The sequence below is a fragment of the Nicotiana tabacum genome, chromosome 23 (genome assembly GCF_000715075.1).
Source record: "Nicotiana tabacum cultivar K326 chromosome 23, ASM71507v2, whole genome shotgun sequence".
NCBI classification, from domain to species: Eukaryota; Viridiplantae; Streptophyta; class Magnoliopsida; order Solanales; family Solanaceae; genus Nicotiana; species Nicotiana tabacum.
Window position 1 is genome coordinate 17,328,967 of NC_134102.1, and position 71,156 is coordinate 17,400,122.

General features: G+C 38.5%; 1 long non-coding RNA gene, 1 other non-coding gene and 1 pseudogene across 3 annotated transcripts; all 3 read left to right on the forward strand.

Moving 5' to 3' along the window:
* The first annotated feature begins 16,482 nt into the window (after positions 1–16,482).
* On the forward strand, positions 16,483–16,589 carry LOC142177767 (small nucleolar RNA R71). The gene has a single exon (XR_012706324.1). It is a non-coding gene; the product is annotated as a small nucleolar RNA R71 (small nucleolar RNA).
* Positions 16,590–19,406: 2,817 nt separating this feature from the next.
* On the forward strand, positions 19,407–23,035 carry LOC142177580 (UPF0481 protein At3g47200-like; annotated as a pseudogene).
* Positions 23,036–65,668: 42,633 nt separating this feature from the next.
* Positions 65,669–70,235, forward strand: LOC107771026 (uncharacterized). Of its 2 annotated transcripts, XR_012706125.1 has the most exons (3): positions 65,669–65,808; positions 65,921–66,012; positions 69,329–70,235. It is a non-coding gene; the product is annotated as an uncharacterized LOC107771026 (long non-coding RNA). The 2 variants fall into 2 exon arrangements; XR_001644726.2 differs by having other exon boundaries at positions 65,921–70,235.
* The last annotated feature ends 921 nt before the right edge of the window (positions 70,236–71,156 follow it).

Here is a 71,156-nt window from a genome sequence, read left to right on the forward strand (position 1 = left end):
ATTTTAGCGCTCATTTTACAATTAAAGTATTTTAAGAAGTAAAATGATCAAAACAATGATAATTAAGAACAAAGGGGTATAGGCTTGTAATGTGGTTGCCAAATAAATGTTTATAGGCTTAAAAGGGTTGACTATGGATAGATATTATTTGTGGTAAGCATTAAGCTCAAACAAAGCAAAGGAAGCCTAAAATTATTTTTCGAACCGAGGAAAACCTAAAATTTCACTTCAACTCACATATCGGGCAAGTTCTAGACTCTAATGCAAAGATACAGACTATACAATTTCTCACCACACATGGCACATGACTCGCTAAGGACGGTTCCATTCCGATTCTCAAACAACTGCAAGTATTCACGGAGCCACAAAATATTAAGCATCAAGCACAAAGTGACACAAGCCAAGAAAATGAGATATAGGCGTCAATAAACATGTTATCTACTTAACAAGGCATCATAAGCATTTTCAAACCATAGGGAAGGTACTACATATGCTAGAGCCTAAATTTGCTACTATCAAACTAGTCAAAGGCGCCTAACATATCTCATTTTTCCATCCTTTTATTCCCTAAATCTTACTCTACTCTAAAGATAAAAAACTACTACTCGGTTCAACTACATCCCTTAGAAAAGTACCGAGACACAAAGAAAAATCATGAGGGATTATTACTACCTAAAATAATAAAAGTATATACTTTTGGATTTTTCTGTGTTTTCATTTATTTTTGTTAGACTTTAGTCCCTCAAGAAAACTGTTAAGGAGATCCATCGTCGGTAAAGGTTTAATCATTTCAATTTGTTTTTAATTTTTATATTCTATTCTAAAATAGAAAAGACGAAGCTAAAAAAAATAAAAATAAAAATAAAATAAGAAGTAATTAGTGTATCTAATATTTGCAAGTCACAAATAATATAACCTCCCACCCCACACTTAATTCATGCAATGTCCTCAGTACATATATAAATTCATAAAAAGAATCAAGTAGGGTGGTAGGAAAAACTCCCTGATCAGTCATCGTCATCGCCTTCATCTTCGAAGGCCCCATCTGCAGTTGTCCACTCTTCATCCTCTGCTCCCTCCTCCGCATCATCATCATCCTCCTCCTCGGACTGCTCTGGCTCGGCCTCGGAACACTCTGGCGTGTTGACATCCTCATCCTCTGGGAGTCATTGGCCATCGCCAAGCCCAACCAACTGTTGGGCATGAGCATTGAGCGAGAAACACTCCTCCAAAATGGCCTTCTCCTCCGTAGTGGCCGGCCTCCCTCCAATTCTAAGCTGCAAGTCCATCATCCCATATAAATAGGCCATAAAGCTATCATCTCAAGCATTACGCTCGGCCCCTGTCAGTGAGGCCATCGCACTCTCCTCTTTCGCCTGAATGCTGGTGATGTCTGTCAGTCAGAGGGGTCGTGGAATGACTACATCAAAAGCTTGCTCCTCCTCCACATCCTTTTTTCCCAGATACTGAGTCAGCATGTTACCGAAGGTCAATCTATCAATTCTCTTGCTTGTTCTCACCTGCGCCATCTGGTAGCGTATCAAGCGGCCCACATTCACTTTTTTGGCCAGTCATTAGGAAGTACAACATGCATATCCTTTCACGGCTAATAAGAGTCTCATGGTTGCATAGTAGTAAGCGCGTATTGATAATTTTCAACCACACCTGAGCTTCCGACTTCATTTTTTTCTTTGGAAATTTCATATGACCTTTGGTATTCTTGTCACGAACCCAAGCGGACACATAATTGACACCACAGAGAGTGTGTCTCAATGCCAGATATGTTGGACGGGTAATGAAGTTATCCAGGGGCTCCTGGGGAACATCCAGATCTCCCAAGTAATTGCATATAGCTGATGCAGAAAAATCAATCAACCTCCCCCAAATAGGTACTAGCTGCTCAGGATTATTCGGATCATACCCAGCGTAAAATTCATGGATAAGGTTTTCATTGATATCCTCAGTGTTTCTAAACACGTAGCTCAATCAAAGATCATGAATACCCTTCCAAATTGAGTGATACTTAGCTTTTAGACGGCGCTCATGAATAGCCGACTCAGAGTGTATATGTTTCAGCTGACAAAGCTTGTACCAGTCCTTGGCTGAAACATATACACTCTGAGTCGGCTATTCATGAGCGCCGTCTAAAAGCTAAGTATAGATGTGGGTATACTCTTAAGACCAAATTCTTATTGTCCCGCCTATTGTGGGATGTGAGGCTGCTAGAGCTGCAACTGCTTGCAACCCCTCAACTTGGCTTGAAGTGGCTTCCCCTCCTTTTCTCTTTTTCGGTGGAGGTGCGGAAGAAGCCTTAGCTTTGTTGGGAGCAGTGGCTTTGCCCTTGCCTTTACCGTTGTCCTTCTTAGGAGGCATATTCGTACCTACACAAGTAGACATTAGTCAAACATGAAAGCATTTAATCACTTCAAAACATGGTCTTACGAACCCACACTTAAGAGTTCATCATATGATGTTCAATAATTTTCGAGGCTACTCAGACTTCACCTCTTTATTTTAGCATGAGAATCAAGCAATGATACAATGATGTCTACTACAATAGTGGAGCATATGGCTACCGGTAAGCCACCCCAAACTTAAAATTTCAAGTGGTGCAAGGCGACATATCGCTATTATTACAATCCCGGAGACTCGGGCTCCAATGGGGACAAAGAATGCCTTTGAGGCATTTTGACAAACACTTAGCGTGCGCTAGTGTCATGGAGGTGCTTATAGGAAAGAGGGATTGCCTTACCCTCCCAAATCGTCTTGGAAATTCCGTGCTACCACTTTTTGTACATAACAACAATACCATTCCTATGGGGTTTATGGGGTTAGGACAAACAAGCACATTGTTACTATGAATCACAAACCCAAAAGTTATCCGATTTCATTACTTTCCACAATTCGAAATTTGGCAAAGAAAAGAGTTAGAGACCATACCTTCGATGCTTAGGAGGAGAAATTTCTCTTCAATTGATGTTGTTGGTGAGTGAAGGAATGGATTAATGAATGGCTTTAATGGAGTTTGCATATGAAGGGGAGGGGGAAATTGGAGTGGGTAGTAGGGTGATTTGTGAGATTGAGGAGTAGGGTGTTTTGTGAGATGGGAGATTAGGGCGGTCAGTGTTATTTTAATTAAGGTGTGTGTGTAGTGTTTAGTAGAAAGAAGTAATAAGAAAAGCAAACTAATAAATAAATAAAACATTACCACTTACCTAGCGTCGCGAGGTCTGCCGCGAGGTAGATATCGCTACAGCCCAAGCGATTCGTGCTCTACAGCATGGTGGAACCCTGGCGACGCGAGAGACGAAGCTTGGCCTAGCGCGCTAGGAACCTGGCGCCGCGAGGTCTGCTGCCCGGTCCACTGGTGCTGCATGTTGTGCGACACAAGGTAGGCAGTGTGGTCCGGAGCTTACTAAAGTGATTTTTTTATTACATTTTGTGAACGATTCTAAGCACTACGACCTCCCAGCGTGCTCTAGTACCTGTTCGCACACCAAGACTTAACTAAAAACTTGTTAATGTCTAAAAACGAAAAGAAAATTCTAGTTACGCTAAAATAAACTACAAGTTGGGTTTCCTCCTAACGAGCACCTTAGTTAACGTCACGCCATGACGAATACAATATTACAATGGGTTGCCTCCCACGAAGCGCCTGATTTAACGTCGCGGCACCTCGCAGGCTATCGAACTTAAGGTTCACTCAACATTTGAGGCTCTTACAAATGAGTAACGGATACAAACTTTCCTCATCCATGCTGAGGTAATGTTTCAACCTTTTCCCATTGACTTTAAACCCATTCGTTCCATCCTCGAATTCAATTTCTATAGCTCCACTTGAGAATACTTGTACAACTCTAAATGGTCCCGACCAGTTAGATTTCAGCTTACCCGAAAATAATTTCAATCTTGAATTATACAACAACACGACATCTCCGGATTTTAAAATTCTCTCTTGAATATGCTTATCGTACATCATCTTCATCCTTTCTTTGTACAACCTGGTGCTGTCAAAAGCATGGCAATGGAATTCGTCAAGTTCATGAAGCTCTGTGACTCTACTCGTACCAGCGGCCTCCATGTCAAGATTTAATTGCCTTAATGCCCAAAATGCTCTATGCTCTAACTCCACCGGTAAGTGACACGCCTTTCCAAACACCAATTTGTATGGTGACATACCAATTAGAGTTTTGAATGCAGTGTGATAGGACCATAGTGCATCATCCAATTGTTTCGCCCAATCAGTTCGAGTAGCATTTACAGTATTGGTCAAAACACTCTAGATTTATCTGTTCGACACCTCCACTTGCCTACTTGTTTATGGGTGATACGATCTTATGGCAAACGCCATATATTTCCAACAACTTTGCAAAGGCCCGGTTGCAGAAGTGGGTGCCTCCATCACTGATGATCGCTCTTGGAGTACCAAATCGGGTGAAGATATTCTTTCTTAGAAAACCAATAACTCCTTTTGCATCATTTGTTGGGAGTGCCACGACTTCTACCCATTTGGAGACATAGTCCTTAGCTACCAGTATGTACTTGTTGCTATATGAGCTAACAAATGGTCCCATAAAATCGATTTCCCATACATCAAATACTTTCACCTCTTGAATTGGGTTCATGGGCATCTCATGTCGACGGGAAATATTCCCTGTCCGTTGGCACTCATCACAGCTTTTCACCCAAAAGTGTGCATCTTTAAATAACACCGGCCAATAAAAGCCTGACTCCAGCATTTAGCACCTGTCCTTACTCCTCCAAAATGGCCTCCATACGGGGAAGCATGACATGCCTGCAAAACAGAAGGTTGGTCTATCTTGGGAATGCATCTCCGGATCATGTTATCAATACAAATCCTAAACAAATATGGTTCATCCTAGAAATACATGCGACAATCACGAAAGAACCTCTTCTTCTGCACAGAGGACAAGTCATAGGGAACAATACCGCTCTCCAGGTAGTTTGCAATATCTGCATACCATGATGCTACCTCAAGGCTCGTGGCTAAATATTTTTCATCTGGGAAAGTCTCCACGATCTCTTCCACCTCAACCCTCTTTTTAGCTCCTTCAATCCTGGACAAATGACCAGTAACTTGGTTTTCCGTTCCTTTGTGGTCACGGATTTCCAAGTCGAACTCTTGCAGCAATAGCACTCATCGAATCAGGTGTGGCTTTGACTCCTTCTTCTCAATTAGGTACCTGAGAGTCGCATGGTCAGAATAAACAATTACCTTTAAGCCTATTATATATGACTTGAATTTGCCAAATGCAAACACCACTGCTAGCATCTCTGTCACGACCCAAACCGTAGGGCCGTGACGGGCACTCGATGCCTAACTCAACTGAGTACCAACGTAACGTATCATTCTTATCATACTATCATGGGTAAATGAACCGGAAAGGCTGTCATGAGTTAACTAGAATAAAACATAAGGGAATACTAGACATAGGACGGCCCAACATGATATAGAAACTTATACATGTGACATACGAGCCTATAAAGATGACATAATCATTTGTATACTCAAGACATAGGCCGATAAGGCCATACAAGTATCCATATATATATTATCTGCCTACAAGCCCCTAAGAGTACATAAATGTCATAAAGGTCGGGACAGGGCCCCGTCATACCCATCAATACATATTCAAATTATACTGACCAAATAGGCAACTTCGGAGCAAGTGGAGTGCACAAACACCTTCTGCTGAGCTGATAGCCTACTAGGAGATCTCTCAACCTGTCTATCGGGACCTGCGGGCATGAAACGCAATGTCCCCAGACAAAAGGGACGTCAGTATAAATAAAGTACCGAGTATGTAAGGCATGAAAGAAACATGGAGTAAGAAACTCAACCTGTAAGTCTGAATAGCTCTGTGAATCATGAAAATATTTATAATGTCATGCATATGCGTATAAATGCCATACCATGCAGAAGTATATGCGTACATAACATCATAAAGCCTCTGAGGGAATCCCATCATATCATCTCATCCACTATGGGTGAAATCATCAACGTATACCAGCTGATCAGGTGGTGGTGCGTATTTAATACCATAACCTTTCCCCCATAAATCATATACATATACTATATGCATATATAACACCATCTGATCATGGATCAATATACATGTATAAATGAATGCAGTGCATAATGAAATAATTCAATAAGATCTATCTGAATGTCATGAGACCCATGAATAGACGATATGATAGTAGGACATATGGGGAATCAAGAATATAGGTAACCCTAGTACTTCTAGGAATAGAATCATTCGTGAAAATGGCATGCTTGCTCATTTCGTTGTATCATATGGATCATGCCAAAAAGAAAGAAGGGATAGCCTTAACATACCTTATCACAATCTTTTAAATCACCAAGTTGAACTTGCCTCTTCGTACCTTAACCTAAAACACCAATAATAATACTATCATTAAGTTACGAAAGGTACAATTATCACAAAACGAACGACAAGCTTATTTTGTATTAAAACGGGCAGCATCTCCCCTATAATCCTTACTTCTTTGAAATTCAAGATAACACCAAACACAAAAATATCAACATGTATACATTATTTTCCAATCTTATATACACCACAAAATACTACAAAACAGCCCAACACACCCCAATCTCACAAAACGGCCACCGTAGTAGTGTCAAACGGCCCGAAAATATTTCGATGAACGACCAGGCCACCACCTTGCATTTATGTGGTGTTTATACCCAACATTACTCCTCCAAAACTCCACTAAACAGTAGTAAAACACACAAACTAACAGCAACACAAAAAAATCTACAAAATAGTCTGGTACAAGTGAATAACTCGAACTCACGGCTTTCGATCACCGTCCCGTGAGTTCTAACTATTAGGAAATAAATTTATCAACCTTCCTTGATATTTAAACACATAAATACAGAAATTAAATATTTTATTAACTATTAAGTACCTTCCAAAACTCAAATTACAAAGAAAAAGAGAGACGATATAGCGATACTTACGTCGTAGAGATCATTTTAATGTTATCGCTTCTTGATTCCATGCCCGGGATGATAATCTTGTTTGAAGCTCTTGAAGAGAGCTTAAGAGTAAAGTTAGGAGTCTTATTGGGTTGTGTGATCTGGAAAATGGAAGAAATAAATGAGATAAGGATATAAATATCCATTTTGTTTGAAAAGTCAAAAGGTGCTACTTGGCACCCTCGCATTGGTCCTTCTTCCAACGTTTATAACTTTTTATTCGGGTGTTGTATGAATGCACGGTTAATAGAGTTGGAAACTAAATTCCAAGACCTTTAATTTAGTATATAATATGTCCCAAAATGACCTCATATAGCACATGAAATTTATTTCTCAAAAAACTCTGTTACAAGGTAAATCCTTAGTTGGTTTTTCCGCAACTTTAATCCAATTTTTCTCAAACTTCATATTTTCTATCCAAACATCATATATAGCCATATTATGACTTTAAAATCACCTAAATAATAATTAACAAGTCTAATATTCATTACGTCACATTGGAACGCATAGGGTGTAACAATCTTCCCCCCTTAGAAACATTCGTCCTCGAATGTTAAACTCCTAGAAATCTATAGAAATTTTGGCAGAGTCTCCTCTGTAACGGTAATACTATCAACCTTTCACATAGTAAACCCAACAATACAAAGCCACACAGGGCCACAATCATCAATAACACCAATGGCCTCACACGACCAATAACAATAACTAACATAAGAATCAAGTACCATATACGTACCTAAAGGCTGTGATGTCTCAGTCTGATCCTCCTTCAGAAGTGGAAACAAGTGAGGATACCTAGTCTTCATTTCTTCTTCAGCTTCCCAAGTAATCTCCTCCACATTATTGTTAATCCAATGTACTTTAACCGAAGCTACATCCTTAGTTCTTAATCTCCAAACTTGTCTATCTAGTATAGCAATGAGAGCTTCCTCATATGATAGCTTCTCTGTAACCTGAACATCGTCAACTGGAATGACTTTAGAGGGATCTCCAATACACCTACGGAGCATAGACACATGAAATACTGGATGTACAGACTCCAATTTGGAAGGCAAGTGTAACTCATATGCTACTTGGCCTACTCTGCGTATAATCTTATAAGGTCCAATATACCGAGGGATAAGCTTTCCTTTCTTACCGAATCTCATAACGCCTTTCATCGGTGATACCTTTAGGAATACCCAGTCATCTACCTGAAACTCTAAGTCTCGTCATCGATTATTTGCATAGGACTTTTGATGACTCTGAGCTGCTAATAGCCTTTCCCGTATAAGCTTAATCTTCTCAACTGCCTATTGTACCAACTCTGGTCCTACTAACTTAGTTTCCCCAACCTGGAACCATCCGATAGGTGACCTACACTTCCGTCTGTAAAGAGCTTCGTATGGAGCCATCTTCATGCTGGAATGATAACTATTATTATATGCAAACTCAATAAGTGGAAGATGATCGTCCCAGCTACCCCTGAAGTCCATCACACAAGACCGTAGCATATCCTATAATGTCTGAATAGTACGTTCAGCCTGACCGTCTGTCTAGGGATGAAATGTTGTACTAAGACTTACCTGAGTCCCCAATCCTTTTTGGAAGGACCTCTAGAAATTAACTGTAAACTGAGAACCTCTATCTAAGATATCTAAGATAATAGATATAGGGACACCATGAAGTCGTACTATCTCCCTAATGTAAAGCCTTGCATAATCCTATTCTAAGTAAGTAGTCCTGACAGACAGAAAATGGGCTGCTTTTGTTAGTCTATCGACAATAACCCATATATCATCAAACTTACATTGGGTATGAGGTAAGCCTATGATGAAATCCATATTAATCACTTCCCATTTCCAAGTCGGAATCTCTATAGCTTGTAATAATCCACAGGGTTTCTGATGCTCAATCTTAACCTGCTGACAATTTGGGCACTGAGCAACAAAATCTGCTATATCCTTCTTCATTTCATCCCACCAGTATATTCCCCTGATATCATGATACATCTTCGTCGCTCCTGGATAAATAGAATAACGAGAATAGTGAGCTTCTCACATAACCTACTGGCACAACCCTGCCACATTAGAATACATAATCGACCTCAATATCTCAGGACTCCATCTCCTGTAATATCAAATGGTGTATTCTTCTTTTGAGGGGATGTATATCTGTAATGAGCAAGCACAGGATCCTCATACTGACATTCCTTCACTTTAGATCCTAAAGACGATGTTGTCGTGTCGTGAATAGTAACTCCGGTATCACTTGAGTCCAGTAATCGAACTCCAAGACTAGCTAACTGATGCATCTCATGGGCTATCCCACACTCCTTTGGCTATAAATATGATAGGCTACCCATAAATCTATGGCTAAGGGCATCGACTACTACATTCGCCTTCCCGGATGGTATAAAATATCAACGTCATAGTCTTTCAGTAGCTCCAACCATCTCCTTTGGCATAAATTCAATTCCTTTTGATTGAAGATATATTGAAGGCGATTATGATCCGAATAGATATCAACATGAATTCCATACAAATAGTGCCTCCACATCGTTAGTGCATGAATCACCGCATCTAACTCTAAATTGTGGGTCGGATAATTCTTCTCGTGCTTTCTTAGTTGTCTTTAAACATAAGTAATTACTTTTCATGGTCGTTCTGCCACTTGTTGCATGAATACATGGCTTATCTCATTGCCCACAAATACTGGAATTTCCTGTAACTCATATGATCTCAAATATCATCTTTTGATTTTTTATTCTTCCCGTTCATTAGCCACGATAGGTTCCACATTCTTATGGAGTGCATACAATGTTATTGTGATACTGTTGTTACGAGACCATTTCTTCCATATGTCACAATACTTAAGTTGAAGCCTTCTTCCTTATTCCCTCAGCTAGTCTTTCTTTGTAGTACTTAAGAGACACCCTTTGGCTTCTGTAAAGCTGCGAGCTTATTACATCATATAACCGAAAGAATTTTTGACGTTCTTACTCGCCTATAATTATCCTTAATTACTTACCTCCACGCCCTTGTGCTTGTAAAGTTGATTCTGAACTAAAATTTTTGATTGTCTTCTCAGTGGCACCATTTTTTTTTTCATAACACTTATACGGTACCTTGTTCTTTAACAACCCCAACTCCTATCTGAATATTTCTCAAGTATTATGATGTCATCATATTTACGAGACTGAATTCCCTATGTTGGGTTTCGCTATATTTATCTTGCACAACCTGGTGATTTGTCGGTACCCTCTTCTTTAGCCATGTCTAGGCTCTTCCCAAATCAACTACTAACTACACGTTAGTCCATTATCATATCTATATTTTACGTAATCTCTCGTGGGTTATATCATTTGTCTTAACTTACCCCGCATACTGGCTCCTTATGTATCCAGTGTTCATTTGCACTTATTTATCAATAACATCTAGTAATGGAACCCTTTCTGCCTCTCCCTGTTGTCATGCTTACATAATGTTCTGGAGTCGTATCATATCCGTAGGATCTGAATAAATGCAATCTCATTCCTTTTGCCTTTCTACCACATTCATCCTTTATTATTCCATAGTTACCTTAACCACATAACTCTGACTTAATACCATATCACACCATCTTTCCCCCCTTTAGGGGAGTACTAACATTTATTGCTATGATGATTTACCTATAAATGTTTCACCTCTTCATATTTGGCATCTTCTCACATCTTCACGGACTCTTACTTGCCTTGCGGTAACCCTTCTGTACCATGGATAATTTAATTTCTTACACACAAAGGTGACACCTAGTGTAACTGGCACACTTAGTCCCTTAAGCCTAACTCTTCTCACAACGCTTGTTTTAGGGAAAACGTCTTCCTGAATGACCTTTAAAAGTTATTCTTCTGTTGTCCATTCAATTATCACCCGGAACACGATCTCTGAAATTCTCACGATGTTAACTATTATCAAATCCTTCGATCCCGAATTCATGTTCAGTTTATCTTATTCACTAGCCCATACTAATTTCTGTTACTCTGGGGGTCTAACTTTTCCTTCAGGTAATCACATTTGAGTCACCAACTCATTTCTCGAAATGGGGACATGACTTTATGGATTATACTCTTCTATTTTCTCAAGTAATGTAACTTCTTGTCTTTTCCTTCACTTGACTATAGAATTTGTAGTCCTGCCATATTTTGATTTACCGTTATCATCCATTTATCACATCTTACTCATAATGCTTCATTTACTTTGTTCTTATTTTCTTGCTAATATTTTTGTCTATCACCTTATTATGAAAACTTCTTCAAAACATTCCTTCACTTTTAGCCCCCCTTGATTCAACTCACTGGCTCTTCGAGTCGCCTAACACTCTCTTTTTACTAGGGCCGAGAGCCATACAAAGGTAAATATTTATCCCTTCTAGGATTCCAATGCCAATCTTCTGAAATTTTTGAACATTCTAGTATTCATATCTGATTGTTCTATTCTAGAGTGCACCATCTGGGTGTTTCACAAGGAGAACCATTACCACATTTGCAATATCCCTCGGAAATGTGAGTTAATGATAACAATCCATCCATAATTTTGGGTTACTCTAACCCCAGCTGGATGCTGATATCCCATCCTTCTCTTAAATTATATCTGTTAGCTCCCACAGGGCATAACTGAAATGGGTGTTGTCAAGTGAATATATCTTTGTTATTGTTGAAAGTAACTCAAAATGCTTAATTTCTCTGCCTGAAAGGCCGTCATGAGATAACTAGAATAAAACATAAGGGAATACTAGACATAGGACGACCCAACATGATATAAAAACTTATACATGTGACATACAAGCCTATAAGGCCGGCATAATCATTTGTATACTCAAGACATAGGCCGATAAGGCCATACAAGTATCCATATACATGTCATCTGTCTACAAGCCTCTAAGAGTACATAAACGTCATAAAGGTCGGGACAGGGCTCCATCATACCAATCAATACATATTCAAATCATACTGACCAAATAGGCAAATTCAGAACAAGTGGAGTGCACAAGCACCTTCTGCTGAGCTGATAGCCTACTAGGAGAACTCTCAACCTATCTATCGGGACTTGCGGCCATGAAACGCAACGTCCCCAGGAAAAAGGGACGCCAGTACAAATAAAGTACCGTGTATGTAAGGCATGAAAGAAACATGGAGTAAGAAACTCAACCTGTAAGTCTGAATAGCTCTATGAATCAAGAAAATATTTATAATGTCATGCATGTGCGTATAAATGACATACCATGCATAAGTATATGCGTACATAACATCATCAAGCCTCTGCGGGCATCCCACCATATCATCTCAGCCACTGTTGGCGAAATCATCAACGTATACCAGCTGATCAGGTGGTGGTGCGTATATAATGCCATAACCTTTCCCCATACCCCATATACATATACTATACGCATATATAACGCTATCTGGTCATGGGTTAATATACATGTATAAATGAATGAAGTGCATAATGAAATAAGTCAATAAGATCTCTAGGAATGTCATGAGACCCATGAACAGACGATATGATAGTAGGACATATGGGGAATCAATAACATAGGTAACCCTAGTACTTCTAGGAATAGAATCATTCGTGGAAGCGGCGTGCTTGCTCGTTTCGTTGAATCATATGGATCATGCCAAAAGGAAAGAAGGAATAGCCTTAACATACCTTATCTCAATCTATCTAATCACAAAGTTGAACTCGCCTCTTCGTACCTTAATCTAAAATAACAATAATAATACTATCATTAAGTTACGAAAGGTACAACTATCGCACAATGAACGACAAACTTATTTTATATTAAAACGGGCAGCATCTCCCCTATAATCCTTACTTCCTTCAAATTTAAGATAAAACCAAACACAATAATATCAACATGTATACATTATTTTTCAATCTTATATACACCACAAAATACTACAAAACAGCCCAACACACTCCAATCTTTTCATACACAAAATGACCATCGTAGTAGTGTCAAATGGCACGAAAATGTTATGACGAACGATCCGCCCACCACCCTGAATTTATGTGGTATTTCTCCACACCCTTACTCCTCCAAAACTCCACAAAATAGTATTCAAACACGCATACCAACAACAACATAAAACAATCCACAAAACAGTCTGCTACAACTGAATAACTCAAACTCACGACTTCCGATCATCGTCCCGTGAGTTCTAACTATTAGGAAACGAATTTATCAACCTTTCTTAATATTTAAATACTTAAATACCGAAAGTACACGTTTTCTTAACTATGAAATACCTTCCAAAACTCAAACTACAAAGAAAAAGAGAGGCGATATAGCGATACTTACGTCGTAGGGATCGTTTTAATGTTATCGCTTCTTGATTCCATGCATGAGATGATAATCTTGTTTGAAGCTCTTGCAGAGAGCTTAAAAGTAAAGTTAGGGGTCTAATTTGGTTGTGTGTTCTGGAAAATGGAAGAAACAAACGAGATAAGGATATAAATATCCATTTTGTTTGAAAAGTCAAAAGGTGCTACTTGGCACTCTCGCATTGGTCCTTCTTCCAATGCTTATAACTTTTTATCCGGGTTTCATATGAATGAACGGTTAAGAGAGTTGGAAACTAAATTCCAAGATCTTAAATTTGGTATATAATATGTCCCAAAAAGACCTCATATAGCATATGAAGTGTATTTCTCAAAACAACTATGTCATAAGGTAAATCCTTAGTCGGTTTTTCCGCAACATTAATCCGAGTTTTCCCAAACTTTATATTTTCTATTCAAACATCATATATAGCCATATTATGACTTTAAAATCATTTAAATTATTATTAATTCATATTCATTACGTCACCTTGGGACGCACAGGGTGTAACAATCTCTTTCTCTGTCACTATGTAATTCAGTTGGGCACCACTCAAGGTTTTACTTGCATAGTAGATTGGGTGCATGACTTTATCTTTTCTCTGCCCAAGAACTGCTCCCACAGTATAGTTACTTGCATCACACATCATCTCAAAAGGTTGTGCCCATATCTGTGAAAATAGCCATCATGCACCTTTGGAATGTGGCGGATGCATTGCATAGGCCAAATGGCATTCTCCGAAAGGCATAGATTCCATACGGATAGGTGAACGACATTTTCTCTCTATCTTCCGGGGCAATAGAGATCTGGTTATACCTCGAGTATCTATCCAGGAAGCAAAAGTGGGACCTCCACGCCAATCTATCTAGCATCTGATCAATGAATGGCAGCGGAAAATAGTCTTTTCGAGTGGCCTTGTTTAATCTTTTGTAATCCATACTGATTCGCCATCCCATGACTGTTCTTGTTAAGATCAACTCATTGTTCTCATTTTGCACTACAGTCATTCCACCCTTCTTTGGCACACATTGAACTGGGTTGACCCAGTTGCTGTCAGAGATGGGGAAGATGATTCCCACATCTAACCACTTGATCACTTCTTTCTTCACGACTTCATTCATGTTGGGATTCAGCCTTCTTTGATGTTCTCTGGAAGGTTTGTGCCCATCTTCTAGTAGAATCTTATGCATACAAAACGTTGGGCTGATACCCTTTATGTCTGCAATGGTTCATCTAATTGCAGTCTTGCACTCCTTTAGAACCTGCAAAAGTTGTTCTACCTGCACATCTAACAAACCAGATGAGATAATAACAGGCAATGTCGAACTAGGTCCTAAGAAAGCATACCTGAGGTGGGACGACAAGGATTGTAGCTCCAATTGCATTGGCTCTTCGATTGATGGCTTAGCTGAATGGGTCTTTCTTTCTTCTAAGTGTGGAGGCTCGAATTTTAGCTCTCTTTTTCAGTACCTTGGCCTTCAAGGTTCCAGTACTCCGCTAAGTTTTCACCATCTACCTCTTCTAGGTTCATCAGGCAGGCTGCTAGGGGGTCTTTTGCATTCAGTGCCTCATTTTCCTCCTCCAAAATCACATCCGCGGCTTCTATCATAGAGTAGTTAGCAAACTCACTGGGCCGTCACATAAACTTCTGTACATTGAACGTTATCTCTTTATCGTTCAGTCTCATCTTTAGCTCCCCAGTTTCACAATCAATCAAAGCTCTCCCAGTGGCCAAGAATGGCCTTCCCAAAATTATGGGAATCTCCTTGTGAACCTGGCAGTCCAAAATGACAAAATCTGCCAGAAACACAAACTTTCCAACCTGCACAAGTACATCATCAAGTATACCTTATGGACTCTTCACCGTTCGGTCGGCTAGATGTAGTAACATGGATGTGGATATTGCTCTTCCAATGCCTAACTTTTTATAAATAGACAAGGGCATCAAGTTTATGCTCACCCCCAAATCAGTCTCATCTTTGTAGTGCTGGCGGTCGCTTCTTTCCTGTGACTTGACTTTGATCCTTCTCGGGAACTTTTTCTAATGCCTTTCTCTCGCACTTCCTCAACCTCCTTTGCAACCTCTTTTGCCTTGTTTATTTCCTCCTGGGTTGGCTGAATTCTTTCTTCTGTTAGCTCAGTTGACTCATCTACCTCAATTGGTACTGGCACGAGTATCTCAGTTGGTCGGCTTTCGCGAGCAATTTCTTGCTCTAGATCAAGATCTCTACCGTTTCTCAGACTCACAGCCATCAGCTACTTCGGGAATTGCTCTTTCGGGTTAACATGTGTGTCTGTAGGTAATGTCCCATGAGGAAGATTGTTAAGGGCCATGGATATTTGCCCTAGTTGAATCTCAATGCCCTTGATAGCTGAGTCGTGAGATACTACCTTTTCGTGCATCTGGTGTGCCTTTTCTTGTATCTGGTGGACCTTTTCTTCCATTTTCCCGCTGGACCCAATGAGTTGTTGCAACATTCCTTTTATTTCAAACAACCCATCACCTTGTCGCACTATCTGTTGCTGTTGAGGTTATTGATAAGCTAGTTGTTGATTATGCTGATTGTACCCTTGCTGCCTACTTTAAGGCACAGTCTGACCCTGTGGTCGTGCAGCTCCAAGATTATTGCTATTATTGTATTGATGTTGTGCTGGTCTATACTACTGGCTCCAATTCTGACCACCTTGCCTCTGTCCTCCATAGTTTCCCACATAGTTCATATTTTCCTGATAGTCCTGGTTGTCACTTTCACCACTCCACGAGCACACATATGGTTGGTTAATGCATGGTGTACATAAGCCCACATTAGTTGTGTCAACTATGTGTACCTGCTTCTGGCCTGATCATCAATCTTCTTGGTGAGGATACTCATTTGCGTCATCAGAGTGCCCATATTCTCGGCTATGGAGTTGTTTGGGTCCAAAGCTACCGAGTGAACTACAAGGGTGATTGTAGTGTCTCTTGTCATCCATCCTGAGTTTGAGCCATTTTATCTAGCAGGACCTTACACTCTCTAAATGATTTTCTCAAAAATGCTCCACCTGCTAAAGCATCAACGTTGGCCTTCAAGCTATCTACCAATCCCATGTAAAACCTTTACCCCAACATCTGATCTGGAATGCCATGATGTGGATACTTAACCATCATCCCCTTGAACCTCTCCCACGTTTCTTGTAGTGTTTCAGGTGATTTCTGCCTGAAGCTCAATATCTCATAAACTTGCTTGGCAATCTTATTGGGTGGGTAGAACTTGTTCAAAAACGGCTTGACTAATTCCTCCCAAGTGGTGATGGAGTTTATGAGGAGCTAATTGAGCCAAGTTTAAGCTTCTCCAGTCACTGAGAATGGAAACAATAACAGTCTAATTGCTTCCAGTGTCACATTCGATTGCCTTTGAGTGACAAAAATTGACAAAATGTTTTTCATATGCTGTTGTGGATCTTCAATATAAGACTCGGAGAACAGTCCCTTATTCTGCAGTAGATGTAGCATGTTGTTTGTGGTTTGAAAGCACTCCTCTTGTATCTGAGGGACGGCAATAACAGTTGCCAGATCTTTAGCGGTGGGTTATGCCCAATCATACAAAGCCGCTTCTGGCACAAGAGGTGCTATACCCTGATTGTTCGGGTCATTCACATTGTTTTGGTTGTTTATTACGTCATCCATGTCTAGTTCGATTCGCTCTGTTGAGTTCTCTTGTCGTTTGTCTTTCTTGTTTGCTCGATTTAGTGCATTGAAAACTTTCTCAGGGTCCGGTAATACTTCGTACAATTCATCAGTTCTTGAGGAGTTTCTAGCCATGCACCTGTAACACACAAGACTACAAACGTTAGAGTTTCAATATAATGAATTTCAAGTCGAGAAAGTTAAATAGACTATGAATTCTAACAATTCTTTTAGCCATAATTAATAACACCATTAATTCTCCGGCAACGGTACCAAAATTTGATCACGCCCAACTATGCCTCCTAAGAAATCTAGCGGTCGTTACAAATATAATCCGATTTACAAGTCCGAAGTCGAATCCCATAGGGAATTAACCTACTAATTACAACCACTAGTTCCGCACGAATTCAAGTATTTAACCTTTAGAAATATTAAATAACGATTTGAATGTTTACTAAGTAAGAGTAAAGTAATTAAAATGCAGTAATTTATAACTAACGGAGCAAATATTGTAGACAAGAATTGGAAAAGTCTAGGGTTATAATTTTTTCTATTGTCGGAATCTCCCCCACCATGTTACCTATAAATTCACCTAAGTAATCTCTACCGATCGTGAGTACTTTGGGTGTCGTATCTCTCTCTCGAGTAACTACCACAATTTACTAGACGTATTCTCTCGAACTACGCTAGCTAGAACTAATTCACCGCTCACTACGATCGCACCAAGGTTTCATTATCTCTAATCCCGCCTTTAAACCCTCCGTATTGATCTCTCAAATATGTTAGGAGTGGTGTTGTTCAACAACTACCTAAATGCAAACTCTCTCTCTCGAGCAATATACACTAAATAGGTACAGTTAATTGAGAGCTTTTCAATCAACAACAATGAAAATATAGTTGCATAAGTAAAGAAAAATCAAAGGCAAATCTATATTAAATGTAGTAGAAAATCATCCTCCAATCGGTACCATCAAACCCTAGATTAGAAAATTTAGCTACTCATAAATGTATCAACAATCGTCATGATATTTAAAGACATTAAACTAAACGGAAGGGAAACTCATTTTGCTTCTTGCTCCATCGTGCTATCTCGCCTTTTTCTTCTCCAAAATAGTGTCCCGCCCTTTCTCAACTCATATAGGAAGTATTTATATGTTGGGGTCGAAGTCCTTGAGTCCAAATCCTGGTCGGAGTCTTTTAACCTGCGACTTTTAATCACCTGCTATAGACCTCGCGAAGCCTGGTCTATAGCGCGGTCGATATGGCTATAGACCTCTCGAAGCCTGGTCTATAGCGTGTTCAACCTGGCTATAAACCTCGCGAAGCTTGGCCTATAGCGCGGTCAACCTGACTATAGACCTTGCGAAGCCTGGTCTGTAGCACAGTTTGAGTAATTGATGCTTTTGCGCTCCTTTCTTGCATTTTTGTCCTCTTTTTGTGCAACTTTCATTCGACTATTTCTTCCGATGTTCCTACACATAAAATAATATAATTTAGTTCAAATGTCGCACAATAATTCACTAAATCAACAAAATATAGGGCGAGTAATGTGCTAAAGATACAGCATTTTGTTCGAGCACCAATACTATGAGTGTAACTTGTTGTACTATTTTTGCTATCTATATTTTTCTTTTGTTCAGTATTTTCATCTTAGATTTTATACTTTTGTATTTTTTAAATCTGTTTTGAAAATATTTTTTTGGGTCGAGGGTCTAAGAAACAACATCTCTACCTCACACAAGGTAGGGATAAGGCTGCGTACACCCTATCCTTCCTAGAGCCGACTTGTGGGATCACGCTGGGTATGTAATGATTGTTGTTGTTGGGTGTAACTTGTTGTAATAGCTTGACTTATTTTCTGGGTTGTTATGAATATAAGTAGTAAGTAATAGGAAAAATGACTGTATAGCCGCTCTCAAATTAATAACCGAAAATATGTATAGTTTTTTGTATATATATATATATATATATATATATATATATATATATATATATATATATATATATATATAAACACACATTCTGTATGTTATATACAAAAATTATACAAATTTTATACACTTTTTCGGCTACCAAATATAAATAATTTCTGGCGCGGGCTAAAAGTGATAATACTCCATAGTAATATGTAGTTATGTTATAAGTGACATGATACTAGGAACGGATTAGGGAGCGTTGTACTTTCAATGCGGTTTTTTTTTTTGTGAATTCAGATTTTTTCGCTCCATTGTGGATATTAAATACGTAAAAAGAAGCAAAAAAAAAAAAAAAAAAACAACAACAAAGCCTCGAAAAATATTGAGGAAAATAATCATTGACTTTTCTCATTCTCTATTAGCTTCTATCATCGGAGACCATTGATGCAAACAAGGAAAATAACCATTGACTCGGAGTCAACGGATTTCTCATTATCTTCTCTCATTGGCCAACAATATTTTGTGTTGAAAGTTCAAAACAAGGCCATATATCAGATATTTTCGATTATCTGTATTATATAATATGAATATTTGATTTGATTCCTCTTATAACTTTGCAGGCCAGCTCTCATCATTCGGGAGAAGCAAGAGATCGAACCAACGAAAGAAGAAACAGCAAAACCAAAAAAGGTCATTTTCTTTTTGCAATTTTCTCGTTCTATGCTAAACATATAAATAAGTTATATTCTTTGGTCAAGTATCTGATTGGCCAAAAGTATTTTTTTAAATTTTTTTTAAAAAACAGTTACTTTAGACAATGAAGGTGTTGGCCAAGTTTATGGTGAATAAATAAGTGCTTTTGAGTAGTAATAAAAGTTATATTTTAGTTTTTAAGTGGAAGCTAAAAAAGTAGCTTTTCCAAAAATAAGTATTTTTAATTTCTTTAAGAACAAGATTACCCAAATAAAAAATTCATCTTTACCAATTTAACTAGTAGTAACTTCCTTTTTCATAATTGACTAACGAAAGTACTTCTCAAATGATTTATCCAAACATAAACCGCTACTAAATAACCTTTTTGACAAATAATTTTGATTAAAAATATTTTTCAAAATAAGTTACTTTCGGCGGCTTGGCGAAAGAAGCCCTTAATAGATATATTTCGTCTCAAAATTTTGCTTTAGATTTAAGACTCTTACTCATCGTCAGTTTGTGTGTTCTTTCGAAAATGTTGTTACAACTTAAAATTTTTTATACAACATCCACCTTATTGAAATCGTTTGTGCTTTTAGTTTCTCGAGGCTTTATGCATTAATTAATATTCAAGCTAAATTAACCGTAGTTACTGACCGAATAAACTGAAACTCAAAGGAGAAAAGTCGAATCATACCAAATTAATTAGGTATAATATTGGTATAACATTTTAAGAAATCAAATACCAAAAATACTGTAACGAAATATTTAAATACCGTATCGTATTGACAGACAAATACCCCACTCTCTAACATACATATGACAGTTTTTATTACTCCCACGTGTTTTCATTTTCTTAAAGAGTAGAAAAGTCTAATACTCCATCAAATTCCCATTAATTTTTGATGATATAAAAAGACAAAGTACATAAAGTTTCAGATATGGATAATAGAGCTATGTGCTTTCAATTAATTAAAAATTAATGTACCCTTCCTGATGTTTTTATTTTTTTTATAGAACCATTTAGTTCTTTCAATCTAAGAATTAAAATTTCTAACAGGTTATGGCAAGTCATTTGATTATTAATAATAATAGCCATCTATGTCTAGAAAATTAAAAAGAATTTGATACCATACCATTTTAACCCGACCTGTCTTTAATAGGAATTACAGTTCAAGAAAGTTATTTAAGAGGGATGGCACACTCTATTGAGATTACCCCAATAAATCATCGAACTCGGCTGCTTCATCAAACTAAGGAACATGAGGTATCCCCCCCCCCCCCCACACACACACACTCTCTCTCCCTCAACATGTACAAGCATTACGTTGTTACTTTATTTTTGTGAAGGAAAACCTTAGAGCAACGATAAAGTTGTCTTTATATGACTTATATGTCACGGATTCGAGGCATGAAAACAGTCACTAAGGCTGGTATTAGGGTAGATTGTCTACATCACAGTGATCACACTCCTTAGGGTGTGACCCTTCCCTGAACCCTGTGTGAACATGAAATGCCTTGTGCACTGGGCTGCCCTTTTTGTTTTGTTGTGTTTTCGTACAAAAAGTAGGAAATGTTTAGGAATTTGATTTTTGATTTTGATTTGGTTTATAGATTTAGCAAACGAATATAATTCGGTTGGTTTGATAAATTAAAAAATTTCACCAAACCGACCTATGTACATCCAACTTTGTCATATAAAGAAGTTTTGCTCATACTTCTTTTTCACGCAGTTTTAACCTCAAACTTTTGTAATTTAGCTTGAAACTCCTATAACTCTTTTCCATTAATTTGAGATAGAAGAAGGGAGGAATGTGGATCAATTCGAGACAAATCAAATTCTTGATGAAATATATTTAGATTTGTACCATTCATCTACCAAATCTTGTACCATATTCAGAGTAAGTGTGGGGCTAAGTGAATCAAATCCAGATGCTTATAAGTCAATGTTGGTCTCTATTGGTCCTTACCATAAGAAGAATTCACAACTACGCTCAATGGAGAATTATAAATTGCGTTACCTACAACGATTTCTCAGGAGAAAAGTAGGGCTTGATGTGAAAACTTGCATTAGTGAATTGGAGAAATTGAAGGATGAGGCACTAAAGTGTTATGATGATATAGAGGATATTTATAGTGATAACAATACTGGTCAATTTTTGAAAATGTTGTTGGTTGATGGTTGTTTTATAGTTGAGTTTATTCGGGAGCGTTGTGGAAGGAAGCCAACAGAAAAAGATATTATTATCCCCTACAGTTGCATAGATGGTCAAGTACGTCGAGATTTGTTATTACTAGAAACCCAACATCCTTTCTTTGTCCTCACTAAGCTTCACAACATGACTATGGATCCAATCAGGGGCGGATTTAGGGGCGGAAGCGTGTTCACCCGAACCCCTTTCGTCACTGGATCCAATAGTACCATTCCTAAAATTGGTGAAAGAGACCTTTAATTCTTCCTTCTTGAAGATGAGTCATGCATCCTTTCTTGAGATTGAAAGTGATGCCAAAAACATCAAACATTTACTTCAACTAGTACATATGTCATGTCACCCTTTGGAGAAGAAAACTAGCCTTACTCTTGAAAACCCTAGTTTGGAAATGGAACATTGCACGAAAGGCTTATGTTGGAATCCTTTACAAATGGTTAGATTGAAAAATATGCCAAATGGTAAGGACCACCAAACATGGGATGCTAACATGCCGAATGCAACAGAGCTTCGCGAAGCTGGAGTTACATTTTCAAAAATTGGAAAAATTTATAGAAGATTGGAAGATCACGACCTTGGAGATAAAACAAGTTTATTTGACATTAAATTTGAGAATGGAGTGATGACAATCCCTTGTTTTGAAGTCTTTGACTGTACAGAGACGATCCTGAGAAATCTTATAGCATACGAGCAACAATCATCTGATGTACATCCTAGATATTTCAGTGATTTTTCCATTTTTATGGATTATCTTATCGACTCGGACAAAGATGGGAGTTTGCTTCGTCAGAAATGAATCATCAAGAACGAGATAGGAGAGGACAAAATAGTGGCTAGCCTTTTTAACAAAATTGGGGAAGGGGTTGCCATTTCTTATGACTTCTATTACAAACAAGAATACTTGATGTTAGTTCAACATTGTGAAAAACCATGGAACCGAATGAAGGCAAGTTTGAGGCATAATTATTTTAACAGTCCTTGGGCGGGAGCTTCAACTGTGGGAGCCGTCATACTCCTCATACTCACAGCTATACAGACTGTTCTAGCTTTCACAGGTGGTGTTAAGTAGTTTGAATGTCTCCATTGTAGAGTTTCCTCACAACTCCAGACATGCAATTTACTGCATCAAAGCTTGTGCATTAATGGCGTGAGAACTATAATAAAATGAAAGTCTTTTCTTTTCTCTGATTGTGTCTTCGTAGAAGTAGCAGATTTTCAATTATCAACCTCTTCTCTCTTTGTAACAAAAATATAAACAACTATTATTACACCTCAATCTCAAACTAATTGGGTCAGTTGTATCAATCCTTACCATCTATTTTCGTTACTGATAATAAGGGTCTCGCAATGTTTAGGGAAAACAAGCTTATGTGAGCATACTTTATCTAAGGGAAGTTGTTTATGATGACTCAAAAATGACTCATGCAACAGAGGATAACTAACCACATTATAATGAAGATAACGATGCAAACTCAAGATAATTTCAATGTGAGCATACTTTTAAAGAATAAATTACAGTAACACATCAAGTATTAATCAAACTCGTGTATTAATCGAGTAATAGAGAGTGAGAAATGGGCCTTTCGTTAGCAAAAAATTCCTCAAACGCTAAAAACCAATAATCTGTAAAAATGTGTGTGCTGTCAATGTGAGGGAATCTTTGTTGGAAAATATCAAAATCAAAATGTGCTAGTGTGTGAATGTAAGGTTATTACGGGTGGATAGGGCGGAATATTAATTGGGAGGTGGAAGAATTTTATTGATTCTCTTGCTTTTTCATCATCATTAGTTTTAATTAGACAAACATGAAATAACGAAAAACTAACTAATTACTTAGATGCAACGACTGTATATCCCAACAGTTCACTTTTTTCTGGTGAAATCTATAGAATATTTTTTGCTAGAGTTCCATTATTCTTAACCAAAATAGGAGCAATGAAATAGTTTTTAAACGTGTATTTATTTTATTCATCTTTAGATGCAATGAGGATTTGTTTTATGTCACGACCCAAAATTCCAACCTGTCGTGATGACACCTATCTCGATACTAGACAAGCCGATAATCTCAATAAATCAAAACTTCTATTTAAGGTTGAAAAGATAATATTTAAATACAATATAAAATTTCACAATTACTAATACAAACACTCCCCCAAAACCTGGTGTCACTGAGTACATGAGTATCTAATATGAATACAAGTGTGGAAAATATGGTCCATAACAGTCTGAGACCAAATACTGTAAATAAGGAGATAAGGAAGGAGAGGTAAGGTCTGCGAAATACAGCAGTTACCTCTGAATCTCCGGAAAATCAACTGTGCGAAAGAATCAACACCCGCTATGACCGTGAATACCTGGATCTGCACACGAAGTGCAGGGTATAGTATGAGTACAACCAACTCAGCAAGTAACAATAATAAATAAGGAACTGAAGGTAATGACGAGTTACAGAGTTACATTTCATTTCTAGTAATTCCAGCAAAGAATAGACATGCTTTCAAATCCGACAATTTAAGCCAAATCAATTTTATATTGTTCAAGTTCATGTAATCCGGATATAAAATCTTTCAGAGAATTTCACAACAATGACAGATAGCAACTAAGTACAATAACAAATGAAAAGCAAGTACTGCCTCTCAGGCCAATAATTACACCACTCGTCACAACAACTCATACACTCGGCTCTCAGCCCTTAGCACTCACACTCAATGGGTACCCGCGCTCACTGGAGGTGTACAGATTCCGGAGGGGCTCCTACAGCCCAAGCGCTTTAATCTGCACGGACAACTCACGTGCCATAATATAAATATCTGGATCTGCACGGCCAACTCACGTGCTGCACGGCCAACTCACGTGCTATAGTATAATATAAGGATCCGCACAGCCAACTCACGTGCTGCACGACCAACTCACGTGCAATAGTATAATATAAGGATCCGCACGGCCAACTCACATGTTACACGGTCAACTCACGTGCAACAGTATAATATAAGGATCCGCACGGCCAACTCACGTGCAATAGTATAATATAAAGATCCGCACGGCCAACTCACGTGCTGCACGGTCAACTCACGTGCAATAGTATAATATAAGGATCCGCACGGCCAACTCACGTGCAATAGTATAATATAAGGATCCGCACGGCCAACTCACGTGTTGCACGGCCAACTCACGTACTATAGTATAATATCTCACAATCAGGCCCTCGGCCTCACTCAGTCATAAAGCTCTCCAATCTCTCGGGGCTCTCAAAAATCATAAAAATCAGCCCAAACAACAATGATATGATACATCAATAATGAACAATAGAAACTGAGATAAAATAATCAAGTAAGCTGTGACTGAGTACAAAACAATAATTTAAACAGATAATTCAATATGTACACGACCTATGTGGGTCCCAATAATACCAACATATAGCCTAAACATGATTTCTAGCAAGACTTATAGTCAGGTTTCCATAACACATAGAGAGCACATAACTATCAACAAGTTATTCAGCTTTACAGTTTCCACGGGTCGGATCAAGTCACAATCCCCTCGGTGCACGCCCACACGCCCGTCATCTAGTATGTGCGTCACCTCCAAAATAATTTCATGATACCAAATTCCGAGGTTTCATACCCTCAGGACCAGGTTTAAAAATGTTACTTACCTCCAACCGTGAAATTCTTATTCCTCTAAGCCTTTGCCTCGTGAATTGGCCTCCAAACGCCTCGAATTTAGTCACAATTAACTCGTTTCAGTCAATACAATTCATTGAAATTATTTCCATAAGAAAATGCTAATTATCCATAAAAATCTGAAATTTAGCTCAAACATCGCGACCACATCTCAAAACCCGATAAAAGTTACAAAACCCGATAACCCATTCAATTACGAGTTCAACCATACTAATTTCACTCAAATCCGACTCCAGATCGGTGTTCAAATCCCAAAATTTTATTTTTATGAAATTTCTACAATTTTTCCCAAATTTCCATCTCAAAGTACTAATTAAATGATGAAATCAGTGATATATTCATGTATATTAACCAGATCTGAGTTAGAATCACTTACCCCGATGAATTTTTTGAAAACCCGACGAAAAATCGTCTCAAACCGAGCTCCTAAAGTCTAAAAATAAAATAATAACCTAAACTTCGGATATATAGTACATCCTCTGAACTTCCAAGGTGCGTTCCGCACAAAAATGGCATGGCCGCACATCCCCAGCTCCTGCGGTCGCACAAAAATAGTGCGGCCGCACTTCACAACCTTCTCCTCTACCAGTCTTGAGTAAATTGATCATAATTTTCTCTATAGATGTTTGAATTATGATTTCTTTACATTTCTGGAAACTAGACACGAAGAGCTATAACTTTTGTTTTTGAATCATCTCAAAAGTCTTTGTCGATCAAAAGATATAAGCTTCCGAAATCGGACCAGAGAATCTGCAGAACTCCCTGGAGTGCGGCCGCAGATAGAATTGTGCGGTCCGCGCCCCTCCTCTGAGGTCCGCATTTTTCTGCTGCGGTCCGCACTCTTATGTGTGGTCCGCGCCCTTCCTTCGCCTCAGCACCGAAAAATGTGTGGTCCGCACCCCCAAAAGTGCCAGGACAATATTAGAGTGCTGAAATGACGGACTCGCTCAAAACTCACCCCGAAACTCATCCGGAACCTCTCGGACACGAATCATATATGCATTTCAATCATAAAACATGCTACGGACCTTCTCGCGCACTCAAAATACTGAAAAGAGATCATCTTTACCCGATATTGACCATGGACAAACTCCCAAATTTCTTAACTTTATTAATCTCTCAACCAATGATCTAAAAATACACCCAAGCCCCTCGGGACCTCAACCAAATATACCAATACGTTCCATAACATAACACAGACCTACTCGAGGCCTCAAATCACATCAAAACATTGAATCGCACCTCAAATCAAAATCTATGAACTTTAAACTTTTAAATTTTGTATCTTGTGCCGAAACACATCAAATCAATCCGGAATGACTTCAAATTTTGCGCACAAGTCATATATTACATAACAAAGCTATTCAAATTTCCACAATCGGATTCTCACCCCGATATCAAAAAGTCAACCCCCGGTCGGACTTCCCAAAAATTCGACTTTCGCCATTTAAAGCCTAATTCCACTACGGACCTTCAAATAATTTTTCGGACACGCTCCTAAGTCCAAAATCACCATACAGAGCTATTGGAATTATCAGAATTCGAATCCGAGGTCATTTACCCATAAGTCCCCATCTGGTCAACTTTTCTAACTTAAATTTTCAATTATGAGACTAAGTGTCTCATTTAACTCCAAATTCCTTCCGGACCCGAACCAAGTAACCCGGTAAGTCATGAACATTATTGGGCATAAATTAAGCAGAAAATGTAGGAACAGAGTTATAATACTCAAAATAACCGGCCGGGTCGTTACATCTTAACTGTTTATATCTTCTTTTTTTAGCCAAATTTCGTAAAAAATCAATGAAACTCCATTATATTAAGCCAAATAAAAATTGTGATGACCCAAAAGGTCATATTTAAATTTAATAATTATTTCTGTGATCTAAGACCTCGAAAAGTACTATGCATCATTCCTCGACTAGCGTACGCAGTCCGTATAATTTTCCGAAAAGTTTTTATATGAAAAATTGATTAAAATATGAAATAGAGTCTTAAAACTCAATTAAGTTGACTTTGGTCAATATTTTTAGCAAATAGACCCGGATCAGTATTTTAACAGTTCCATTAGATGCGTCTCGTGACTTGAGACTTGGGCGTATGCCCGAAATTTAATTTGGAGGTCCTTAGCTCAAGTTATGACCATTTAACGGAAACTAGAAATTTAAAGGCTAAAGATTTTCAAGTTTGACTACGGAGTTGACTTTTTAATATCGGGGTCAGAATCCAATTCTGGAAATTGGAATAGGTCCGTTATGTCATTTATGACTTGTGTGCAAAATCTGAGGTCAATCGAACTTGATTTGATATATTTCGGCATCGAATGTAGAAGTTGAAAATTTTTAAGTTCCTTAAACTTGAATTGTTGTGTGATTTGTGATTTTAGCGTTGTTTGATGTGATTTGAAGTTTCGACTAAGTTCGTATGATGTTTTAGGACTTGGTGGTGTATTTGATTGAGGTCTCGGGGGCCTCGGGTGAGTTTCAGATGGTTAACAGGTTGAATTTTGGACTTGGAACTTTGCTGGAATTTTTCTGATGCACTGTCTGGTTTCCTTCTTCGCGTTCGCGAAAGGGGTATCACGTTCGGGAAGAGGAACTGGAGGCAGGAAAAATTTACTCTTCGCGTTCGCGAAGACTTCCACGCGTTCGCGAAGGGGTAAATGGCAGTGTACATCGCGAACGCGTATAAGCGTTCGCGTTCGCGTAGAAAGGCGATGCCTGGCCAGGCACCAGGCGATAAGGCTTCGCGTTCGCGAAGGCCAAGTTTGGCAAGGCATCGCGTTCGCGAGACTGCCTTCGCGTTCGCGAATAAGAAATCTGGGGCAACACAAAATTGTGCTTCTCGAACGCGAGGGTGCTATCGCGTTCGCGAAGAAGAAATTCCTGGACAGCAGAACTTAAGTTCTGGAAATGGGTTTTCGTCCCATTTTTTATTTTTCAAGATTTTGAGCTCGGGTAAGGCGATTTTTCACGGAAAAACATTGGGGTAAGTGTTCCTTATCCTATATTGATTATATTTCATGATTCCATACTCATTTATATTATGAATTCGTGAATTTATGGAAGAAAAATTAGATTTTTATAAAATCTTCCAAAAATATAAAATGAAGATTTGAAAGCCAATCCAATGTCGGAATTCGATAGTTTTTGACAAGGAATAGGAGAGAAATAATTATTATAACAATTAATTCGTGTCTTAAAATAATTTAAGATGTTTAAATAATTAAGCAAATAATTAATTGCTACTGCTCATTGTTTGATTCATAAATAAATTATAATTACCGTATGCCTTGATGCTTAATAGTTTCTCATTGAACATGATATTTATTGGAGTATTTTTATTACATTTAAGAGTTATTAAAATATATGGGGGATACGGGTTGCATGCCGCAATAGATTTATTTAAATTTTATATTGGGAGATCGGGTTGCACGCCGCAACAGATTTATTTAAAGTTTATATTGGGGGATCGGGTTGCACGCCGTAACAGATTTATTTTAAGTTTATATTGTTGGAGCGGGTTGCACGCCTCAAAAGAAACAAGTTGAGGGATTAATATTATTATTATTATTATTATTATTATTATTATTATTATTATTATTATTATTATTATTATTATTATTATTATTATTATTATTATTATTATTATTATTATTATTATTATTGTGTACAGGTTAATGTAAGCGACCTGCCTTAGCCTCGTCACTACTTCGTCGAGGTTAAGCTCGGCACTTACAGAGTACATGGGGTCGGTTGTACTCATACTACACTTTGCACTTCTTGTGCAGATTTCGGAGTTGGTCACAACGACGTACCATAGACTTGCTCGGATTTCAGCTACCCAGAGAAGACTTGAGGTATAACTGCACAGCATCCGCAGTTCTGAAGTCTCCGTCTACTTTATTTTAGCTGTGTATTTTCTTTCAGACAACTTTATTTTATTCAGACCCTTATTTGTATTATTCTAGAAGCTCGTGAACTTGTGACTCCAGTTCTGGGATGGTATTTAGATATCGCATTTATTATCGATTATTCACTTTATTTCAGACTTTATTTTTGCATTTGTTTCGTTATTATTAATTAATTTAAAATTTTGTTAAAATGGCTAATTATATTCTAACGTTGGCTTGCCTAGTAAGTGAAATATTAGGCGCCATCACGGCCCCGAAGGTGGGAATTTCGGGTCGTGACAGTTGGTATCAGATCCCTAGGTTACATAGGTCTCATGAGTCACGAGCAAACTTAGTAGAGTCTGGAGGGTCGGTACGGAGACGTCTGTACTTATCTTTCAGAGGCTATAAAGTTTAGGAACAATATCACTTATTTCTTATTCTATCGTGCGATCTTATTCTATCATCGATAATTGAACCATTCTATTCTTATTCTCTCACAGATGGCGAGAACACGTAATACATCTACCAACGGACAGAGACCAGAGCCCTCGGTGGCAACTATGGCCAAGGGTAGAGGTCAAGGCCGAGGTCGTGCTAGAGGCCGAGGCAGAGGCAGAGGTAGAGCTCAATCTAGAGCTCGAGCAGCAGCGCCTGTTGTAGAACCTCAGGTGGATCTTCAGGAGGAGGTTCCAGTTCAGACTGTACCGGTTGGACCAGTTCAGGTCCCGAAAGGATTCATAGCTACTCTAGTGCTTTAGGACGCCCTAGTCCATTTGGTAAGTCTTATGGAGGGCGTGGCCCAGAATGGTACAATTCCAGTGGCACCAGCCATCTCACAGGCTGTGGGAGGAGAACAGCTCCCACTACTCCACCTCCGGAGTAGATGGCTCCCCAGTATCAGGCCTCAGCAGCCCCACTAGTTGGGGTAGTTCAACCAGTGGTTGCGGCACAAGCCGGTGATAGGCCCGCCATGTCTTCTGAGGCCTTATTGAGACTGGATAAGTTTACTAAGCTCTTTCCAGTTCACTTCAGTAGTACACCTTCTGAGGACCCACAGGATTATCTTGACCGTTGCCATGAGGTGCTACGAAACATGGGTATAGTTGAGACCAATGGGGTCGATTTTGCTGTATTTCATATGACATGTTCCACCAAGAGGTGGTGGAGAGATTATACATTGACTAGACTAGTTGGATCGCCAGCATTGACCCGGGAACAGTTCTCACGGCTATTTCAGGAGAAGTTTCTCCCTATTAGATTGAGAGAGGATTATCGCAGGCAATTTGAGCGTCTACAGCAGGGCAGTATGACTGTTACTCAGTATGAGTCCCATTTTGTGGATTTAGCTCGTCATGCTCTCCTTTTACTACCTACTGACGGAGAGAAAGTGAGGAGGTTTATTGAGGGACTCACTCACCCTATCAGGCTTCAGATGGCCAAGGAGACCGGAAGTGAGATTTCCTTTCAGGCGGCTACTAATGTCGCGAGAAGGATCGAGATGGTTCTTGCGTAGGAGAGAGGGCAAGGGTCTGATAAGAGGCCTCGTCAGTTCGGTGGGTTCAGTGATGCCTCGTGTGGAGGCAGGGGTAATTTTGGTAGGGGTCATCCTCCCAGGCCGTTTCATTAAGCACTTCAGGCTTCTCACGGTACTTTAGGGAGTCACGGTCCTATTATGCCTTACTTTGGGCAGCCAGCATGTAGTGCACATTCAGATCCTATTAGTGCACCACCACTCCAGAGTCACTACAGCGGTTATCCGGCCCGTTCGAGTTAGCTTCAGCTTTAGCAGCCACGGCAGCAGGATGGGTGTTATGAGTATGAGAACATTGGTCACATGAGGAGGTATTGCCCTAGGTTATCAAGTAACAGATCTCGGCAGGATTCTCGTGCCATCATACTGGCACCGGTTGCTTCACCGCCTGCTCAGCCAGTTAGAGGTAGGGGTCAGGAAGCTAGAGGTGGAGGTCAAGCCATTAGAGGTAGAGGTCAGGCCATTACAGGTGGAGGCCAACCAGTTAGAGGCTGTCCCAGAGACGCAGTTCAGGGTGGTGGGGCCCAACCCCGATTTTATGCTTTTCCAGCAAGGCCGAAGGCCAAATCATCTGATACTGTAATTACAGGTATTGTTCCAGTTTTCCATAAAGATGCTTCAGTTCTATTTGATCCAGGATCTACTTATTCCTATGTGTCCTCTTATTTTGCTTCATATCTGGTGATGCCTCGTGATTTTCTAAGTGCTTCTGTGTGTATATCCACTACGGTGGGAGATTCTATCATGGTAGATCATGTCTATCGCTCGTGTGTGATTACTATTAGGAGGCTTGAGACTAGTGTGGATCTTTTACTTCTTGATATGGTAGATTTTGATGTAATCTTGGGTATGGATTGGCTGTCCCCTTATCATGCTATATTGGATTGTCACACCAAAACGGTGACCTTAGCCATGCTGGGATTACCTTAATTAGAGTGGAAAGGAACTCCTGGTCATTCTACCAGCAGGTTTATTTCTTATATGAAGGCTCGGTGTACGGTCGAGAATGGTTGTCTAGCCTATTTGGCTCATATTCGTGATTCTAGTGCAGATGTTCCTTATATGGATTCAGTTCCAATTGTCCGTGAATTTTCAGATGTATTTCCTGCAGATTTGCCGGGGATGCCACCCGATAGAGATATTGACTTCTGTATTGATTTAGCTCCAGGCATTCAGCCCATTTCTATCCCACCATACCGTATGCCCCCGCCGGAGTTGAAAGAATTGAAGGATCAGTTACAAGACTTGCTTGATCAGGGATTCATTAGGCCCAGTGTCTCGCCCTGGGGTGCACCAGTATTATTTGTATAGAAGAAAGATGGTTCAATGCGAATGTGTATAGATTATCGACAGTTGAACAAGGTCACTATCAAGAACAAGTATCTGTTGCCAAGAATTGATGATTTATTCGATCAACTTCAAGGTTCCAAGGTATTTTCGAAGATCGATTTGAGGTCTGATTACCATCAGTTGAAGATTAGGGCATCCGATGTTCCTAAGACAGCTTTTCGGATTCGGTATGGGCATTATGAATTCCTAGTGATGTCATTTGGGCTGACAAATACCCTAACAACATTTATGGATTTGATGAATTGGGTGTTCAAAACTTATTTTGATTCCTTTATGGTTGTGTTCATTGATGATATCTTGATTCCAAAAGTCGAGAGGAGCATGAGCAGCACCTTCGGAGTGTGCTTCAAACTTTGAAAAATAATCAGTTATATGCCAAATTTTCAAAATGTGAATTTTGGTTAGACTCAGTTGCCTTTTTGGGGCATGTAGTATCGGCTGAAGGCATAAAAGTGGATCTTAAGAAGATTGAGGCAGTTTAGAATTGGCCTAGACCTACTTCAGTTATGGAGATACGGATTTTCCTGTGTTTGGCAAGTTATTATCGCCGGTTCGTGGAAGGGTTTTCATCTAAAGCAAGCCCATTGACCAGACTGACCCAGAAAGGTATTCCATTCGGATGGTCAGATGAGCGTGAGTTGAGCTTTCAGAAGCTCAAGACTGCCTTAACTACGGCGCCAGTGTTGGTATTACCCACAGGTTCAGGATCCTATACAGTGTATTGTGATGCATCTCGTGTTGGACTTGGTGCAGTATTGGCACAAGATGGCAGGGTGATTGCATATGCGTCGCGACAATTGAAAGTTCACGAGAAGAATTATCCTGTTCATGACTTAGAAATGGAAGTTATTGTTCATGCGCTGAAGATTTGGAGGCATTACCTTTACGGTGTCTCGTGTGAGGTATTTACTGATCATCGTAGCCTTCAGTATCTGTTCAAACAAAAAGTTCTTAATTTGAGGCAGAGAAGATGGTTGTAGTTGTTGAAAGACTATGATATCACCATTTTGTATCACCCAGGAAAGGCTAATGTGGTGGCCGATGCTTTGAGTAGAAAGGCTGTGAGTATGGGAAACCTTGCTTATATTCCGGTTGGTGAGAGACCGTTAGTTGTAGATGTCCAAACTTTGGCCAATCAGTTCGTGAGGTTAGATGTTTCAGAACCTAGTCGGGTTCTAGCTTGCACAGTCGCTCGGTCTTCTTTATATGAGCGCATCAGAGAGCGGCAGTATGATGATCCTCATTTACTTGTCCTTAAGGACACGATGCGACACGAAGATGCCAAATAGGTTGCTGTGGGGGAAGATGGAGTTCTGCGAATGCAGGGTCGTATTTGTATGCCTAATGTTGACGGGCTTCGTGAATTAATTCTTGAAAAGGCACACAGTTCCAGGTATTCTATTCATCCAGGTGCCGCTAAAATGTATCAAGATTTGCGGCAACATTATTGGTGGAGGAGAATGAATAAGGATATAGTTGCATATGTAGCTCGGTGTCTAAATTGTCAGCAAGTCAAGTACGAGCATCAGATACCTGGTGGTTTGCTTCGGAAGTTAGAAATTCCTGAGTGGAAGTGGGAGCGTATCACTATAGATTTTGTTGTTGGGCTCCCACGGACTCAGAGAAAATTTGACGCAGTTTGGGTCATTGTGGATAGGCTGACCAAGTCAGCACATTTCATTCCAGTGGCAGTTACCTATTCTTCAGAGCGGTTAGCTGAAATTTACATTCGTGAGATTGTCCGCCTTCACGGTGTGCCCGTGTTTATTATTTCAGATCGAGGTACTCAGTTTACCTCACACTTCTGGAGGGCTATACAACATGATTTAGGCATGCGGTTAGAGTTTAGTACAACATTTCATCCACAGACAGATGGACAATCAGAGCGCACTATTCATATATTGGAAGATATGCTTCACGCTTGTGTTATAGACTTTGTAGGTTCTTGGGATCAGTTCTTTCCATTTGCGGAGTTTGCTTATAATAATAGCTACCAGTCGAACATTCAGATGTCTCCATATGAGGCATTATACGGAAGGCGACGCCGATCGCTAGTTGGCTGGTTTGAACCGGGAGAGGCTTGGTTGTTGGGTACCGATTTGGCACAGGATGCCTTGGATAAGGTCAAAATTATTTAGGATCGACTTTGCACAGCTCAGTCTAGGCAAAAGAGTTTTGCTGGCCGTAAAGTTCGTGATATTGCATTCATGGTTGGAGAAAGAGTATTGCTCCGGGTTTCACCTATGAAAGGTGTAATGAGGTTCGGAAAGAAGGGCAAGTTGAGCCCAAGGTATATAGGACCCTTTGAAATTCTTGAAAGGGTGGGCGAAGTAGCCTTCAGGCTTGCATTACCACCTAGTTTATCAGCTGTTCATCCGGTGTTCCATGTGTCTATGCTCCGAAAATATTATGGTGATCCGTCCCATGTATTAGATTTTAGCTCAGTCCAATTGGATTATAATGACCCAACCGGTCATTTTGACTTTTAGAACCCCGTTCCCTAAAATAAAACTTCCCGTATGTGCTTTTAATGATTTATGACTTGCGGGGATGGTTGGTTAGAGATTTGGAAGTGTTTGGGTTGAAATCGAAACACTTGGTTCCTTAAGTTAGCCTTAAAAGAGCCAAGCTTGACTTCGGTCAACATTTTGAGAAAACGACCCCAAAATCGGGATTTGACGGTTCCAATAGCTCCGTATGATGATTTTGGACTTAGGAGCGTGTTCGAAATTTAATTTGAAAGTCTGTAGTTGAATTAGGATTGAAATGGCTAAAACAAGAATTTAAACTTGAAAGTTTGACCGGGGAGTTGACTTTTTAATATCAGGGTCAGAATCCAGTTTTGAAAATTTTCACAGCTCCGTTATGTAATTTATGACTTGTGTGCAAAATTTAAGATCAATCGGACTTGATTTGATAGGTTTCGACATCGAATGTAGAAGTTGGAAATTCTAAGTTTCATTAAGCTTGAATTGGAACATGATTCGTGATTTTAGCGTCGTTTCATGTGATTTGAGGTTTCAAATAAGTTCGTATGATGTTTTAGGACTGGTATATTGGGTTGAGGTCCCGAGGGCCTCGGATGAGTTTCGAATGGTTAACGGATCAAAAATTGGACTTAAAAAGCTGCTGCAATTTTTCTCTTTTGCTGAATATTCTTGGCTGTGATCGAGCCCAAGATCGAGCCCAGGGTCGACGGCCAGGGTCGAAGCCAGGGACGAGGCTCAGGATCGAGCCCAGATATCGAGCCATGATCGAGGCCATGATCGAAGGCCCAGGCTCGATGCCATGATCGAGGCCATGATCGAACGCTCAGGCTCGATGCCATGATCGATGCCATGATCGAAGGCCCAAGCGCGATGCCATGATCTAGGCCATGACCAAGGCCCAGCCTCGATGCCATGATCGAGGCCATGATCGAGGCCAAGCTCGAGGGCCATGATCGAAGCCACGATCGAGGCCCAGTTCCGAAGGCTGCTTGGGAAGATCTATAAAGGAGGGAATTTCGTCCCATTTGCCATTTTTGACGAACTTGAGCTTGAGCAGAGGCGACTTTTGTCAGATTTTCAAGGAAAGACATTGGGGTAAATGATTCTAACTCGGATTTGATCTTTATACACAAATATATTATTGTTTTCACCATTTAATTAGTGTTTTGAGATTGAAATTTTGGAAATTTTTAGAAATCTCATAGAAATAAATTTTTGAGATTTCGGTATCGATTCGGAGTCGGATTTTAGCAAAACTGGTATGGTTGGACTGGTAATTGAATGATTTATCGGATTTCGTAACTTTCATCGGATTCCGAGACGTGAGCCCCACAGATGAAATTTTAATTAATTTCGGAATTTTTATTGAAAATGTAGTATTTTATTATAGAATTGATTCCTATAAATTTTAGTGATTGTATCAAATTATTTTTTGTTAGATTCGAGCCAATCAAAGTTGGATAATCAAGGAAAAGGCCTACTAATGGACTAAACTGGAGCAAGACAAGGTAAGTCTCTTGTCTAATCTTGTAAGGGAGAAATTACCTCATAGGTAATTAAAGTAATAATTGTTGCTAATTGCGGGAGCTACGTACGCACGAGGTGACGAGAGTCCGTTCGTAGCTACTATTAATGCTAAAGTCCGGGTAGTTTAGGACTCAAAGCATGAATTACTTGTGTAAATTATATTCTTTGTTTAATATATATATATATATATATATATATATATATTATGAATTGTTAGATAAAAATATTAAAGGATGGAAATCTCATATGCTTAATGTTCTGTGTAAAATAATTAATTGTTAAGAGAAATTGTTCATCCTCTCGAATTGATCTTATAATAAATATACTCTCCTTCCAGAGGTACATAAGAAAATGTCCTCCTTTCTTGTGGAGCGGGCCGAACGCCTCGGCAGGATAGATGTATTTATGGATCATGCGGCACGTCCCTCAGCAGTGTACATGATATTCTGGATTGGGCCGTATGACCTCGGCAGAAATCGTGCCTAATAATAATTATTACACGACACTTTGATAGTTTATTGCAACTTGTGAAGCTACTTGATAAATTGAAAATCCTTGGAATTTAAATAATTATTATCCCTGCTTGCTAAGGAATGATTGTTATTCCTGTAAATGAGATTATTTTTATAAATTATAAATTTATTGGAATTGAAGGAATTTAATTACTTCTGCTGGTTAAATCAATTATTGTTATATTCTGTGAATCATGCTGATTTAGATATTCTAGTTTTATTTCAATTATTATTATTGACCCATAGTGAGTGTCAAAGTTTGCCATCTCGTCTCTACCACTTCGAGATTAGGCTTGATACTTACTGGGTATATATTGTTTACGTGCTCATACTACACTTGCTGCACTTTTTGTAGAGGACCTGAGGCAAGTACTAGTGGGGGGACCTATTGTCTTACACCCACGTTATCTAGAGGCGTAGTGGTGAACTGCCTTTTTGAGCTGTTCTGCATCTACCAATGTCTCTTCTTGTATTTACATTCTGTCTATTTTATTTCAGATATTATTTAGAGTTTTGTATAATCTACTAGATGCTCATACACTTGTGACACCAGGTCTTGGCACACACATTTATAGAATTGGGAGTTGATTATTTATCTTGGATTTAAATTAATCGGTATCTTTTCTATTTTCATTAATATTGCTAGGAAAAAGAACATAATTACTTGGAAATTTTTTAAAGAATGATTGATATACGTTTAATTTATTAGTTGGCTTGCCTAGCTGTAATGTTGGGTGCCATCACGACCTATAGGTGAAATTGGGTCGTGACAACATGGTATCAGAGCACTAGGTTCATACAGGTCTTACAAGTTATGAGCAGACCTAATAGAGTCTTGCGGATCGGTACGGAGATGTCTGTACTTATCTTCGAGAGGCTATAGGGTATTAGGAAACTACCTTTCTTCATATTCCATCGTGCAATTAATATAGTACTAAATATCCTTATCTTATTCTCTCACAGATGGTGAGAACGCGCTCTAATGGGGTTCCAGGCCAGGGAAAAGCTACTCCCCCAGTTGCTAGAGGTCAAGGCCGAGGCCGAGGGAGGGCTCCAGCCCGTGGTAGAGGGCGAGGACATCCCAGGACTATTCCAGTTATGCCGCCAGTAGGTCTAGCAGAGAACCCCATTGTTGAGGAACAGGTTGAGGTTCCTGTGGCAGAGCCAGCTCCGGTAGATTTTACATCTGCACCGGGATTTCAGGATGTCATGGGTCGTATGTTGCGGTTCATGGACAATATGACTCAGACCGGTTTATTTCCAGCAGACCCAGCCATATCTCAGGCGGGCGAGGGAGCACAGACCCTTACCGCACAGGCTCATGGATAGGAAGCTATTGTATATCAGACCCAGGGTGCACTACCCGTGGGTAGAGCCCAGCCAGTGGCAGCAGCTACACCTGAGCCCAGGCCAGCTGCAGCCGCTGATCCTCAGAAACTATTGGACAGATGGACTAGACTACATCCTCCTATCTTTGGGGGTGAGCGACATGAGGATCCCCAGGATTTCATTGATCGATGTAAGGATAGACTGTACAACATGAGGATATTGAAGTCTCATGGGGTAGACTTTGCTACTTTTCGGCTAGAAGGCAGAACCCGTAGATGGTGGCAGTCTAATGTTCCAGCAGATTCTCCTCCCATGACTTGGGACAGGTTCACCTGAATCTTCCTGGACAGGTATATTCTACCCTCCCAGAGGGAAGAGTTGCAGTTTCTGTTTGAGCAGCTCTAATAGGGTCAGATGTCAGTAACCGATTATGAGGTTTCTGAATTATCTCGCCATGCACGTATGATACTCCCTACTGAGGCGGAGAGAGTGCAGAGGTTTGTTGCAGGTTTACATACTGGCATTCAAGCCACTATGGCTCGAGAGGTTGAGATGGGTACTTCTTATGAGCTAGTCGTAGAGATAGCCCGCAGGATTGAGGGTGTACGTCAGTGTAGCCGAGAGCATGTTACTAGAGATAAGCGGTTTAGGTATTCTGGAGAGTTCAGAGGTGCTCCGTCTGGGGGCAGAGGTCAGTTCGTGAGAGGGCAGTCCTGCAGGCCCCCATATCCAATAACACCGCCTCCTTGAGGTGCTCCAGTGCGATACTATCTCAGTGCTACACCAGAGAGTTCTTATCGCCCACCGGCTATTCAAGGTCCTCCCAGTGGGTATTCAGTTCCCCAGGGCCAGACTCTTAGTCAACAGCCCATCACACCGAAGAGTTGTTATGAGTGCGGGGATCCCTGTCACATACGGAGATTTTAGGGTTAGCAGCCTATGATTACCGGACCAGTTGCTCCACCAGTTGTCCGACCACTAAGAGGTGGAGGATAGGTGGGTAGGGGCCGTCCTAGAGGTGGAGGTTAGCCAGGTGGAGGCCAGCCAGTTGGCGCTCCAGCTCGGTTCTATGCTTTTCTGGCCAAACCAGATGCAGAGGCCTCAAATGCCGTGATTTCAGGTATTATTTCTGTTTGCGGCAAAGATACCTCAGTATTATTTGATCCAGGATCTACGTATTCATATGTGTCATCTCTATTTTCTCCATTCCTGGGTATTTCTCATGAGTCCTTGAGTACTCTTATTTATGTGTCCACTCCTGTGGGCGATTCTGTTGTTGTGAACCAGATCTACTAGTCCTGTATTATTACATTCTGTGGTTATGAAACTAGAGCAGATCTCCTATTGCTTGAGATGACCGATTTTGAAATTATTCTGGACATGGACTGGTTATCTCCATATCATGCTATTCTAGATTGTCATGCCAAGACTGTTACCTTGGCTATTCCATCATTGCCTAAGCTGGAGTGGAAGGGTTCGTCTGTTAGTGCATTTAATCAGGTTATTTCTTTTATAAAGGCTCAACACATAGTTGAGAAGGGTTTTTTAGCTTATCTAGCTTATGTTCGGGATATTACTATAGAGACTCCTACTATTGATTCAGTGCCTGTAGTTTGGGAGTTCTCTGATGTATTTCCTTTAGATCTTCCAGGTATGCCACCTGATCGTGATATTGATTTCTGTATTGACTTGGCTCCAGATACCCAGCCTATATCTATCCCACTGTATCGCATGGCTCCGAAAGAATTGAAAGAACAGCTTGAAGAGTTACTAGCCAAAGGGTTCGTCAGACCGAGTGTATAGCCTTGGGGTGCACTGGAATTATTTATGAAGAAGAGGGATGGAACAATGCGGACTTGTATTGATTATCGCCAATTGAACAAAGTCACTATTAAGAACAAGTACCGGTTATCACGTAATGATGATCCATTTGACCAGTTGCAGGGTGCTAGGGTGTTCTCTAAGATCGACTTGAAGTCGGGGTACTATCAGTTGAAGATTCGGGATTCGGATGTTCCGAAGACTGCTTTCTGGACTAGATATGGTCATTATGAGTTTCTGGTAATGTCCTTTGGTTTAACTAACGCCTCGGCAGTGTTTTATGGATCTGATGAACATGGTATTCAGGCCATATATTGATTCGTTTGTCATTGTCTTCATTGATGACATTTTGCTCTACTCGCGCAGTAAGGAGGAGAATGAGCAGCATATGAGAGTAGTGCTTCAGACGTTGCGGGAGCAAAAGCTATATGCTAAGTTCTCTAAATGTGAGTTTTGGCTAGAGTCTGTAGCATTTTTGGGGCATATTGTATCGGGCGAGGGCATTAAGGTTGATCCCAAAAAGATTGAGGCAGTTCAGAATTGGCATCGTCCCACTTCGGCGACTGAGATCAGGAGTTTTCTGGGTTTAGCAGGTTATTATCGTCGGTTCGTGGAAGGTTTTTCATCTATTGCAGCACCTTTGACCCAATTAACTCAGAAGGGTGCTCCGTTCCGATGGTCCGGTGATTGTGAGGTGAGCTTTCAGAAGCTCAAGACAGCATTGACTACATCACAAGTATTAGTGTTGCCTTCCGGTTCGAGGATGTATACAGTGTATTGTGACGCTTCACGCGTTGGCTTGGGTTGTGTATTGATGCAGGAAGGGTGAGTTATTGCATATGCTTCACGTCAACTGAAGCCCCATGAGAAGAATTATCCAATACATGATTTGGAGTTAGCTGCGATTGTTCACGCTCTTAAGATTTGGAGGCATTATCTTTATGGGGTGTCTTGTGAAGTTTACACAGATCATCGCAGTTTGCAGCATTTGTTCAAGCAGAGGGACCTAAATTTGAGACAACACAGATGGCTTGAGTTACTAAAAGATTATGATATTACTATCCTGTATTATCCGGGCAAAGCAAATGTGGTTGCAGACGCCTTAAGTAGAAAGGCGGAGAGTATGGGTAGTTTGGCTTTCATTTCAGCAGAGGAGAGGCCGCTAGCTTTAGATATTCAGTCCTTGGCCAACAGACTTGTGCGGGTGGATATTTCAGATCCCAGCCGATTTCTTGCATGTGTTGTAGCTCAGTCTTTACTATTTGAACAGATCAAGGCTCGCCAGTATGATGATCCACACTTAATGGTTCTTCGAGAAACGGTACTACGGGGTGGTTCCAAGGAAGTTACTATTGGCACGGATGGTGTTCTACGACTCCAGGATCGTCTATGTGTTCCTAATGTGGATGGACTGAGCAAAAAGATCCTAGAGAAAGCACACAATTCCCAGTATTCTATTCATCCAGGTGCTACGAAGATGTATCGTGATTTGAGGTAGCATTATTGGTAGAGACTAATGAAAAAGGACATAGTTGAGTATGTAGCTAGGTGTCTAAATTGTTAGCAAGTTAAATATGAGCACCAGAGGCCAGGTGGCCTACTTCAGCAGATGACTATATCGGAGTGGAAATGGGAACGCATCACTATGGACTTTGTAGTTGGGTTGCCGCGGACCTTGCGGAAGTTTGATGCAGTTTGGGTCATTGTTGACAGGTTGACCAAGTCGGCACATTTTATTCCTGATGTGACTACGTATACTTCAGAGAGGTTGGCTCAGATATATATTCAGGAGATAGTTCGGTTGCACGGTGTGCCAATTTCTATCATATCAGATAGAGGCCCTCAGTTTACTTTACATTTATAAAGAGCAGTACATAGTGAATTGGGGACCCGTGTAGAGCTCAGCACAGCCTTTCATCCGCAGACCAACGGGTAGTCAGAGCGGACAATTCAGATTTCTGAAGATATGCTCAGGGCATGTGTGATTGACTTTGGAGGTCAGTGGGATCATTTTTTACCTTTGGCCGAGTTTTCTTATAATAACAGTTACCAATCCAGCATCAAGATGGCTCTATTTGAGGCTTTATATGGTCGGCGATGTCGTTCTCCCATCGGGTGGTTTGATCCCGGTGAGGCTAAGTTATATGGTACTGATTTGGTGAAGGATGCCTTGGAAAAGGTTAAGTTGATTCAGGAGCGACTTCGTACAGTGCAGTCCAGACAGAAGAGTTACGCAGATCAGAAAGCGCGAGATTTATCATTTAGGATGGGTGAAAAAGTTCTCTTGAAGGTTTCACCGATGAAGGGAATCATGAGATTCGGTAAGAAGGGCAAGTTTAGCCCAAGGTTTATAGGCCCATTTGAGATGTTGAGACGAGTTGGGGAGGTTGCATATGAGCTTGCATTGCCTCCTAATCTGTCAGGAGTTCATCCGGTTTTCCATGTATCTATGCTCCGGAAGTATCATGCCGACCTATCACATGTGTTAGACTTCAGCACAGTTCAGCTAAATAATAGCTTGGGTTATGAAGAAGAACCAGTTGCCATTGTTGATAAACAAGTTTGCCAGTCGAGGTCCAAGAGGATTTCTACAGTAAAATCCAGTGGAGGGGCCAACCAATCGAGGAAGCGACTTGGGAGGCCGAGGAAAACATGCGGAGCAAATATCCACACTTATTCAGCACTCCAGGTACAATTCTAAACCTGTTCGAGAACGAACATTTGTTTAAGAGGTGGAGAATGTAATGACCCAATCGGTCATTTTGACTTTTAGAATCCTGGTCCCTAAAATAAAACTTCTCGTATGTGTTTTTAATGATTTATGATTTGCGGGGATAGTTGGTTCGGATTTGGAATTGTTTGGGTTGAAATCGGAACACTTGGTTCCTTAAGTTAGCCTTAAAAGGGCCAAGTTTGACTTCGGTCAACATTTTGAGAAAATGACCCCGAAATCGAGATTTGACGATTCCAATAGCTCCATATGGTGATTTTGGACTTAGGAGCGTGTTCGAAATTTTATTTGGAAGTCCGTAGTTGAATTATGCTTGAAATGGCTAAAACAAGAATTTAAGCTTGGAAGTTTGACCGGGGAGTTGACTTTTTGATATCGGGGTCGTAATCCAGTTCTGAAAATTATCACAGCTCCATTTTGTCATTTATGACTTGTGAGCAAAGTTTAAGGTCAATCGGACTTGATTTGATAGATTTCAACATCGAATGTAGAAGTTAAAAATTCTAAGTTTCATTAAGCTTGAATTGGAACATGATTCATGATTTTAGCATTGTTTTATGTGACTTGAGGTTTCAAATAAGTTCGTATGATGTTTTAGGACTTATTGGTATATTTGGTTGAGGTCCTGAGGGCCTCGGGTCAGTTTCGGATGGTTAACGGATCAAAAATTGGACTTAAAAAGCTGCTGCAATTTTTCTCTTCTGCTGAATATTCTGGGCTGTGATCGAGCCCAGATATCGAGCCCAGGGTCGACGGCCGACGGCCAGGGTCGAAGCCAGGGATGAGGCTCAGGATCGAGCCCAGATATCGAGCCATGATCGAAGGCTCAGGCTCGATGCCATGATCGAGGCCATGATCGAAGGCCCAGGCTCGATGCCATGATCGAGGCCATGATTGAACGCTCAGGCTCGATGCCATGATCGATGCCATGATCGAAGGCGATGCCATGATCGAAGGCCCAGGCTCGATGCCATGATCAAGGCCATGACCGAGGCCCAGCCTCGATGCCATGATCGAGGCCACGATCAAGGCCAGGCTCGAAGGCCATGATCGAAGCCACGATCGAGGCCTAGTTCCGAAGGCTGCCCGGGCAGATCTATAAAGGAGGGAATTTCGTCCCATTTGCCATTTTTACAAACTTGAGCTTGAGCAGAGGCGACTTTTGTCAGATTTTCAAGGAAAGACATTGGGTTAAGTGATTCTAACTCGGATTTGGTCTTTATACACAAATATATCATTATTTTCACCATTTAATTAGTGTTTTGAGATTGAAATTTGGGAAATTTTTAGAAATCTCATAGAAACTAATTTTTGAGATTTCGGTATCGATTCGGAGTCGGATTTGAGCGAAACCGGTATGGTTGGACTCATAATTGAATGGGTTATCGGATTTCGTAACTTTCGCCAAATTCCGAGATATGGGCCCCACAGACAAATTTTTAATTAATTTCGGAATTTTTATTGAAAATGTAGTATTTTCTTGTAGAATATATTCCTTTAAATTTTAGTGATTGTATCAAATTATTTTTGGTTAGATTCAAGCCAATCAAAGTTGGATAATCGAGGAAAAGGCCTACTAGTGGACTAAATTGGAGCACGACAAGGTAAGTCTCTTGTCTAATCTTGTGAGGGAAAAATTATTCCATAGGTAATTAAAGTAATAATTGTTGCTAATTGTGGGGGCTACGTACGCACGAGGTGACGAGAGTCCATGCGTAGCTACTATAAATGCTAAAGTCCGGGTAGTTTAGGACTCAAAGCATGAATTACTTGTGTAAATTGTATTCTTTGTTTAATTAATATTATTTGATATATATATATATATATATATATTGTGAATTATTAGATAAAAATATTAAAGGATGGAAATCTCATATGCTTAATGTTCTGTGTAAAATAATTAATTTTTAAAAGAAATTATTCATCCTCTCGAATTGATCTTATAATAAATATACTCTCCTTCCGGAGGTACATAAGAAAATGTCCTCCTTTCTTGTGTAGAGGGCCGAACGCCTTGGCAAAATAGATACATCTATGGATCGTGCCGCACGTCCTTCGGTAGTGTACACGACACTCTGGATCGGGCTTTACGACCTTGGCAGAAATCGTGCCTAATTATAATTATTACACGATACTTTAATAGTTTATTGCAGCTTGTGAAGCTACTTGATAAATTGAAAATCCTTGGAATTTAAAGAATTATTATCCCTGCTTGTTAAGGAATGATTGTTATTCCTGTAAATGAGATTAACTAATAAATTGAAAATTTATTGGAATTGAAGGAATTTAATTTCTTCTGCTGGTTAAATGCATTATTATTATATTCTGTGAATCATGCTGATTTAGATATTCTAGTTTTATTTTAATTATTATTATTGACCCATAGTGAGTGTCAAAGTCTGTCATCTCGTCTCTACCACTTCGAGATTAGGCTTGATACTTACTGGGTACACGTTATTTACGTACTCATACTACACTTGCTACACTTTTTGTGCAGGACCTGAGGCAAGTACTAGTGGGGAACCTATTATCTTACACCCACGTTATCCAGAGGCGTAGTAGTGAGTTGCCTTTTTGAGCCGTTCTACAGCTACCAATGTCTCTTCTTGTATTTATATTCTATCTATTTTATTTTAGACAGTATTTGGAGTTTTGTATAATCTACTAGATGCTCATAAACTTGTGACACCGGGTCTTGGCACACACATTGGTAGAATTAGGAGTTGATTATTTATCTTGGATTTAAATTAATTGGTATCTTTTCTATTTTCATTAATATTGCTAGGAAAAAGAACAGAATTACTTGGAAAATTTTTAAAGAATGATTGATATATGTTTAATTTATTAGTTGGCTTGTCTAGCTGTAATGTTGGGCGCCATCACGACCTATAGGTGAAATTGGGTCGTGACATAGACAAAGATTTGACTTATGAAGAGGAGCCGGTAGTTATTCTAGCCCGGCAGGTCTGACAGTTGAGGTCTAAGAGTTATCCTTCAGTTAGGGTACAATGGAGAGGTCAACCGGTAGAAGCATCTACCTGAGAGTCCAATTCGGACATGCGGAGTAAATATCCACACATTTTCACCAGCTCAGGTACTTTTTCTAATTCCGTTCGAGGACGAACGTTTGTTTTAGAGGTGGAGAATGTAATGACCCAAAAGGTCATCTTTAAATTTAATAATTATTTCTATGATCTAAGACCTCGAAAAGTACTATGCATCATTCCGTATAATTTTTCGGAAAGGTTTTATATGAAAAATTGATTAAAATGTGAAATAGAGTCTTAAAACTCAATTAAGTTGACTTTGGTCAATATTTTTAGTAAACGGACCCAGATCAGTATTTTGATAGTTTCGGTAGGTCCGTCTTGTGATTTAGGACTTGGGCGTATGCCCAAAATTTAATTTAGATGTCCCTAGCTCAAGTTATGACCATTTAACGGAAACTAGAAATTTAAAGGCTAAAGATTTTTATATTTGACCACGGAGTTGACTTTTTAATATCGGGGTCAAAATCCGATTCTGGAAATTAGAATAGGTCCATTATGTCATTTATGACTTGTGTGCAAAATTTGAGGTCAATCGGACTTGATTTAATAGGTTTCGGTATCGAATGTAGAAGTTGAAAATTTTTAAGTTCCTTAAGCTTGAATTGTGGTATGATTTGTGGTTTTAGCGTTATTTGATGTGATTTGAGATTTAGACTAAGTTCATATGATATTTTAGGACTTGATTGTATATTTGGTTGAGGTCTCGGGGGCCTCGGGTGAGTTTCAGATGGTTAACGAGTTGAATTTTGGACTTGAAACTTTGCTGGAATTTTTCTGATGCACTGTCTGGTTTCCTTCTTCGCGTTGGCAATAGGGGTCTCGCGTTCGCGAAGAGGAACTGGAGACACGTGAAATTTACTCTTCGCGTTCGTGAAGGGGTAAAGGGCAGTGTACATCGCGAACGCGTGGGAGCGTTCGTGTTCGCGTTCGCATAGAAGGGCGAGGCCTGGCCGGGCACCAGGCGATAAGGCTTCACGTTCGCGTAGGGGAGACCGCGTTCGCGAAGGACAAGTTTGGCAAGGCATCGCGTTCGCGAGACTGCCCTCGCATTCGCGAATAAGAAATCTGGGGCAGCACAAAAAATGTGCTTCGCGAACGCGAGGGTGCTATCGCGTTCGCGAAGAAGAAATTCATGGACAGCAGAACTTAAGTTCTGGAAATGGGATTTCGTCCCATTTTTCAAGATTTTGAGCTCGGGTAAGGCGATTTTTGGGCAATATTTTACGGAAAAATATTGGGTTAAGTGTTACTTATCCTATATTGATTGTATTTCATGATTCCATACTCATTTACATCATGAATCTGTGAATTTATGGAAGAAAAATTAGATTTTTATAAAATCTTCCAAAAATATAAAATGAAGATTTGAAAGCCAATCCGATGTCGGAATTCGATAATTTTTATATGGTTGAACTCGTGTCGGAACGGGTGTTCGAATTTTATGAGTTTTTTCGAGATTCGAGATGTGGGTCCCACTGTTGATTTTTGAAATAAATTTCGGATTTTAATCCGAAAAATTAGTAAATTCATATGCAATCAATTTCTACGATTTGTATTGAGTATATTGAATTGTTTATGACTAGATTTGAGGATTTCAAACACGAATTCGCGAGGCAAAGGTTTATTGGAATCTTGAGTTGGATGCAAATCGAGGTAAGTGTCATGGTTAATCTCGACTTGAGGGAATAGAACCCTTGAATTATTTGCTATGTGAATTTCATGTGTAACGATGTATAGGCAAGGTGACGAGTGCCTATACTTTGTTGAATTAATTATTTGCTTAATTATTTAAACATCTTAAATTGTTTTAAGACACTAATTAATTGTTATAATAATTATTTCTCTCCTATTCCTTGTCAAATATTAATGCTTGAATTCCTGTAATAATTGTTACATGCTTATTTGATTATGTGTCTTAATTGCTACTTGACATTTAGCATATTAAATATTAAACTGCCTATTTTCTCCCTGATTTCCACAATTAATTGCTACTTGTCATTGTTTGTTTCATAAATAAATTATAATTACTGTATGCCTTGATGCTTAATAGTTTCTCATTGAACGTGGTATTTATTGTAGTATTTTTATTACATTTAAGAGTTGTTAAAATATATGGGGGGAACGGGTTGCACGTCGCAACAGATTTATTTAAAGTTTATATTGGGGGACCGGGTTGCACGGCGCAACAAATTTATTTAAAATTTATATTGGGTGATCGGGTTGCACACCGCAACAGATTTATTTTAAGTTTATATTGTTGGAGCGGGTTGCACGCCGCAATAGAAATAAGTTGAGGGATTAAGACTGCTAAATTGACTTCAATTATTGATATTATTTACCAGTCTTACTACTATTCCTTTTATTATTATTATTATTATTATTATTATTATTATTATTATTATTATTATTATTATTGTGCACACGTTAATGTAAGCGACCTGCCTTAGCCTCGTCACTACTTCGTCGAGGTTAGGCTCGGCACTTACAGAGTATATAGGGTCGGTTATACTCATATTACACTCTATACTTCTTGTGCAGATTTTGGAATTGGTCCCAGCGGCGTACCATAAACTTGCTCGGATTTCAGCTACCCAGAGGAGACTTGAGGTATAACTGCACAGCGTCTGCAGTTCTGAAGTCCCCGTCTACTTTATTTTACCTGTGTATTTTTTTCAGACAACTTTATTTTATTCAGACCCTTATTTGTATTATTCTAGAAGATCGTGCACTTGTGACTCCACTTCTGGGATGGTATTTAGATATCGTGTTTATTATGGATTATTCACTTTATTTCAGACTTTATTTTCGCATTTGTTTCTTTGTTATTAATTAATTTAAATTGTGTTAAAATGGCTAATTATATTCTAACGTTGGCTTGCCTAGCAAGTGAAATGTTATACGTCATCACGACCCCGAAGGTGGGAATTTCGGGTCGTGACAAAAACATTTAGCATGCATAATTGAGTTACAAATAGTTTTTTTTTAACAAACTGGGATGAATAAATGATCCTAAAAGTTTGATGAATTCAAACAATAAAAATATTTAATTATTAAGTCATGTCACAGTCGCGTTGACAGAAACTATTCACATGGCTGTACCACACCTCCTTTGGTTGAGGTCGTCCAAGGAGTGAAGACTATCAAACTACCGACTTTAGAGGGTAATTATGAAAAAGTTATGAGAGATTTGTACAAAAAACATAGTCCAATACACCACATAACACTTGCAAATATAGCCATGTTTTTAAGTTTACAACTATATAGTCATTATTCTTTTACAACAGTATTTATACATACGATAAACAATATAAACTTATTATAATATTATATACAAAAACATTATTTTGTCTCCTATAAACTTTAACCGATGAAAAGCATCACCAAATAACTCAAATCTTCACCAAATAGCCTTAAAATAATATCCCTACGAACCCCAATCATCAAAAGTTTTAACAAATTACAAAATTTATTTATAAGTTTTCAAGCTTTTAAAAATTCCAACAATGAAATTTTTACTTTTCACTTTAATTCTCCCAACAATATTTAAATTTATGATAATAAATTTGAATATTACTCTCAAATTAGTTTCTAATACAGATCTTTTTAATACCCTATTATTACGTGAAAAGAAGTTTCAAATTACATAATACCCTATTATTACTTGAAAAGAAGTTTCAAATTATATATATAATAGGTTAAACTAGGTAAGATAAAAGAATATTGGATAAAATTGATTGGGGAAGTAACCACCTGTATTTTCCGTAATTGTTGCAAAAATTAGTTTTGGCGTCACGTACTGAATAAACGATACTGAATTCAGAATGATCCGGAGGTATTGTGTCTAAAAAAATGTGTAACTTTTTTCGTGATTATCAACTTCCCAGAAAATTGAAGTATACTAAAAATGAACCCAAAATCAAATATTAAAGCAAAATCTAGAAACATATATTTAAACCCAAAGATATAGAGTAAAATAAAGGGAAGTAGATAAATTAAGTGTCTATAATACCATATTGTCACACATGATACTGCTGCAGTGCCAGTGTACCTTAGTTTTATTGATTATGTATATTTTACTATTATTTTTGGATTATTTAATTACATTCACCAGAGTCAAATAGCTATATGAATATTTAAAAGATATTCAAAATACATGAGCTAGTAATACTTGTCTTCCTCTTATACTATATATATATATATATATATATATATATATATATATATATATATATATATATATATATATATATATATATATATATATATATATATATATATATATATATATATATATATATATATATATATATATATATATATATATATATATATATATATATATATATATATATATATATATATATATATATATATATATATATATATATATATATATATATATATATATATATATATATATATATATATATATAAGGGCATGGATGCACGAGACTGAAATCGAGGCTGGAAACCTTTCATATCGAGACCCATAATAGAAGAACAATGTGTTTATCAACGGGCATAATAAAGCAACGCTCCCGGGACACTGAACAATTTCTAAAACCTCGGGACATACGGTAAACGGTTACACACGACGGATAAAGGGCCGTGATATTCGTACCTGACCGGATATCACGACGTGGATCTCGCTCGATGTCAGTTACGGATCAGTAATTAATGAGAAAGGAAGATTTTTACCTTTTTAGACTTGTACTAGGGATGAAACTCTCCTACTATATATAGTGAAAGCTTTTTTTTGTAACACACGAATCAAAGCAATACCAATTCATTTTCTTTTCCGCTTTCTATCTACTGCCAAAGTCTCTTACTTAAGTATTTTGTTCTTCATTAACGATTGGGTGCGAACCAAAGGTCCGATCGAGGGCAAACTACTATTCAACCTAGGTTCAGGTTAGGACGTAACATTACAACTGGTTTGATCATTCATTTTATCTTTAACTCGTTTATCTAATATTCTTGATTATTTGTGTTGAATCAATCCACATATCCTTAAAATCATGTATAAATTCAATTGTTATCTGATTTAAGGATAAACAGTTTGGTACCCACCGTGGGGCTATAGATAATAGTGGTGATTTGATATAAATCTCCATAACACACTCTATTTTACGTTTGTTCTTTAAAGTTTTAATTTCAGGTTACCCTAAAAATGTCAAATTCTCAGTCTGCCCATTTGAACGTTGACGCTGAGTCTGGCCATCATGGCGAAAACAATAATCTGGTGCCTAGTAACAAGGTGCCTCCTTCTGATCCCAACGGAGTCCCAGTTGCCGATGCAGTCGATGCTAACTCAGAGGTGGCCATCGACGTCAATCTGCAAACTGATCTTGAAAATAGTGTTTGCGGGGGACCCCAACCAACAGCTCGAGAGGCGCCCGAAGGCGAAGGCGAGGGGGTCAGCCTACGGTTAATCTTCGAAATGTTGCAGGCTCAACAGGCGGCGATAGCGCAACTACAAAATCAAAACCACGCCCCCAGCTATCACGACCTAAAATTTCACCTGTCGTGACGACGCCTATCTCAATACTAGGCAAGTCGACAATCTCAGTAAACCACCATATCTTTTGAGTTTGAAAACAAAATATTTAAATTTAGCGAAAGAAAATCTCACAAATACAGATATAAAATACTCCCAAAACCCGGTGTCACTGAGTACATGAGCATCTAATATGAATACAATGTCTGACTGATAAAAATCACTATCTGAAAGTATAGAACAGTATAATAACTAAAGAAAATAGAGACAAGGTCAGCGGACGCCAAGCAGCTACCTTGATAGTCTCCAACTGGTAACACACTGAGGTCTAACAGTCGCTGTATCCGGAAGCATCTGGATCTGCACACGAGGTGCAGAGTGTAGCATGAGTACAACCAACTCAATAAGTAACAAGACTAACCTCTAGGCTGAAAGTAGTGATGAGCTCCGCAGGTATAGTCCAGTATAATTAATGGTACCGAAATATAGGCATGCTTTCATGTTCAACCGTTAAACTCAGTACAAGTGAAATAGATCAATACTGCATGATATGAGGAATATGTCATCCCAGTGGAAAGACCTCATGTAATATTGGTCACAAATTATTCGGTCACTCGGTACTGTTTATGGCCAATCCAGCCCAGGGGTATTCCATCTCGTATATATATACACATCGACTGACAGTCAGTCACTCAGTACTGTATAAGGCTAATCTAGCCCTGGGTAATTTATTCCCCAATGTAAATGATACAGACAAGATCCATGTCCAGGGAAAATCCATCCCTCAATATAAATGCTTCGGGCAAGATCCATGCCCAGGGAAGATCCATCACTCAATATAAATGCTTCGGGCAAGATTCATGCCTAGGAAAGATCCATCCCTCAATATATATATATATATATATATATATATATATATATATATATATATATATATATGGCAAGATCCATGCCCAGGGAAGATCCATCCCAGATATATGTATATCAACTACGCTCACTGGGGGTGTGTACAGACTTCGGAGGGGCTCCTTCAGCCCAAGCGTGATATAAAGCCAATATGGCCTACTGCAGGCGGGCAGTCCCGATCCATATAATAATAAAGCCTATAAGGCCTGCTGCAGGCGGGCAGCCCCGATCCATATAATAGTAAAGCCTATAAGGCCTGCTGCAGGCGGGCAACCCCGATCCATATAATAATAATGTATAAAGCCAATATGGCCTACTGCAGGCGGGCAGCCTCGTTCCATATAGTAATCATATATATAAAGCCAATATGGCTTGCTGCTACACGCAACTCAATCCCATAAATATCCTCACAATGGACGAATATGACTAAGTGTAAAATGTATATTTTTGAAATAATTAATTTAACAGCAACACGACCCCCACGAGTCCTAAAATATTGGCACGTAGCCTGAACACGATCTTTAATAAGAGCCTCAGCTCAATTTCTCTAACACGTGGAACATGTTTAGATAATAACATGATTCTTTAATTTTTACAACTTCACAGGATTTATTCAAGTCACAATTTTTATGGTGCACGTCCACATGCTCGTCACCTATCGTGTGTGTCACCTCCAAACAATTTATATTATACCAAATTCGGGGATTCATACCCTCAGAACCAAGTTTAGAAGTGTTACTTACCTCAAACTGTGTAATTTCTTACTCTGCAATGCCTTTGCCTCGCGAATCGGTCTCCAAAAGCCTCGAATCTAGTCACAATTAATTCGATTCAGTCAACGCAAATTATAGGAATTAATTCCATATGAAAATATTAATTTTTCCAATTAAATCCAAAATTGCACTCAAAAATCGCCCATGAGGCCCACGTCTCCGAATCCGACAAAAGTTACAAAATATGAACGTCCATCCAACCACGAGTCCAACCATACATATTTTACCAAATTCCGACATCAACTCGACCTCCAAATCATCAATTAAAGTCTATGAAAATTTCTATCATTTTCAACCCAATTCACTGATTTAGGGATAAAAACAATAATGGATTCGGGTATTTTAATCAAAATTGAGTTAAGAACACTTATCCCGATGTTTTCTTTCAAAATCTCCCGAGAATCGCCTCTCTCCGAGCTCCAAATCGTTAAAAATAGAAAATGGGTCTCGCCCCATTTTCAGATCTTAAACATTCTGTCCAGGTTCGCATTTGAGGACAAAAACTTCGCATTTGCGAATGAAAAGTACATCCCATGAACAGTGTTCGCAAATGCGATAAATTGTTCGCAATTGCAATTAATGGTCCACAATGGCGAATGAACAGTGTTTTCGCAATTGCGATAAATGGTTCGCAATTGCGAATGAACATTACCTCACCAGAAACCAGGAAATTCAAACTTCTCCGAAATGATCCGAAACCATCCTGAAACACATCCGGAACCTCCCGGACACAAATCATATATGAATTTCAATCATAAAATATGCTACAGACCTGATCGCGCACTCAAAACACCGAAAAGAGGTCGTCTTGACCCGATATTGACCATGGTCAAACTCTCAAATTTTTTAATTTTACTAGTCTCTCAACCAATGATCCAAAAATACACCCAAGTCCTAAAATATCATATGAACTTATTCAAAACTTCAAATCACGTCAAACAACGTTAGAATCATGAATCATACTCCAATTCAAGCCTAATAAACTTTGAAACTTCCAATTTCTACAAACGACGCCGGAACCTATCAAATCACGTCCGATTGACTTCAAATTTTGCACACCAGTCATAAATGACATAACGGAGGTATGAAAATTTTCAGAACTGGATTCCGATACCGATATCAAAAAGTCAATTCCCCGGTCAAACTTTCAAAAAAAATCAATTTTCGCCATTTCAAGCCAAATTCCACTACGGACTTCTAAATAATTTTTCGGACATGCTCCCAAGTCCAAAAGCACCATACGGAGATATTGGTATCATCAAAACTCCATTCCGGTGTCGTTTACACATAAGTCGACATCCGGTCACTATTTTAACTTAAATTTTAAACCTTGGAACTAAGTATTCCAATTCATTCCAAAACCTCACCGGACCCAAACCAATCACCCCGGCGAGTCACATAACAACCGTAAAGCATAAACTGAGCAGTAAGTTTGGAAACTTGTCCATTTAAAGTTAACTTAAGGAACCAAGTGTTCCTATTTCAACCCAAACACTTCCAAATCCCGAACCAACCATCCCCGCAAGTCATAAATTAATAAAGGCATATTCAGGTAGTTTTATTTTAGGGAATGGGTTTTTAAAAGTCGAAATGATCGGTTGGGTCGTTACATTCTCTCCCACTTAAATATACGTTCGTCCTCGAACGTGATAAGGAGTGTTCCGGAGTTATCCAAAATTACTGTTTAACACCTCGTGCTACCACACCCAGCTGAGCACATTAACTCGAGCCAATCTGAAAATTCTCCCCTTTATTTAGGCAAATAAGCCTTAGAGCCCAATTCTAACATCCAGAATTCTCTACCATGCCTGTTTCCAACCTATGAATATCGTATCAATCACTACACGATGCACCAATACAGGGTTGCATAGCTTGGTTGAATTTAGACCATGCACCACACCATTCACATTATCATAATATCATCCACCATAATAACATCCTCCGATAACAATAATCTGATGTCCACAACACACCTCATGATACATATAAGGCCTGTTCCAATTTTTGAACTGCTTCCACGATGGAAGAAATGTGTAGAAATTCATAACCAACTGCCGAGTCAACAAATTATTGAGTTTCTCCTTCTGACAAGAACCATTGCCTCATTATGGACCAAATAATGGTATTTGCTCTTTATTATACTTCATATAATCCGATCGTACTGATCCCGGATCCAATAACCTCATCTTACTTAGTATAAGCTGCTCAGGAAATAAGCCACCTTAGACATGACAAAAAGTCTCTTATGACGCCACAATGAGCTAATAAGCTACGGACTCTATTGCGATAAATAAGGAAAACAGACAATGGAAAGGATTACTCAACCCACGTGACTAATTAAATAACTGAAAAGGTGTCATGAACTTCCTCAGAAAAATGGGACACAAAAATACACAAAATAGAATATAGGGAACTGTACTCAACATCACACTGTTGCGGCGTACAACCCGATCCGCACAAAAAGAATCTATATATATAAAAAATACTTACCGAGCTAGAATGCTCATTACTTACAAAATATCTGAACATCGGACACAAGCACGCTAAGTGCATAATACCATCCTTGGAAGGACCGATAACGCCATACGCTACAAAACTCAAGTACAACTAAGGTGCGATATATGATCTGAATCTCGAGAGCCATTTTGCTCACATAACACTATCGCTACGCGGAACCTCAACACATAAGAATTTTATCAAGCCGTTACATAACTCACACGGCACAATATAGTATTACATGAAATAACCGACGATGAAACGACATCCAACGTCCGAATACTCCTCCATAGGGAGCTTTTATGCTGAAATGAACACATTCGGCCTGATATAGAGCTCGTACTCATATTTAAATCCATCCACAGACCTCAAGCTGATTCTGATCGCACCGTACTAGGCTAATAACCTTTCAAGGATCCATAATAACCCTTTTTCCCATAACACCCAAGAATAGCCATCATAATAGGAACAAACTTCCACAGTCCACAACCAAATGAACCGAGCGCCCTCCAGGCATAAGTTCTCGAATCAGCGATATTACCACAATCTTCATACATGGTTTTCAATCGTCACTCAATCAAGTGACTACATGTCACTCTTACACAATCTTTCCGTGAGACACGCTCCCACGACCTTCCACACCAGGTAACAAGCCTGCACATCCATGCTACCAGTTACACTAATGTTGTAAAGCATATCAAGAATTCACAAATCAATACACAAGGTCTCTCACACCTGAAATCGACCTTAGATGATGCCATAAACAATACCATCTTACTTTAAACATCTAAATCCCTTTCCTGCTCATCCGAGCTCATGACATCCTTGTCAACACCGAACTGAAATCTTAAATCCTCAACTTTCGAATCCCATGCCACTTAGTGCACTTAACCACGCCAATGCACAGGAGTACAAGAATTCCATCATATCTCCCGAACCACTAATAGGGTAAACACTTCATCATATAGAAACCATCTTCTTAACTCATTTCAAGAGAACCATTGCAACACGTGACTGAATTCCCATATCCGTAGAAACTACCGGCTTCAAGTAGTGGTCTAAACCACCATAACTCTTCTGGGATCCCTCTACACATAGCATGTCATAATACTTGAATTTTTCCAAATAAAATCAATTACGGCGGCCGTCAAGCCTCGCACTTACCGCCAGAAATCACATGCATAGTTCAATGTGCTGAAGGAACTGATCATTGCCACCATCATACCGATTCAACCATTGTTAGTCGACCCGTCTTTTCTCGATTTATTCTCAACTTGCCTTAGAAATAATAATAGCTCCATTCATTACATCATGAACTCAAATCCGTACTCATCCCGAGTGACCTTATTTCACGAGACCACGTTGTTTCAAAACCCACTAATTATTTCATATCCCTTCTTGTGCGCACTTTCACATCTTCAATTGGTACACCCATTATGATACTTCTTTTATGAATCCGAAGTTATTTTATTCCGTTTCTCTATTGCTACACCACAACTTGAAGATAACGCAGAGTACTTCAAACCCCATTTCATAATCTGCTGTAAAAGCTCGATACTCAACCATACTACGGACTCGAGATCCTTAGGCACCACACTTTAATTTTTTTTTTAATCTACTAAGACCGTTATTGAGAGTCACTCGCTCTGACTTGTACCCAAACAAGATCAATTCCAAGGCCCTGCTAGCACATGGACACTTTATCAAGGAAATATCCAACTATTTCACTTTCCAGTGCATTACATCTACACGAAGCATAAACTCTGAGTCTTCCAAAAACCTGAATATGAATTAATAAGGCCAAATATGACACACATTCCCCAAATACTTTGCTCAAATTACCACTGATGTTTTCTTTCCTTAGTTGCAATGACCCACCAATACACCGATAACCAGAAGCCGCACAAGTTGACACTATGCAATCCAATCATAGACGGTGGGGCTCTCCCACTTAGCTTGAAGCTACAATTACAAAATTGTTGGAATCCACTGAGATTCTTTATTCATTGTTGACATGATCCTGCACACGCAACTCTCCAAATTTTCTCGAAATCCTTCTATTAACCTTTAATAAATACTCCGAACCACTAGCCACATTTACATATTAAATCTCTTACCGGGTAGCCAGTAGAATTCTTCGCAGAAGCTTCGTCAATACCACGCAACCACTAACCTGCTCAAAGGAGATTACCCACATGTGGAAATTACATGCTGACATATTCCAACGTCGCTGCACTGGGTGCAATTACTACTAAATCAGTAGATCATCCTGATTCCGAGCTCATTCACCAGCTACACCAGTCCGTTCACTACTCATGGACGTCAACTAGAGGCGCGGCAATACCTTCCAATCCAAAGTCATGTTGTATCCTTCTTCATATCAAGCAACTCCCTCTTGTTGTATCCAATCTTCCTCAATATAGCAGTTAATATTAGAACTTAAGTCCGTAGACCTAGTCATTGTCCATTCTACATCCCAAATCACTCCAAACGTTCCTCATGACATGTAATCATCCTACCACGTAACCTATGTACTACCTTGGCACTCTCCCACTTTGGTCAACCATCTCCTTTAAGCAACTACTCTGCTTCTGTTTTCTTACACTTGGCCTTTTTGGAGCCTAACCACCGCAAGGCACCTACCACATGTCCTTCCTCATCCTTCGCTGCCCAGTTGTTGTTTTAACTCAAAATCCGTCTCTATAGCACTTGAACCAATAGCTCGTTACCAGCTTTAAACCTTTATGATGATCATCCTTCTTGAGGTGTCAACACTAGAAACGCTGCTTCGATCCTGAATCACTGCACACCGCGATCTCTAATGACTGTTTCCCCTATACAAATTCCTAACACTCCGTCGTGAAGGTGAGTTGAAGAAAACCATAACACTGGCGAACCTTAACGCATTTTACAAAGTGACGACACTACATCAAAATTGAGAATTTTACCACACTCGAAAATATCAAGCTTCGTTACTCCATCAACCCAAACCTGTATATTCATAGTCCGATTGCCTTTTCTCCGCTGGAATTAAAACATGAAATCTCTGAATCATGTATTGAGAAAACCTTCTTTCAAGTTGTTTACTGTCCTGACACATAGACGGGCATTTTACCATTTCATAAACACTGTGCGATAACAACGCACAAATCGTCATAAGAATCAATGCCAAATCTCAAAACCTTAGGTAGTACTGATACTTAATTTGAAATGACAGAGCGGCCTTTTGCAAGGTGACGACAATAGCCCAATTAATTACACAGGGAGAAGCATCATGTACTACATATGTAGTACCATTAAAAATTTCCTCGATCCCTAATTTATAACAAGCGCTTCACGTCGCATAAGATTGAATAGGAAGGAAATGTAGGCATATGCCTCAAAGGAATCGAATCGCACGATGAGGAATCAAAAAGGGAAGTATTCCTAACAACCATGTAGCCTCTCGAAGATAAGAACAAACGTCTCCATACCGATCCGCAAGACTCTACTAGACTCGTTCATGACTCGTGGGACCTAAGTGAACCTAGTGCTCTGATACCATGTTGTCACGACCCAAAATCCAATTAAAGGCCGTGATGGTGCCGGACACCACTATCAGGCAAGCCAACCATAATCAATTAACTTAATTACTCATTTTAGTATTTTTGAAATAAAACTTTTCTTCAATAAAATTGTAAAGATAAAACTCATAGAGTAAATGATAAATATTTTTAGCAACTAAATTTTTAAACAATTCACAACCATTCCCAAAATCAGGTGTCACAAGTGCATGAGTATTTACTAGGGAATTAAAAATAAAATATAGCATCTATCCAGAATACAAATTAGACAGGAAAATATAATAATTCTGAAGAAGACTCTATTAGTTGCGGATCGTAATATAAAATGCAACCCACCTATATCCCCACAATTATTAATCACACCTCTGCGCTCACAAGGCCGCTATATATATATATATATATATATATATATATATATATGTGTGTGTGTGTGTGTGTGTGTGTGTGTGTGTGTATATATATATATATATATACAGCAAGTGCAGTATGACGACTAAAACAACGTGTACCCAGTAAGTATCAAGCCTAATCTCGAAGTGGTAGAAACGAGATAGCCGACTTTGACACTCACTATGGGTCAATAATAATAATTGAAATAAATTGTAATTATTCAAATCAGCATGGTTCACAGAGTTAACAATAATTTTTATTCAATTAGCAGAAATAATAAAAATCCTTCAAATGCAATAATTTTCCAATTTATTTATTTAAATCATGCAATTTCAATAAAACTTTTAATTTATCAAATAGCTTTACAAGCTGATATTCAATTCCAATAAATTTTTAATTTATCAATTAGTCTCATTTACAGGAATAACAATAATTCCTTAACAAGAAGGAATAATAATTCATTAAATTCCAAAGATTTTCAATTTATCAATTAGCTTCACAAGCTGAAATAAACTATTAAGGTATCGTGTAACTATTATTATTAAGTACGATTTCTACCGAGGACGTACGGCCCGATCCAGAGTGTCGTGTACACTGCCGAGGGACGTGCGGCGCGATCCATAGATGCATCTATCCTGCCGAGGCGTTTGGCCCGCTCCACAAGAAAGGAGGACATTTTCTTATGTACCTCCGGAAGGAGAGTATATTTATTATGAGATAAATTCGGAAGGATGAATAATTTCTTTTAATAATTAATTGATTTAAATAGAAAATCAAGCATATGAGATTTCCATCCTTTAATATCTTTATATAACAATTCACAATATATTCATATATATCAATTAATATTAATTAATCAAGGAATACAATTTACAACAGTAATTCATGGTTTGAGTCCTAAACTACCCGGACTTTAGCATTAATAGTAGCTACGCACGGACTCTCGTCATCTCGTACGTACGTAGCCCCCGCAATTAGCAATAATTATTCAATTTAATCCCTACGGGGTAATTTCTCCATCACAAAATTAGACAAGAGACTTACCTCGTCTCAAAGTCCACTTTTCGATTATTGCGTCGCGTAAAATTCTCGATTCAATGCCGAAAAATCCGAAACTATCCAAAGTTATATAAAATAACTAATATATGTTCAATAATTCGAAATTCATCTATTAAATATATTACCCTATCCAAAATAGTAAAATTTCTAAAATTCACCTCGGGCCCACGTGCCCGGATTCTGGAAATTTTCGGATGGAAACGTTGCCCATAATCTCAAGAACTCAAATATATAATTTCTACCCAATTCCATAACTATTTTCGTGGTTAAAATCTCCTTTTTATAAAAATCTAGGTTTTTCATCTAACTCTTTGATTTCTAAGATTTACTAGTTATAATCTATTTATAATCTATGTATTTAACTCAAAGGGTATAGAATTAACTTACCTCCAAGTTGATAGTTGAAAACCCCTCACAAAGAGCTCTGAAATCGCCCAACAATGGATGAAAAATAGAAAGAAATGGATTGAGTTTTCGTCCGTTTTAAGGTTCTGCCCAGACAGATTTTTCGCACCTACAGAAGGAGTACCGCACATGCGACTTTTGCACATGCGGAAATTCCTCGCAGGTGCGCATTTTCCTTCTTTTCCTGGTTCCGTACCTGCGGAAGAAATGCTCGCTTTTGCGCAAGCGCAGGTGCGCCCATCCCTTCAAACCTGCGCATTTTTCCGCTTCTGCGCACAAGGCCATCACACTTGTGCGTTCGCAGGTGCGCCAATTGCTTCGCATCTGCGATGGCTGGGCAAGTTTCTCTCGTTCGCACCTGCGATTGGTGGCTCGCACCTGCGGCTGTCCAAGCACATGTGCGATTTATGACAGTAGCTAGGAGCTTCAGTCCTTGCTAAATTTCCCAAAATTGGTCCAAGCCTCGTCCGGTTAACATTCGGGACCCCCGGAGGCCCGTCCGAACATACCAACAGGTTTGAAATCATAAAACGGACTCGCTCGAACTCTCGGAACGCATAAAACAACATCAAATTTAAGAATCATATCTTAAACCAAATTGATTCAAACTTAGGAATTTCAAGTTCTTCAATTTACTTCCAATGCGCCGAAATATACTTAAACTACTCGGAATGACACGAAAATTTGCGTGTAAGTCTTAAATCACTATACGGAACTATTCATAAACTCGAAATTCCAAACGGATTTCAATTACTCAAAATCCTACTCCAAACAAAATTTAAAGAATTTTAAACCTTCAAATAGTTAATTTTCACTATTAAGCGCCAAAATACTCCTCGGTTATCCAAAACCCGATTCGAACATACGCCCAAGTCCGAAATCATCCTACGAACCTATTGGAACGTCAAATCCCGATTCCGAGGTCGTTTTCTCAAAATGTTGACCGAAGTCAAACTTGTCCATTTAAAGTTAACTTAAGGAACCAAGTGTTCCGATTTCAACCCAAACACTTCCAAATCCCGAACCAACTATCCCCGCGAGTCATAAATTTATAAAAGCATGTTCGGTGAGTTTTATTTCAGGGAACGGATTTTTAAAAGTCGAATTGGGTCATTACAACTATAGTACAAATTTAATTTCACAAGGGAGAACTTAAACAAAAAATTTTTCCTTACAAGGATCTCGTCCTTATATAACTTCCACCGCAGCTCGTAGCTCGGTTTAAACATATCACTTTATATTAAAATGCATGGATCTCGTCCTCAGTTTTGAATCACAAGTAACTTGCACATCGTGCCAATCGAAGTTTTTCATTTTCTCCTTCTAAATAATTTCCGTTAAACGAAATCACAACACATAATGAATTATTAAATTTAAAGATGACATTTTGGGTCATCACAAGTATTGACCCGTTGGACAAGGATGAGCAACATTTAATTGGATATTTATTACACTTCAGATTTGTGTATACACACGCGCTATATTTTTTTGTACTAGTATCAGCTTTTGTGTTAAAATGAAACATAAGAAATAAAGTTGAAAGGTCAAAATAGAACAAGGTTGAGATAGAGTGCCAAAATAAAAAATGGGTCCAAGTTGAATGGGTTGTATATGTATTTAGCCTAAAATTAATCTTTAAAAAGATACTTGAACCGACCCGCGACCCATAATACATATAACCCATTTAACTAAAAACAAGCGACTATTCTTCGGCAAAACATTCCACTCTTCTTTCATGGTTTAGACCCGATTCTTGTGTGTGAAGTCGATTGTTGGAGTAAATCTGCATAGGAATTATGAATATTCTCTTGAAGATCCATATCTAAAGTCAAATGTGAGTTTTTTACTATTTTGTATGAATTTTTTTCGCGTTTGGAATTTTTGGGTATCTACAACATTGTCCTTCTAATGCATTTTTGTTACTTTATTTATGTTGGTTGAAGTTTTTAATGGCGTTATTTACTCATTTCTGTTCGCTTGTGGTCCCTTGTCGATTTGTCTTGTCGGAAATTTAGGGTTATTAAACTATTGGGTAAGGGTATCTACAACCTTGTCCTTCTAGTTTTAATGCACCCATTTTTTTAATCATATAAGATTTTACACAAACAAAAGAAGAATAGAAATTTCAACGTGTGAAAATTTTGAAAAAATAAACCAAATAAAAAATAAGTAAAAATAAAAAGTACTTAATTAATACGCAAAAAATAACACCACACATGCTTATCTCCCATGGGCGTCTACTTTTAGAAAAAAAGGAAAAAAATAACAAGATTGACATAAGATTTGAACTCACAACATCACCTAGAGAGGTACACTCAATAACCATCATATCATATAATACTTTGAGCATAGGTGCACACACATATATTTAAATATTTTTGAAAAAAATATAACATTACTATAGATGATTTAGGGCGGAGCATGAGTTCACGTGCCTTATGGAACCCCCTAGATATGCCCCTGGAGTTAAATTATTTTGCCGGTTACGTACGATGATGTTATGCAATATCAATAGACATATAAACCGATTATCTTTTGTTATTTTTGTGATGAATCAGTTATGCCAATGGTTTTACTGATTCTAAACAAAAATATATTTATGTGTCGAATCAGTAAAAGCAATTGTGGGGGCCTGACTTCCTTGAAACAAGTTGTGAGCAGTATTTTAAAAGACGTTTTCGGGGCGAGGCACACCAAAAACGCCTTAGGGCGATATATGGTGTGGGGCGAAAGTCTCAAGAGGCGTACCCCTAGCAATTCGGGGCGTACGCCCGGGCGTTTGAGGCGAGTTTTTTTAGTGAGGTGTAAGCCCCAGAGATTTTTTCGAATTAAAACAAAATTTATTGAATAAGCCCTTCATATAATACCCAAATTTTTAAAATTCAGCTTGGTAATTACTCAAAAGTTTTAAAAAGGAACTGAAATGTATTAAATTTAAAAGTCAAGACCTTTTCTATTGATTGAAGCCACAATTCATGGTCTTTTCCAATTCTTTATCTTATCTGGTAGTCTGCTAATATCTCACAAAAGCAACGAATATTCAATTTATTTTTTACAAATACAAAGAGAACTCCATTCTACTTCATAGCACCAAGTTCAAACTTCAAATTGAAGGTTAGTCTTCCTTTTTGTTCTTCAATGTAGAAAACTTTATTCTTTTCGACTTAAGTTACTTGAGCTTCTAAGTAGAGTATAATAAATTATTTTGACTAGTTTTTTTGTGTGTACACACACACACACACACACACACACACACACACACACACACACACATATATATATATATATATATATATATATATATATATATATATATATATATATATATATATATATATAGTTTTCTTCAATTTTATGCAATTTTACATGTTTAATATTTACTGTAATTATGTTATTTTATAAAATATTAAAAATTAAATATTTATGGGGTTTACACTTACATCCCATGCCTCGGGGCTTACGCCTCACTGAGGCATGTGTAAAACGCATCGCCTTACGCCCACGCCTTTTAAAATATTTGTTGTGAGCAATTTGTATTTTGCAATTGCAAAGGCCTAATTTCATTGGATGTTTGGGGCAACAACTTTCCCTATAAAGGAGAGTCTCTCATTCTATCTCAAACACACCAAAAACAGAGAAAAACAATAGAAGTTAGAGAGAGTAATCCATAAATTGTAGTGTGAGAGATAAATAGTGAGTGTGAGTAATATTGTACTGAAGTGTTTAAAATAACGAGTGTTATTTCTTTCAAAATTGTAGTAGTCTCTTGATACTACAAAGTTGTAATATTATAGTGGTATTATATTGCTCCTCCCTCCGAAGTGCATTATGTTCTGGTAACACTATAATATATCCGAGTGGCATATTGTTAGGCTTCTCAATGCTACTTATCAACAACAGCAGGTCCAATTGCAGGCAGGGGCGAAGCTAGAATACAAGTTGCGGGTTTGGCCAAACTTAGTAACTTTAATGCAAATCTTATATTTGTCTTAAGAAAATCTATTGAATATGTGCAAATTTTTAATTTACAACCCAATAACTTAAACGTACTAGATTCTCAAACCTATAAACTTCAAATTCTGACTCTGCCTCTTATTGCATGCTTTCGCTCTTTGTTTCTTCTGAGAAAATTGCCTTATGTACTGACAAAGCAAGTAAGTGAGAATGTGAAGAAACCATCACAGAAGTACTTGCAATTAGTTGTAGAAGATAAGTTTGAGTTTTGCGTCTCGACATCCTTGAATAGGAGTACAGTCAAACCTTTCTATAATTAACAACTTCGTTTGTTCCGAATTTGTTTTGACTGTTATAGTGAAGTGTTGTTATAGAGGACATATATTATAACATAATATAATGATAGGTTCCGAGAAAAACTCACCTTTTATAGTGAATGACTATTATATAGGGATATTGTTATAAAAAGATATGACTGTACATATCCTATTCAGGGGCGGAGCTACAGTAGAGTATGTGGTTCGGGCGAACCCAGTGACTTTTTCACGGACCCTATATTTGTGTTGAAAAATTTATTATTACTATATAAATATAGTACGCCGAATCCAGCACCAAAAAAGATCACGGTTCAGTGGCTAAGGTTTTGGGTTCATCCGGGAAACATTTGGGTTCTATTCCTCTGGAAAGCAACCCAGAATTTTGTTAAAATTTTGTTTTTAAAAAAAAAAATTGTTTTAAAAAAAAAAACTAAATAAGCAATAGAAGAAACGACAAAGTACGTATGTCTCCTTCAGGCTTTAGAATTACCTTTTTCCTTTTTTTATAATAAAGAAAAACACAAATCAAATTTAAGGAAAACGCATATCTAAAACAAAATAAACAGACATGTTTACTTCACAATTCATTTCAACTGCGCGCAAATCAAACAAACTTAGGGTTTTGCCCCAATTGCTGATTATTGCCTCCACCGCTAGTGCTTCTTCCTTCTTCTTTTTTTGGTGTATACTCTTTCTCCTTCTTCCTTCTTCTTTTCTGTTTTTTTTCCTATTATATTTTATATATTTTGTAAAACAATTCATACAAAATATAATTTTTAATCTTTGATTTTAGGGGTGTCTCACATTTCGACCTCTATTCTGTTTGCAATTTTTGTTTTTGTGCTCTCCAAAATTTCAAAGGCCAAGCCCCAACAAGTCGACAAGGTATGTAGTCCTACTTTCTTGTTTTTAGTTTCTTAGCGAGGATAATCCTCAATAAAATAGTGAATTTAGAGATTTTCAGATTATCAATCTTTGTTTTTTAATTGATTGTTGTCATTTTTTTTTTTTTGGTTGATAAAGTAATTGGCTTTGGCTTTGTTAGCATCTAAAATTAGCTATCGGGTAAATTAGTAGATGGCACAATATAAAAAGAAAACTAAAGTAGCTTGAGTAGCTGACCAATTAACATATCCATGGCAAGCTGGATACAGTTTTCTTTCTAATTTGCATATTTGTGTATCAATATATCTTCATAGGCAGCATATTTCTAATAGGCCACAAACTTACAGTAAAGGTGGCCAAGAAATTCAAAAAGGAAAAAACAACATGAAATGATACATTAATCTCTGTTGAGCCTGAACAACTAATGATGCTTGTTATTGATCGTTTTCAGAACATGATAGGTCGTCGAGTGCAATTGAAATAATAATATTTATATTCATATATTATGTTTGTCTGGTTCGCTACTTCTTAAATGTATAATAAATATCGAGTGCAATTGAAATAATAATGTTTATATTCATATATTATGTTTGTCTGGTTCGCTACTTCTTAAATGTATAATAAATATCGGTATCTATTCTTTAGTCTGCTTGTTATTGTATTTTAGTTTTGGGTCATTGTCCTATTTTAAAATTTTGAACCCATACACTTTAAATCCTAGGTCCACCTCTGATTCTATCAATTGTGTAACTTCCGCTTTTTATATTGTTCATTTCTTGATTTTTTTTTAATCCATTGAGACGAGAAATGAACAAAAAAAAGAAAGACGATAATACATTATTGAATAAAAAATGATGCATCTATCATCTATGAGCTTTAAATGTAATGATGAAAAGGAGACAATTTGAAAATGACGGGGTTGTCTCTCCCAAAGAAAACAAGTTTGTTGTAATATTCTTAGTAAAATGTTAACAACACAATAAAATTGCAATAATTAGACTGCAACTTCAACTCAATCAATATTTGTATTGGAGCATGACTCTCTCTCTATATTATTTCCTACACGATGTTCGATATTCATATTGAGGTTCGATTAAAATTTAAATTTTCACCAGAAGGTATGATATTTGGAAATAAAGTACTCTTTAACAAATGCGATTTCACACCCAAAACTCGACCTCCAATTTAAAAATAAAAAAGTACTTACCACTCTATCAGAACTCATATTAGTTATGCATGTTTACGTGTATATATCTGGCAAGTAGTGACATAAGAGAGCACGGGACTCATTCCCAAGCCTCCATAGTCAAAATAAATAATTATAAGATCCACTAAATTATGAATTAATAACTATCTCCTATGACACTTATGTTTCTCTATTCTCGTTTTGTACATAATAGAGGTTGATTTCATATTATTTTAAGTTTTGAGTAACCTACACATTCAATAAAAGTTTGACCAACTAGCTAGTTGGATAACACATAATTCGAAAAAACAAATCCAAACACATGGCAAAATAATAAAAATACTTTTAAAGTAGCTTATTAATTATGCCGAAAGAATCGTATGAAAATGCAACCGAAAATATACTTATTTTTTGTGCATAAAGTTCATCTCTAAATACTTTTTGTTTCTTTAGATTCTTTAAGTTATTGTCATCCAAAGGCAAAAGTTGGTCAAATTACAAAGCATTACTCAACAATTTCAAAACATTTGTTATGCGTACGTGGTGTGGTCAACATAAAGTCAGCATAAAATGGCCTACAGATCTGCCTTTACACCTCAAGATAAGATGAAAAAAAGGCAAGATAAGGTAACTGCTGCCTTAAAAGAGAAGTTAATATAATCCAGTCAAGCACAAGATCTGTTGGCCCTACGCACATATTGAAATCTTTGAAAAGCTACTTTGAGGGTTTATCCAAAACAACCTCTTTATCTCCAAAAGATATGGATAAAATCGGCATGCACACTATTCTCCCCAGACCCACTTGTAGAATTACACTAATGTGCATTAATCAACTACGGTTTAATGATAATAACGCATGTGAAGACATATGGAAAAATCCTTGGTAGGGAGCACTTTGGTATGTGCGTTATCATGCCGCTTGCCTAAGATTCGAACTTGTTCCCCGATTTCTTCCACCTCCCGACGGAGTTCCCCATTTCTTGTCGTGTCCGGCATGGTTTCCGGCCAAGGTAAGGTGGCTCTGATATCAAATTGGTATTTGCTAAATCAATTGAGCACAATACTATAGCCCTAAGGAACTAAAATGAGAAGGATAGTTCCTGAACGATGCTACAGCTATGGAAAATAGAGTATAAGATTTGAAGAGAGAAGAGATAAGAGTTTATTATCAATCAAAAGGTATATTCCCCTTTACAATTGATTCCCCTTTTAATCTTCCACTAATCCTCGGCTAATAAACGACTAACAACTTCTCTAATGACTCCTAACAGTATAACTAACTTTACTGTGTAATGACTGAACTGCCCTTACTATCTCTATACAATTGGCTATTGTATCCCCTTATCATATTGGTACATAACAAGATCTCCCTTACTCAAAAGTCCTCGTCCTCAAGGACAAAAGAAGGAAACTGTTGTTTAAAAGAATGAGCATCTAACTTAGTGCTATCCTCATTGGGACAATTAAATCACTTGACTAACAACTGAGTGATCTACATGTTGTGTTTCATGATCTTCCTGGTCTCCAAAATCTCCTCTGGTTCCAATATAACATGTCCATGAGAAGACAAAGTAACTGGAAAGTCTGACACTACTGGAGCATCACCAATGTGTTTCTTGAGTTGAGAAACATGAAATGTAGAGTGAATTTTGGCAGAGGTATGTAGCTGCAATTGATAAGCAACAGAACCAACTCTTTTGAGAATTGGGAATGGGCCAAAGTACTTGGGGTTGAGCTTGTAGTAGGAATGGACCTTCAGTGACATTTGTCTATAAGATTGCAACCTTGCATACACCATATCACCAACTGCAAATTCTATGAAAGACCTCTTCTTATCAGCCTGTGCCTTCATCCCGGACTGAGCGACTGTTAGGTGATGCTTCAGAAGCCTAATAGTGCTTTCTCTAGCTTGCAAACTCCTCTCAACTTCGTCCATCATAGAGTTGTAGGGAATATAAGGCATGTGAACTGGGGTTTTATGACCATACAGAATTTCAAAGGGAGTTAACTTGGTGGCAAAATGGCAGGTGGTGTTGTACCACCACTCAGCAAGGGGAAGCCACTGTATCTATTCTTTAGGCCTGTCATTGCACATACACCTAAGGTAGCATTCCAAGCATTTGTTTACAGCTTCAGTTTAGCCGTCAGATTGTGGAAGATAAGCAGTTGAGTGGTGCAGCTGGACACCGTGAACATCAAACAAAGACTGCCAAAATTTGCTCATAAACACCACATCTCTGTCACTCACGATGGTCTGAGGCAGACCATGCAATTTTTATATCTTCTCCAAGCATGCCCGTGCGACAAGCTGCAATGTAAGGATGTTTCAAACAAATGAAATGGGCATATTTGCTCAGCCTTTCCGCTACTACCATAACTACTGATATGCCGTGTGATTTTTGTAGCCCTTCTATAAAATCAATGCTGATATCCTGCCATACCTTCTCAGGAATTGGCAGTGGTTGTAACAATTCAGGACTCTTCACATGTTCACCTTTGCAATTCTGGCATATTTCACATCTTTTGACATGGTCAAACACATCTACCTTCAGCTTTCTCCAGTAATACACTTGGCTGACCTTTTTCAAGGTTGCAGTCATACCACAATGACCCCTTACTGCTCCATCATGTAATTGTTGTAGTATTTCCTTTCTCAATTCTTTATCTGCACCAGCCACTATCCTTCCCTTCCTATAAAGCACCCCATCCCTCAACAAATAGATGGGGTTTATCATGGGATTCTGTTGTAGTTGCTACATGAGTTGTTGGAGGTGCGCATCAGCAACATAGGAAGTTCTGATCCTCTCAACAAAGTCAGAAGAGACATGGGATATGGTGTGTAGCTGAACTTTTGTTGTAAGTAATCTAGACAAGGCATCTGCAACTAAATTGTCTTGTCCCTTCTTGTATGTGATAGTGTAATCATACACCATTAACTTGGCTAACCATTTCTGTTGACTAGGAGTGGAAATTCTTTGCTGTATAAGATATTTTAGACTTTGATGATCAGTCTTGATAGTAAAATGTTTCCCAATCAGATACGATCTCCATTTCTGCATGGCTACTACAATGACCGTCATTTCTTTTTCATACACAGATAATTGCTCATGTCTAATGCTTAAGGCTGTACTCATATATGCCAGATGATGTTTCTTTTGCATCAAAACTGCTCTAATGCCATTGCCACATGCATCAGTTTCGATTACAAACTCTATAGCAAAGTCAGGAAGAGCTAAAATATGGGCTGTAGTCATTGCTCCCTTCAGCTTCTCAAAGGTGGTTGTATCCATCTCAGACCATATAAAGATATCTTCTTGAGTAATTCTGTTAATGGTTTGGCAATTATTCCATATCCTTGAACAAATCTCTTGTAGTACCTAGTTAAACCAAGGAATCCCCTTAGTTCTTTCACTGTTTTGGATAGAGGCCAGTCCACCATAGTCTTGATTTTACCAGGATCAGCTACTACTCATTTCTAATTGATTACATGTCCCAAGTATTCTACTTCAATTTGCCCAAACTGACACTTACTCATCTTAACAAACAAACAATTGTTCTTCAGAACTTCAAAAGCTTCCTTTAAGTGCAACAAGTGGTCTGCCCATGACGAACTATACACCAAGTGTACATTTGTATTTCCAAAAGGCATGACCACAAACTCGTAGTGACCATTATGAGATCTAAACTTTATCTTCTCAATGACCCTTTCATCCATTCTAATTTGGTGGTAACCCGATCTAAAATCCAATTTAGAAAAATATTTAGAACCCCCCAATTCATCGAGTAGTTCTTCAATGACCGGAATTGAAAATTTATCTTTAACCGTGTGACTGTTTAGTTGCCTATAGTCGATGCATAATCGCCGAGTTCCATATTTCGTTTTGACCATACCAATAGGAGAAGAGCAGGTAATTACAGGCTCACAACTCCTGCATCCAACATTTCTTGGATCATTTTT